Source organism: Falco rusticolus, chromosome 3, assembly GCF_015220075.1.
Source record: "Falco rusticolus isolate bFalRus1 chromosome 3, bFalRus1.pri, whole genome shotgun sequence".
Taxonomy (NCBI): Eukaryota; Metazoa; Chordata; class Aves; order Falconiformes; family Falconidae; genus Falco; species Falco rusticolus.
Genome location: NC_051189.1, coordinates 34,113,099 through 34,173,875, shown reverse-complemented (window position 1 = coordinate 34,173,875; position 60,777 = coordinate 34,113,099). Strand labels below are relative to the sequence as shown.

Sequence of the window (60,777 nt, the reverse complement as noted above, 5' to 3'; positions counted from 1 at the left end):
ATGACTTTGCAATCTGGAGTGGCTTTTGAAAAACAGGAGATCAGCAGTTTCTTATGGAAGCTAATCATAAGCCTTGTGTTAATATGATTGGTATACTTCTTTCATGATGGAGACTGCCATCTCCACTGTGTTCGGGCATTTTTTTCATTTGTGTGAATCTTCCCAGAAGATCCTAAACTGTTACTGTACTATACCATACTCTGAAGTGTTTAATTTTGCAGTAGAAGTAAAATAGTGACGGCAGTTATTTGTTGGTCCACCAGGTGGAGCTATTTCTTCCCCCCTCGCAGTAGCTACAGCAGTCCTGTTGCTCCAGTGACGGTAGAAGCCCCTAAGCCGCCTGTGCCAGCAGCTGGTTCAGGCCCCAGGCGTAATGCGGTTTTGTGCCCCTTAAAAGCACTGCTGCTAGTAAAAGGCCCTGGCCTTTGTTTAGGTAACTGTGCAAAGCCCGTTGGGCTTGTTATCAACGTGTTACAAAACTTTCTGTGTGAACCAGAGCTTGATACCAGTAGCCTGTTGTTACAAGGTGCAGCTTAAGTGTGGGATGTAACAAAGGCCTTGAAAAACGCAAGCACGAGTTGAAAGTGGAGCCAGAGCAGCAAAAACAACTCACTGATGGTCAGTGACTGGTCTTTGGCAAAGCACAACCTTGATAGATGGGAACAGACTGCTTTTGCTTTAAGAAAGGAAGCAGCAGCGAAACAAAATAATAATAATAAAAAAAACCCCAACAGCCCAACAACTATAAGGCACCTGCAGGGGCCTGGGAAAACAAGACCCCCTGCCCCGCTTCGCACAGTAACTTTGTCTGAGGGTGGAGGTGGAGGGCTGGGAATTAGCTACAGGTTGCATAGCCTTATAAACAGGTAAGAGCCCAGTTTCATGAGAGGAGGCAGAAAGCAGGTATCTGCTTCAGCCCTGGCTCCCTGCATCGAGAGTTCCTGCCCCTGGCCCCTGAGAGCAAGGACGGGAGCCATCGGTGCTAGTGAGGAGGCATCCGCTCTGCGGTACTGTATACCCGCAGCTAAGGTGGGGCAGAGCTGCCGAGGACCGACTGCTTTGAATCTGTACTAACAGTTGATAATCTTTAAAAATTAATACATAGTGGTAAGTTAGCAAGGTGTAAGAGCCAGTGCTTAGCACAATTGGGTTAATGAATGTCAGTGTAGTAAATTTTGCTGTGGTGTTTAAAATCAACCAAATTTATTGGTCTACTAGCATCCCAGTGATCTCTTCATTCCTAATAGGAATCTATCAATGTTATCTAAATGCAGAAGAAAATTATTTCTCATTCTTACTTTGCCCTCTACATATTCCTGCTTCTTCAGAGGCCACGTTATGTGAGGAAATACCTGGAAAGCTGTTCTATAGTATTTAAATGGATAACCCTGACACAGAAAGGTTGTACTGCTTCAGAATGCTTTTTTGTCACATTTATCAAGCGTTTCCTTGGGCACTTCTTTTTTCTTTGCTTCTTAATCAACCAAGCTACACTTTGGGCGAAGTGATGAATACCTGGAATGCACCAGGAAGGTGGTAGAACTTCCTCTTACCTTGATTCAATTTAGGAATATTGGCTCAGCGTTTTTCCTCCAAATTTTTAATTCTGAAATTATTTTTTTACTTCATCATAGGGAGTTTTTACTGCTTTTAGTGTAAATTCTTCTATTCCTTGGCTCTTGACTCAGAAATCCCACATGACAGTACTTGGTACATGCATGGCTAGTGTTTGGATTTGTCTGTCTTCTGGCTAATTCTGCCTTTGGCATTGTTTCCCTCTTTGTGCTTGCATGGCTTCCTTAAAGCTTTTATTTCTACCTTCAAAATGATAAAATAATAAATATATGGTGTAGGTCAAGGCTGTGCCAAAATCCCCTGTTCACCAGGATAAAATTCAGCCTGAGGTTACTGAAAGGTGTAAAACAAATAAATACAAACAAAATGTGAACTCTGACCTTGTCAGATGCAAGGCATGTTCTGCATTCATCATGACAATTTAAAATCAATCACATTATTGGATTCTGTTGTGTTTTCACTTCCAGACAAGATAATGGGTTTATTTAAGTCAATATTGAATGTGTAAGGAGTCAGGAAATTCCTGTCACCTGAGATCAGGAGGAATACGATTCAAGGTCCAGAGAGAGAGCACATCCCTGCTTGCTCCTTACTTCTATACATACATATATTGCCCTGAACATGCTATTATCTGTGAAGGTACAGCTCCTACGTGACACAGCACATTTGCTGTAGTGTCCCTCCGTAACGTACTCCGCTGCCTGGTGTGAAAGGGTATCCATGTGCCTCTTTCCCAACAGCGTTTCCTTCTTGAAGTGCATCTCTTGAACCCTTACGCCATACGGACTGCAGGGCCTTCTCACCTCCGTGTGACGGTAACCGGAGGAAGCAGCGCACCTGGAGCAAGGTTAAGGCCGGGTGTATTTGGACACCAGCGCAAGGGGCTGGGGAAGCGCCCGAAGGGTCGCCCCTCGCCAGACCACCCGCGTGTCCCGTGCCTGGTGGCCTCAGGAGACTTGAGGACCTAAGTTATAATCGATCTCGGCGTTTTTCTGTCAAACGCGGCCGGTGAAATGAGTGACAGGGAGCTGCTACGGCGCAGGGGAGAGGCGGGCGGGGCACGCCAGGCACCGGGACGGGTCGCCGGCGGCCCGGTTCTCCCCTCCGCAGGCGCTCCCGGCCTGCGCCACCCGCACCGGGGAAGCCCGAGCCGAAGCCTGGCGCGGCCGGCGCCCGCCGAGTGCCGGGGCTGCCCGTCCGCCGCGGCGCTGCCGGCTGGAGACCGCCGGGCTGTCGCGCCGCCCCGCCGCGCTCCCGGGGGTCGGGCCCCGCCGCGGCCCCATCACCTGCGCCGCGGCCCCGCGGTGCGGCCGCGGCCCCCTCCCCGCGGGCGGCCCTTCGCCCCCCGCGGCCGAAACATGCCGGTGTCCAGGCAACGGCGGCGGCGTCACTTCCTGCGGCGCCGCCCCTCCCGCCGCAGCCCTCGGGCCGAGGCTCCGTTCCGGGCTCGGGCCGTTGCAGCGGCCGCGACACGTGGCGCGGTGGGGCGGCCCCGCTGCCGGCATGGCCGCGGCGGCCGAGGCGGCGGGCGGCGGCGGCGGCAGCAGCCGCCACGAGAAGAGCCTGGGGCTGCTGACCACCAAGTTCGTGTCGCTGCTGCAGGAGGCCAAGGACGGCGTGCTGGACCTCAAAGCGGTGCGAGGGCGGGCCGGGGCGGCGGCGGCGGCCTGCCCGCCGCGGGGGGACGGAGCCCGCGGCACCGCCGGGCCTGGCCGGTGCGCACAGCCCCGCCGCGCTGCCGGGGGCGGCGCAGCCCGGGGCCGGGCCGGGCCGCCAGCTCCCCGCCTCCCCGGGCGGCGGGGCCGCTGCGGGCTGCCGGTGCGCGGTGGTGGCCGGCGGCCGCCCGCGCGGAAAGCGGCTAAGATGGGCGCCGTGCGCGGAGGTGGCTCGCCGGGGAAGGGGGACAGCCGCCGCGCTGTCCCGCCGCGCTCCGCACCGCCGGGGCGCTGGCCCTTGCCTGAAGCCGTTTGTCACCTGGCCCCCTCGATGCCCTTCTGGCCAGGGAAAACCATCCTGAAAACCCGACCGTCGCCTCTTTAGTACTTCTAAAAATGTGTATAAAAGGCGCTTAATTGGCGGGGTGAGCGGCACGTCGTCATCACCCGCTTTTGCCACCTGCAGACTCGGCGGCGTGAAGGCGTGTGGCGTCAGCGGTGGGAGGGCGTCCCCGGCCGGGCCCACCATGTGCCAGCCCCGGGCCGGGCGGGGGCTGGGTGGCGGGAGGCCCTGGGTGCCAGCCCCCTCTGGCCGGAGCCCCGGCGTGCTGTCGCGCCGCAGGGGGCTGGGGCTCGGCCCGGGCCCTCCGGCTGTCAGCCCCCGCGTCGAGGCAAAGGCACGTTTTGCTGGCCGGCTGAGGTCCTCCGTGAACTGCTGAGGAGTCAAGCGCAGCTCAGTGAGCAGCTGGTTTGCTGTTTTGGGGACTTGAAGCCCTTTCTGGAAAACTGGCCTTATTTGTTGATGATGCTTAATGGGCTCCAGAAGGTGAATGGTGTTCTCAGGGCTCTTTTGCGCATCTCTGGTCAGAGAGCAAGCACTTCAGTGATGGTACTGCGGCTTGTGCAACTTCAGGGTGAGCTGGGAAGACACCGATAGGTTTTGTATTCCTCCTCTAGTTACACTGTGGTCTGGACAAGTTGATTAACTTCTTAGTATCTAACTGTCTCTGACGGAACTAGGCTGCCCCCACCTCAGGGATTGTTGTGCAGCTGGGTGTATTACCAGTCGCATGCTGCGAGGTGTTGCAAGTGAGTTTGAGAAGCAAAACATACTCACTTTGCAAGACATCAGGCCAAAAAGCTCAGCTTAAAGGGCCAAAGGGGATGGGTATGAACAATAAAGTCGGGCTGTGTGTGGGGAAGGAATGACACTTCTGATTCCCTTTTGTGAGGAAGGTATCAACCCAGCGGGAATGGAAGGGTTGATAGCCAGGGAAAAGTAGGTGGGCATGGCAGCAAGTCATAGATGTTTCTGCTCAAGACCTATTGGAGACTGGTTTCTGAATTACAGGGTGCTGTTTGTTGGAAGTAAATGCTAACTGCAGTACATAAGTCATTGGTACTTTCATAAACAGTGAGTCAGAACGTATGTTTTTTAACCAGTATTTCTCATAAGTATGCCACATACCTAAGGAAAAATGAAAACCAGCACACACGTTATGTCGGTGTGCTTGGGGTACTGAAGAATAGGACAGTCTTGAAATAGAACTGTGTTCCAAGAAATGATTCATGCAGGGAACATCTTCAGAAGTCTCCCTACTGACAAGTATTGACTGATGTGCTGCTGAATAGTATTTCTGTAGCAAAACCAGCAGGGCACTATGGAGAAAATAAAATTCGGAAACATTAAGTGTACTCCTAACTTTGTTATTTAGCCATTGAGAATGAAAAGCTGTTCTATAGGACATTTCCTCGTGATCTTTGGATACATCTATAATTATAGTTAAGCGGTCTGTAGGAGGGTGCTTTGGGATGTGTGTGCTGACCCGTTACGAAGCAGAAGTGATGCATCATCCTATGTGGGGCACTGTTCCTCACTTGAGGTGCAGGGAGTCTGCGAGTTCTGTATGCTGAACTTTTTTTTGAAATGTTTTAGCGCCAGATACTTCTCTGCTAACATGTGACAAACTGTGGGAGCAGAAGTGAGGATTTTCTTTACTTGAAATTTGAATTCTACAGTGCTTACTTTAAAATCAAACAGCTGTTCTCAAATAACGGCATAGCTGTCTCTGAATAACCCTGTATAAAGAAATCTAGTTACGTGAATAAAATATTAAGGGATGAGATAGAGGGGAAAGAAAGTTCCTATAGGCAGCAACTCACAAATTGCAGGGAAGAGAGGAAAAAAGCACAATGAGCAAATAAGGGATAATCCACCTGAAATGATGCCCAAAACATCGTGTATTCTTTCTTTTCAGTTGCATACAATTTCTCCTTCCTTGATTTCTTAAAAGAGCTTGGTTTCTAGCAGAATGCCACCCCTGCTATACTGATGATTAAGTAATGTTTCTGATCATCAGTGCGAAACATGAGGTACTTTAAAATCTGCTTGTTTGCCTCTGCCTTTAGAAATGTGTTGATCAGGTGCACATGACAACTGCCTTACATTTGCCCTATTCCACAGAAGAAGAAAAAGCCTGTCTATTAAATTTTGCATTCACTTAAACTTTATGGATGCAGTGATACTCAGTACTGCACGTATAGATTGCCAAGCGTGCCGTTCAGTTTAAAACTCACACCAAACTGTTGACAGTCATCTTGGGGAGAAGACATTATCATCTGCTACCAGCATAGTCCAGGAGATGCAGGACCTCTTTGCTTTGACACATGGAGAGCAAGCAGGCCTTGCTGGCCCTTCTGCTTTGTTAAGCTTTTCACTAATGACTGTCATGGTGTTCTAGCAAATTCCTCTGCTCTTCAGTGCTAACGCAGCGAATGTGCAGCTGATGATTCCTGCCGCCTTTTGTCAGCTGCCTGGGAGCAAAGAAGAAGTTGTGTGAGAGTGCACCCGAACACTTTTTCTGGCTGGTTGTTTTATTTCTGGGCAGGGTTGTGTGTGTGTGCATGCCTGCAGCTGAAACTGTGCCGAACAGCGTGTTTTCTGTATTCCAGAAGTTACACGGTCTGAATGCACATGGATCCAAAGCCCTGCGCTCAGACGTTTTTCTTTCACTTCCAAACCTGTTGGTGAGACACTCATATAGTGCTTGTCTTGGATATGTACTTAATCAAAGTATGAGGAGATGCTAGAAGGAGTAGCTAGAGTGCAGCAGCTTCACATTGAAAAGATTTTCTGAGGGAACTTCAAATACAAATGATTCAGAGGAAGGAATGTGGAAGCTGTGTCAAACCATGTTAGCAGAGCCACTGTGGTAGATGTCCCTTTCTTGTGCTGCTGGATCTGCTTCAACAGTTTGATGTCAGCTGAGAAATGATAAGTTTTAGAAGTGGTTTTGACAACAGGAGGTTTGTCTCAGCAGGCTCTTTTAATTACTGAAGTCAGTAGTGGGTGATTTTTGTGGAGGAACTGAGTGCTTGAACTTAATGTCTGAGCAGTAAGCCTATTGGAAGGTGTCACACTGGTACTGCTAGAGTGTCAAGCAGGAACTTTTCAATTGGTTTTGAAAATATCTGTGAAACACCCCATAAAATTTTGGAAAGATAATTAGGTTACGAGACCAGCACCAGAAAGCTGGTGAATGTCTGTATTAAACTTCCCAGACTGGCCCCAGTTTGACATCTTTGCTTGAATTCTTGGTGTAAGTAGTTGGACTTTGTAGCTGTGATCGAATTATACACAGGGCTAGTCAAGCTGAGTATGTATCTAACTGTGGCGTACTTTTCCTCAGTCCTCGGAGCATGGTTTGCAGCCGTGGTGAGTCTGCACTGCTGGTGTTCATGGGAGCCATGCTTTGGGCGTAAGAAATGCAATAATAGCATTGAGATTACGCCAGCTTTGAAACATCTGAAGTTGGGCACTCAAAATTAGTGGCTGTTTTTTCATTCTTAAACTTTGGTATCTTAGCTACAAATTTATGTACATTGGTATATTTTACCACCAGCACAGTTTGAAAATACATTAAGATTAGTAAAGCATTTATATATTGTACAGGCACACCTTTTGGAAGATCTCAAGAGGTAATGAAATCTGTCTCCAGAGCAGTTTCTTCATTGCTCGGACTGTGAGCAGTAGACTAATCCTACATCCATCTGTAGAGCAATGGCAAAAAAGCAGAAAAAGCAGAAAGCTGAATAACAGCTGATTAAGTAAGTGTGTGCTGTCCATTCCTTGCACCGAATAATGCCAAGAGCTTGTAGAAATTAAGCCTCTGAAGACTATGCGATATATGAGGTGTTGGTTAAACGTTGTGCAGGTGGCATCAGTTTTGCCACTTCCTAGATTTTGAAGGCTTCTCTTACAATCATTGTAAGTGGTGTGTATGCATGCACCAAAAAGAGCAGGTTAAGCTAGCAGGCGTGTACTTGCTGATATAAATGATTGAAGAGCCTGTTTCCTTGGAGAGAACTAAAGTGTGTGCTTTGTATGTATTTGTCTGTATTTTGTTTTGTTAGATAGGAAAAGGTTTTAACAGAAGAACATGCAAAAGATAAATGTCGATAACCGTATCAGTAGAAACAGTTTAGTAGGTACATCACTGTTAAGGCGAAAGAACAGTGTTTATGCTTTATGGCTATGAGAGTATTTTTTTTTAATCTACATTCTTCTTCCATTTTTTTCCTTTTAATTTTACTTCACTAACAAAAAAAATATGTATTTCTAAGTTCTAGTAATTAACTTGCTAGTAGGAAAATGTCATTTCTTTGGAAGATTAGTGAGTTCATGGTTCAGAAAATACTGTGAGTTTTATGTACTTTGCTATAAAATGGATTTGGTTTTCCTTCCTAATTGCAGTTGTCTCGGGTTGTACTCTTCATATAGGCTACGTCACTAAAAGCATTAATTTGATTGCTGGAAAAACTGAAACAAGTCATCATGTGCTTATAGTGGAAATTAGTTTGCTTTATGCATTAGTTCAAATTTGGGATGCAGAAGTCTTTTCTAGCCAGCCATCTCTTTATTTTTCTTCTTTTTTTTATTTTAATCTGGTTAATACATGTAAGCCCTTGTAATCATTGTATCTGAGCTGGACTTCTCTTCGCTTTCTCACCTTTAACTAATATTCTTTGAACTTGAGCCACTTCACAGCATCAAACTGCTGAAGGTGCGGAAGGCATGACTGGCTCAGGTTTGCTTACATTATCTTAGGTCTTTGCATCAGGTACATAAAAGCCACCATGGAAAGAATTATGGCATGAAGCAGACTGTTTTCTCTGCCTGGCAGTCTGCTTTGCTTTGGCGAGCTGTGACAGCACACAAGCACACGGCATAGCTAGCTGTAACGTAAAAGGGATAGTGTGACAGCAGCAAGCATCCCTGTGAGCTCTACCAAGGTCCTCGTGGCTGTGAAACAGCTCTTGGTTCTCAGTGTGACAGACTGAGCAAGCCCAGGTACACTGTGAGGTGGATTCATGCATTAGAGGATGATGCTGGCGTGAAGTATCGCAGCTCTCCTTCAGCCACTTTGTGAAATTACAGCCCTGTCATTTCGTATCCTGGCACCGTTTAGTCCAAAGACTGCAATACCTCGAGTGTCAGCAGAAGGGATGATAAACTTCATACGTCATTGGCTTGAGAGGCTTGCTCCACTGCAGGGCATTGCTGTCTGCCTTCCCTTCTTTTCCCTACCTTCAAAACACGCATTGCAAGCTCTTCTGTGCATAGTCCAAGTACCAAACACAGTCTTTGCAACACACATGAACTCCTCCCTGATGAGGGTAGGCCTGCTGGCCTTCAGAGGTGACTCCTCTCGGCATGCTTTGTAGCGCTACATGCAGGTGCTGAGCTTTTGAATTCATGATTGGGTGTCTGTTTCTCAAAGAGCTAAACCTTCTCACTTAAAAATGACATTAGTTGGCATTTTTCCAAGGGAATGCCTTAACTGTCTTTTGCCCTCAGCATGCAAGCTGCTGATACTTGTTCTCTTGGCAGGCTGCTGATACACTTGCTGTGAGGCAGAAGAGGAGGATTTATGATATCACCAATGTTTTGGAGGGGATTGATCTCATTGAGAAGAAGTCAAAAAACAGCATTCAGTGGAAGTAAGCCTTCTCAGTTCTAAAAATCTTCATGTGCTCAAAAGCAACAAAAAATGCTTCTTCCCACTTCTCCTGACTAAATATGACACCGCAAAATTGATGCTCATCAATGAGCAGTATGACATTTTAGAATTATAGTAAAGTTGTAACTGAACTGTATTTGTCTTCCTTTTAACTTATGTCTTTGATACATAATACCAAGTTGAAAGCACACAGGAGAGAAATGTTCAGAAAACTAGTGGTGCTACTTTATAACTAGCACTTGTAGTTGAAAAGTTTACTCTTGATGAATCTGGGAGGCCTATTGGGACACACTGTCTCCACCTATCTACCCTCCTGTAGTCCTTGCCTATTTTCTCTTCTGTGACAGAAGGTCACAAGCCCAAGCTAAGAGTTAGAGGAGAGTGAGAAAGGGCCTATAAATCAGCTCCAATGCAGAAAAAGCCTGCATTCCAAAAGAAAATAAATTTTGGTAGAGGGGAATTCTAAATTCGATCTTAAGAATTTTCATTTTTCTGTTCAAAAACTTCTGGGAGGGTAAACACTCATTTCTGTCATATTGAATATCAGTAGACTTCAAAAATGTTGAAAGTATAGTCTTAAGAAATTCTTTGCATGTTTACTTTAGTTTTTCACTTGTGGTTTCATGAACCCTTATACCTTTTTAAGAGGAGTAGGTGCTGGCTGCAATACAAAAGAAGTCATAGACAGGCTGAGGTATCTGGAAGCTGAAATTGAAGATCTAGAGCTAAAAGAAAAAGAATTGGATCAGCAGAAACTGTGGCTTCAGCAAAGTATCAAGAATGTTATGGATGATTCTACAAACTACCAATATCCTTTTAAATTAATTGTGTGCATCTTGTAAATAGAATTAAAGCAATGGTTAGAGTGTAGGTAATGGATAAAGCATAATGTAGTCCACGTTATCCAGAAGCAAGGAAAGGCAAATATTTTTTTCAGGTTTTGGTTCAAAAAGAAAGAAAATACAAATCTTATTTACATGACTTTTTAACTTCTGTGACTGTTATGATCGGTAACCTGAAAATAATGTAGCACAGATATATATATATATATATGTATATATGTCAGTATTTTTTAAGTCCAAAATATAACCCTGGTGTTTCTGGCAATTGAATTTATACTTTCTTACTAGTGCTTTACATGAATCTTCTTTTGTGTTGCTTCCTTCTCTTAAAAAGATTAAGTTACTACCCAAAGATGAATTGAGTTGACAAAGTCCCGAAGCTTGTGTTTGAAACTGGAAAAAAATCCTGTGTGTAAATACCCCATCAGCAGAGAATTCCAGCTACATCACTTGTAGCCATGTGTTTAGCTGTCTTGCAAGATACTGAGAAAAATAGACACCTGAGATTGGGAGCAGGAAAGTGCCCTTCTTATCTATAGCGCCAGTGGTAAGTACTTAAAAATTACTGGAGTTGCTCTACAGAAACTGTTCCTGTAAAATGGATTTTGTAGCAAGGGAGACTCAAGTTAGATGTTATGAGAAATTTTCCTTTGGGAGAGCTAGCACTGGAAGTGACCCCCCAGAGAGGTGGTGGAATATCCATCATGGGAGGTTTTCCAGAAGTGGGGAGGCAAACATCTGTCTGGAATGTCTTAACAGTTCATCCTACCTTGAGGCGGGGGAATCGGATGGCAGATGAACTCTCAAGTCCCCTCTGACAGTATTTTTGTGTGATTCTTGGAAGCCCTGATACATTAATTCTGTAGTGTCAAGTTAGTGAGGTAAGTGGTATTCTTCAACACAAGATTATACATGTTTTTTTAGAAGAATCTTCCCATTCAAGCTATGCAACTTTTTGTATTTTCTTCACAGATTTTTTTTCTTTAAAAGACAGAACTCTGCTATTTTTAACTAGGCATTCTGAAAATCAAGTGTCATGCCTTGATTACACCTCTCAGTAACAACATAAGTTGTTACTTAGGCTCAGTTTGAACAAACTTCTTTTAAAGGGCAACCAATAACGGTTACATGTTGCTTTAAGAAAAATGTTCCTTAACATAAATTACATTTTCATATGTCACCCATGAAGATATCTGCAACTGCTTCAATGGTAAGTTGTTACTAGGCTGTATTTCTTAAATTGAGGGATTTCATGATCTTCGTCTTGAAAACTAACTTCTTAACTAACCTGCTTTTTTCCCTGCAAGCATTTTGAAGTACTCAATAGTGATCAATACTAAGTAGATGTCCTTCACAATGTTCATGACTAGCAAGTTCTGGCATTTTCTAGTTGTAGTCACAGATTGTATGGAATGGAAGCTCAGGTGGTTTTGGAGTACTGGTTTTGGATGTCTTTTTGTATTCAGTTTGTAGCAGCTTGCCTTAGGCTGTTTAACAGAACCAGGGACAGGACATCTTGATCCAACCCACCAGAAAAACCAAGCAGGTCCAAATTTCATAACAATTTCTGGTGGCAGCTGTGGCCAGAGCGAGCTCCTGATGATGCTGTATAAATGGAACCCAGCTGGAGTTCAATGATGGAGCATTGCTACTAAATCAAAAGGATTCCTTCTGTACAGGAGGTTTGAAGAAATGGCCAAGAATTGCTGGCAGAAGTTACTCCCCTTGACATCCTCTCCTGATCCTGGGTCACCCAAGGGAAGATTGTTGTTCAGCCTCCAGCTAGGCCCAGAACCATCTCTTTGCCACAAGGAAGGTTGGATTAATTTTTCAGTAAAAATGTAAGATTAGACAACTATTGCAGAATTTAACAAAAATGAGCCATTACTAAAAAGTTAGTCGTTACTACAAAATGTGGAGGCATCTAGTACAGCAGTCACACAGTACTTCATCTAAGTGCCTCTTAGGAGGCAGAGAAGGAAAAGCATTATTCCCAAGTGATGGACAGAGGGGCAACGCTGTGTAGGTAGGTGAGTGACCTGCAACGTGTGGCTGGTTGTAGCAGTCCTGTTAATGTAATTGTGATCTCCTGACTTGTAGTCATTTAGCACGTTCTAGTGTGCGTAGTAAGCCACAGGTGAGTTTGATAGCCAGCTGTTACATCCCAGTTGTATGCTCTGCAGAAGGCGTGAGCTCAGACACTTGGAAGTGCTGGCACTGAAGACAATCATTAATACCTTTTCTTCCTTCTGTTAAATGTCTCTACTCCCACCATTCTTCAAAGCCACAAAGTGAGCTGGACCAGAGAGCTGTTTTAGCTAAAAAGAAACTAGTTAAGTATTTTTACCTGACGTTACGTATACAACTAGAAGATTCAGGGACAGTAACAAACAGGTAAAGGAAGTGGTAGATCTTGTACTGCTATGAGAAAAGGTTCTTGCGACTGTGATCTAAGTATTGGAATTCTGTGATTTATATGATGTGATATACTTGGATCTTATAGGGACTATGCAAGTCCCACCACAAGTTTATTTATGCTAGAATTATGCAGTATTTTAAGTACCCTTGGATAACCATATCTCATGTGAGTGGATACCATGCAAGACTTAAGAAAAATATTCACAATTAACACTTTCTTAAAAATTGCTATTTAACCAGGAGACACACTTCTAGCAATTCAAGCACCTTGTGGCACACAGTTAGAAGTACCTATACCCGAAATGGTACGTACTTGTTTCTTTTTTTTATTAAGTGTTCTAGAGGGGCAGTGGAAAAGAAGAGCTACATTAGAGCAGAGAATTTACCTCTATCTGTGTGTGAGGGGGAAAAAAAAATAAATTAAGATTGTTTCACTTGAGAAGGGAGAGGCTGGGTAGGGAAAAGTGGTTTTTCTACACCTAGATAAACTAATGGTAACTCTGTCTTCTATTAAGAACAAGATAGAATAGTGGGTTTCTTTGCCCTCTCTTCTTCCGTCTTGCTTTTAAATGTTGCAACCTTCCGAAACAGGCTTAATTGTCATGAATTCCCTTGAGAACTTATTAGCAGTGACTTTTATGTGTCAAATTTCTCTATTGTATTGTTAACACAGATACCTTATGAAAAGGCCTTTTAGATTTAGTTGTAGGTTTTACATTTAGTCTTGTAGTACTAGACTGGATAGAGAAACAAACTGCAGTCTCACTTTAGGCAAAAGGCTTAAACGGGCAGGATTAAAATAGGAGGCCAAATTATTTGCCTCTGTCCATCTTCAGTTTTGTTGTTGTTGCAGTGCTCTGTTTTAAATAGGGCTTACATAGTTGGGAGAGGGCATTGTATAAAGCACGATAGCCACTATGCTTGTAGAAGGCTGAAATTCACCTGAGAGGTTTCACAAGCTATTTTTAAGTGAGGCTAAGCACAGTGTAATATTGTAAAAGCATCCAGAGCTAGAACTGTGAAGCTTATCAGTGGTACTATCTTTGTCCATCTCTGCTGAAATCAGTTCAGGGAACGGTAAGGTTCTCTGTGGGACCAAAGTTAGCTGCTGCGATGTTGGGGGTTTGGGGTTTTTCTGACTTTTTGTTGAGGTCTTTAGCACCGAGTTCAAGCTGGATGCTTTTGCTTTGGTTCCCCTGCCCTGAGGCTTCTTTCCCACTTTTCTCATGCTCATGTTTTTCCTAGAACATACTTGCTGAAAACCTGTTTGCTGAATTAGCCACTGCAGAGTCAGTGGTCTCATTGAGACTGGGCTACAGGAAGCTAGTCCCAGTTGTATTAAGTAACTTGCCAAAAGTAGGCCTGGCAAATCAGCTAAGAAATTATTTCCACTAACTTGTGATCCAGTGTTCGCTCAGTATGGGTGAGAGATCCAAATATTTTATAGGATGCTTGATCCCAACCAAGATCATTCTGAACTTGTCATTGTTGTTACTGATAAGAGGTAATATATAAGCCCTGCTATAAGTCTCATGTAACTTGAATTTTATTTAGTTAAGCACTTTGAAGAATTGGATATTTGTGTCCTCTGTAGCTGTGTTCTGGTCAGGTAAATACATTGCAGGTTTGTGATCTGGCTTGTGGTTTTTTATTAGATGATGTGTTAGTTTTAAATACTTTTTTTTTTTTTTTTTTCCTGAGTATGGTTTGGTAAGTTTATGCCAGTTCTCAGCTCTTCCTGGTGATCTAACTGGAAGAGCACCGTATTTATCTTCTGCATCAGTTTGAGAATTAGGTTCAAAAATCTTCATTACTTTCTATGGGAAATAACTATGCAGTTACTATTAAATTTTGTAAAGTTCCAAGTTCTCAAGGAACAGTAACTTTCATAATATACCACCTCCACAGGGACAGAATGGACAGAAGAAATACCAGATCCATCTTAAAAGTAGTTCAGGACCTATCCATGTGCTGCTTATAAATAAAGAATCGAGCTCCTCCAAGCCCATGGTGTTTCCAGTTCCTCCGCCCGATGACCTTGCACAGCCCCCATCTCAACCTGCAGCTCCAGTTACTCCCCTTAAACCTGCTGCAGCTCCTCAAAATCCACCAGAACATGATCCCAACCAAGGACAAGAGTTACCGCAAACATCAGTTGCAGACACACCATCAGGTGGGTCCAGGGTTTTGCCTGCCTCAGATGGGGGGGAAGGGAACTGGAGGGAAAGAAGAAACTGTTAGAAAAGGTAGTAGGTAAAGGAAAGATCAAGAATTTGCATAGTGAGCACCTGCCTGTTAAGAAACTACCCTAAGGGCTTACTCACAGTTCTCGCGAGGTTAACAGAAAAGCCTCTTCCTCTTCTCTCTGGTGAAACAGATTCTTCCCGCGTAGCTTAGCATCTCATACTGAGCAGCTTCTGGGTGGGATCCTGTTAGTTGTTCTGAGGTGCTTCTCAGATTGCAGCGTGGGACAAAACCAGCCTCTGACAGGGTATGATTTGAACATGTAGCTTGTAATGGGACAGATAATAGAGGCACCGGTTCCAGCTTTTGTGCCACAAGGTCACTTACCTTCTTCCACATAGCCACAGTGAGAGACTGCCTGAATATCAGGCGTTTTTTCCACAATAGTAAGGGAATAGGAAAAGGTTTAAGAAAATGCTGGTGGTGTTACAGACTGCATTTCTGAGGGGTCCTGATTAAATTGTGCCCGTGACTTCAGAAGGGGGAAGACTCCTTTCACCTCCTCCCAGACATCGGCCGTGTTCTCCTCAAAAGACAAAGCTGGGTGCGGGCGTTTTGTGTTCCCTTTACCGTAGCGGACTGTATCCCATGCCTTTCCGGCTTTGCAGACGGCAGCGTGCAGCAGGACAGTGCAACCCCGGCAGCCCCTTACTCCAGCCTTCCAGAGTCGGTGTTGTACCCCAGCCTCTCCGGAGATGTCGCCCAAGCTACAGCTAGTTCAAGTGACTACCAAACCTTGCTGCCCCTGGATGTTAACTGCATTCTCAAGCCAAACTCATTCGACATAGCAAAGATGGAAGAACCCGCAGGTAGGAAGCAACAGTTATGCTTAAATGTTTTTATTAGTTTCCTGAGCCCTTCTTTGTGACCACGTTACCGATGGGTTACACAGAGGAAATGACAGGCCTCTTCATCTCCTAATGAAGCCACTGAGCCAGCTCTGTGTAGCAAACTTGTTTTGAGCAAATACTGGTCTCTGCCACCAAATAAACTTCATGCTGTACATGGCTCTAGGGTTATAAGGGATTGGTGTGAGAAATGTATCAGGAGAACCTGAGGGATACAAAGATGAGTATATTTTACATACATATGGCATGCTATCCGTACAGCTTCTACACTGCACGAGCCATACTGTGCTTTGTAATTCAGTGTTTTAACGCAGAGAATATATGTTGGCTTCCATAAACACATGCTTATGTCTTTCACAGGAAATATCAGTGGGGATATTATTGATGAACTCATGTCTTCTGATGGTAAGTATTTAGCATCTTTACTTTTCTACAATTACAAGTAGCAGCATGGGGTTTGTGTGAACAGCACTCTTAGTAGGTGTATGTTAAATCTGATACCAAGAGTCAGTATGAAACTACTTCTTTCCCCTGTACTGCCTTCTCTATCTTTGTCATTCTTGTCTTTGCTCCCCTTTCCATTCCCTGCAACAGTTTTATTTAACAATCAAAATATGAAAGCTTTAATCCAGCAAATACTTACATGCATGAGTAACCCACCAATCCTTAAGTCAGGAACAAAGAACAGGCCGATAACTAGAGTGCTGCCTTGAAAAAAATAATACCTGGTTTAATTCTGTTCTGCCTAAGGCTTCCTGCAGGTGCTTTCAGTAAACATTTCAGAACATATACATGCCTGCATGCAGACAGATACATGACCAGCTGTGGTACACTAACAGAACAGACAAATGTTACCCGTTTCTGCTCTTGCGCCTCAGTGGCCAAAAATGCAGAGCTGAACCACAGCTAGGAAGTTCACATGCTCCTTGCCTCTCTGCTTTGTCTCACTGAGGTGCCAGGTGAACTCGGCTGAGGTTGTTCCTCTTGCCCTGTGCTCTGTAGGTAGCCTGTATCTGCCCTTCAAGCAGACGACCTCAGAGCTTACCCAAAAAACCCCCATGTAATTATAAGATCTGAGGGGCAAGATGGGATTATGTGAATGTGCCAGAACGTAGCTAAAATGGAAATAGTCTCTGCTTTTAGGAGGTACTAGGTTAGTGTTGCTCCTGAGGTGCAGCATGAGAGCTGAGAGTTGTCTTGCATTTCCTCCCCAAAGACAGCTTGAAATCCACGCTTGAAATCCATCACACAAGGAAACTGCTAGCCTCCATTTTTCATCTGTAAAATAAGGATAATGGTAACTTCCTTACTTAAACTGATAAGTATTTGAAGGCTGACATACGCAATATTGAAATATAAATATAAATGATGGCTTTCTGATGAAAGTCTCAAAAGCTGCTCAGGAGCTTCTTTGCTGCAGAAGGAGAAATTAAGTCCATATTCCACAGCTATCACTCTATTCCAGCAAATTCATTTAAAATACTAAGCAAAAATATGTAGACCCGTCACTGTCTTTGCCTTAGTTTGAAGGCGATACAGGTATTCACAGTATGTATCTTAGTATGCTTGTCAGGTCATAAAGACTGGTTTAATTATTAAGACTAACCCCAATACTGGTGATGACAAACATACTGAATGAGATAGGGCTGATATTCCAAAAGTGTTTTAATTTAAACTAAACTATTCCTGCTTTACAGTTTTTCCTCTCTTACGACTCTCTCCTACTCCCGGAGATGACTACAACTTTAACCTGGATGATAATGAAGGAGTCTGTGATCTCTTTGATGTGCAGATACTAAATTATTAGATATTGTATCAACCAGACTACTTATCTACCTCTAACTATAACATTCTAGACTTCTTCATAACCTAAGTATTTGAATACTGAATGTATAACTTCTTAGTTCACTGACTCTGGGAGTATATTTCCTTTTGCTTCCTTTAACGACTTCACAAAACAAATTTAACAACCAGAAAAAAGGGCTTTTATAAAAAATTCTGGCACGTTTTTTCATCCGAGTGTCTTCTGTGTAATCCAATTTTTTGGAGTTTCCTTCAGTAAGAGAAGTGAAAATGCTTTATAGCCTTTTGATCATTAAAAAAAAAAAACCACAATTAGACTTCTTGCTCACAGTTAACAGCATTTTCTTTGAAGCTTTACTGCCAAGAAGCTTTCTGTATTTTTTGTCTTTAACCTTTCAATCAGTTTTGAAGCTTTCACTGCCAAGCTGAAAAGTGAAGGATATCAACTTGAGTTATGCTAAATTGTTTCAGTGAACCAATTTTGTGAAGTGCCTTCTGTTTTAGCACTTTAAGTTTCTCACACTGACTTCTGACATTCCACTTTCCTAGATGATAGGAAAGGTCTGTTTGTAGTTTGTATTAAAGTGTGCCAATACTTGTATATTAACAAGATTTTTTAAATAAAATTGTACAAACAAAGCCATTGGTATCTGTTATCTTCATTTCTTGTGATCCCTTCATCATCCATTATGTATTACAACTGAGATAATAGGTTTGTGGCAGCATCCACGTTTGCCGGTTCCTCTTCCAGGTTTGTGGAAACCTGAAAAAAACAAGTTCAAGTTTAAAGTAGAAAGCAATTTATTTTTACTCCAGTAGTAAACATCCATTGTCTAGAAGATTAGTTTGTCTTTATATATTTGATTGAGGCTAATTTTTCAGTCATAATTGAGTGATTTGGGGGATTACAGGATTCACTGAACTTGACAGATAAGTAGCCAATACTTTATGCCACAGGAAAAAGACAAAGCATCACACCAGTAATATAACATACATGGCCAAATGGAAATAGGCTCAGCTTTTAGTTCAGAAGTGCTCTTGACAACACTTCTGCAACTTCGGAGAAAGTACTATTACAGCGTGCATGATCACATACAGCCCTACTAGCACAGAAGCAGTGGTATAGTCCGAATTCCTGGCTGCACGCAATAGCAAGCCAGCAGGGACAGGTCAGCTTCCACCAACTGCCTTGAAACCCTTGCTTGGCCTCATCCTGCGCTGGCAGTACTGGCACCTGTTTCATTTTGCCCCTCAGCCTCTCCTTAAGGTATCTGACACCTGTTTTGTTGCTCCCAGCTATACAGAAAGTTCTTCACTCCAGGCACAGTAAATAACACAAAATTCATGTCCGCTTCTCCAGCAGCCAGGATGGCTTCATCTGTACCTCATCCTAGCCCGCTGCTTTCTCTACCCCAAACCATGCCCAGAGCATCAGAGTCAGCATAAAGAGTTTATATGGAGGAGCTTGCCTGCAATTACACTCTGTGAATTATTTCTTGCACAAAACTGCACGTAGCCCTGTGTAAGACTTGAGAAAGGAAGATAAGTGCACTTCGGGTTCAAGACAGCATTTCACAGGCAAGAGCTCCAGTACAGAAATTGCTGTTGCAGGTGTTGGTACTTCTGATTAGGGAATACGAAGGTTTAGGAATCGGGAACAAAAAGAGGCAGAACTGTTTGGTTCAAAACACTATCAGATGCTTTGGGTAGGGAATTAGCAAGGTTCATCTTTCCTTTCTATGTCTCTTCATGTTGACATATAAGTCTCAAAGAGCTGGAGCTGGAACTGACTTTTTTAAAAAATCAATTAAAAACCGGTGAGAACATAATTTAAAAATATGTTTTAGAAGCATGCTCTGGCTTGGTTAACCACCCTCTTCTCTCTACTTTAGTAGCTACCTAGCACTTGAATATGCGAACCAGATTGCAACATTACAACACAACTTAAATTAATAAAGCTGGGTTTATAGCTTTAAAGCAACTGCATGAATTGCCTGCAGTCTTAGAGCCAGAATATATGCTTTGAACATGCACACTCCTTTCATTTCCCTCCTCAGATTTTTACAAAGGGAAATTACCTGATCATTCTTCTGAGGTTCTGCTGCAGTGCCTTTTGATAGTTGCTGTATTTCTTTCTGAACTTCAGCAAATGCTTTATTTATTGTGCTAACTTTCTCAGCATTTCTAATGTTTAGCTGGGAGGGAAAAAACAAAACAAAACACATTGGTATTTTTAAGAGAAATTCTATTAGCATGCACAATTACACCATTTTTGTACAACTTGTACAGCCAGTGTTACATACGTATCTTCCAAAATATCTTTTTAGTGGATTTATCTGTTACTTAATTACACTTTCTAGTCATGTGATACTAATGTTCTAATAAACTGGAAATTATGAAAGCAGTTAAACTTGTTCTATTGGAAATGGAGCCCATAGTGATCCAGAAACAGAACACAGAGAAAACAAAAGCCAAGCCCTGTTACACCACCCTCAGCTTCTCAGCTGTAGTGGAGTTCCAGGAAAGGTTTCTTCCTTCATTTGTGTGGTGGGTTGGCTTTGGCTGCACACCAAAGCCATTCTATCATTCCCCCTCCTCAACTGGACAGGGGAGAAAATACAACAAAAGGCTTGTGGGTTGAGAGAAAGACAGGGAAATCACACCAACTACTGTCATGTGCAAAACAAATTTGACTTGGGGAAAAAAATAATTACCAATCAAATCAGAGTAAGGTAATGATAAATAAAACCAAATCTTAAAAACACCTTCCTCCCACCCCTCCCTTCTTCCTGGGACCAACTTCACTCCTTATTTTCTCTACCTCCTTCCCCTCCTGCAGCACAGGGGGACAGGGAAGAGGTGTTGCAGTCAGTTCATCATGTTGTCTCTGCTTTCCTTCCCCCTCAGAGGGAACACTCCTCACACTCTTCCCCTGCTCCAGCATGGTGTCATTTCCACAGGAGACAGTTCTCTACAAACTTCCAATGTGGGTCTTTCCCACAGGCTGCAGTTCTTCACGAACTGCCCCAGCGTGGGTCCCCCCCACCAGGTGCCGTCCTTCAGGCACAGCCAGCTCCAGTGTGGGTCCCCCGCGGGGTCACAGCCCGGCCAGCAAACCTGCCCCAGCCTGGGCTCCTCTACCCACGGGGCCACAGGCCCTGCCAGGAGCTGCTCCAACGCGGGCTGCCCATGAGGTCACGGCCTCCTTTGGGCACCCAGCTGCTCTGGTGTGGGGTCCTGCATGGGCTGCAGGTGGGTATCTGCTCTGCCATGGACTCCCATGGGCTGCAGGGGCACAGCCTGCCTCACCGTGGTCTCCATGACAGGCTGCAGGGGAACCTCTGCTCCAGTGCCTGGAGCACCTCCAGATACTGGCCCATTGCACTGCAAATGTTCCAGAGGCATGCTCGTTGTCTTCAGGTGACCCGAAGTTTCAGGATACCTACTGGTCTTCCAAAGGCTCCCCCTGTAATTCACCTCTCAGCTATTTACACAGGCAGAAGCAAACTGTGAATGGTTACACATATTCATTTTGCTTTCAAATGCTTCCATAATTTCAGAACACGTATACATTAATAACAATTCCATTTATCCTGAATGACTAGGAGAACCAGTAGTAAGAAAGCAGTGGCAAGAGGCTGACAAAACAAGTCTACTCAGATTAGCGCTTTAATTTATAATAAACTGAACAGTGACTCCAGAAACATCGACTCGGCTCCTAGCTCAAATCAGAGTTGATGCAGCTGTGGCCAACCCAATTTACAAAGATCTTAGGTTTCCCCTCAGGGCTCGTTACCATTTTGCAGATTCACAGGGGTGCTGAAAGGATCCAGTCAGTTTTAATACCCGACATCCTCAGCTACTCCAGCAGGACTTGTACAAAGAAAGAGGCTCTATAACTAGCAAGTGTATCTATATCAGAAGTTGTTTGAATAGTTTTAATGGGCTCTTATCTATTAAAGAATAATGTATTTTAACATCTTTTTTTCTGATCATCTTCCTATAAAGCTTAGTAAATCCCAAAAGGCTTAATGAATTAAAGAACAGTTTTAAACACAGAGAATAAAATTTTACTCCTAACAACCTACTGACTTTTCATGAATATGTTTTTAAAACCTGTTTCTCCCTTTATTATACAGAACCCTCTAGACAAAGTAGAGATGTGACAGCAGCAACATAAAATATGTTTATTTCCAAAGTTTGTTACGTTCCTGTCTGTCTACCAGATTAGCCTGTCAAGTGGCTTTAGCTTGCAGAAGATCTCAAAGGGCCTTTTGTTGGAGCTGCTATTTAACTCTGTTTGCCCAGTAGACTGCAACCAAATCTGATGCGAACAGTAAACCACCAACTTTCTGCTTTTATTATCAGATACCCTTATAAAGGAACCAGCTGAAGTCTCAGCAGATCACACAACTCAGGCTGGAGGGAAAGTTTGAGAAGAAGATACTGTTTTAATTATTTAATGCTACCAAGAGGAAAACTCTTGATCAGATCACCCACATCCCTCTTTCCCTGCATCACTCCCAGTCACACGACCCACTCCCTCCCTCCTCTGGGCTGCCGTACTCTCCAGACACAAAAGCGGCTGAATATTATTTTTGCTTGTTCACTTTTCCATTGCTTTAGTGTGTTAAATCAGCTCACAGAAGGGTCTGCAGAGCATCACAGCCCATCTAAGGTGCAAGAAGGGGGAAAAGAGGAATTAAGAGTAAAACATAAGGCAGTGTGTGCCCTTAGAGCTATTCACTGTGTCTCACCGGCATGGTTTTATTTCACAGCTGGGACAAATAAACAGCTACTAGACCAGAAAAGGCTCCATTCTTTCTGGTTCTTCCTCCCCAAAATGTTTCTGATTGTGCTCATTCAAAATGAAATTTGTTCAACTTGTCAACCCAGCACAGAAAAACACAAACCACATTTTTAATTGCTTTTGCTGTTGATTTAGCAAGTTGAATCACCTAGTATGCACTGAGCTCCCAAGCCAGCATCAAGGAGAGCTGTGGGAACAGTGCCCAGAACCTGGTAAAGTGGGCTGGGGTTCGGAGCACGGCGGAAGGAACAGGTCTTCCCCCTGCAGCATCTGTGCCTGGTGGTCTGCATCAAGCCATTTTGTTAAACTATACCCTGAATTACAGCAACAGTGATGCCGCACGCGTGGTCTAGCCGACCTGAGCTCACTGAATACTTTCTAAGTATTTCCGTCAAGGGGAACAGCTTGAAGCCTTTTGTGGCAGGTGCTTGCGGGAGATTCGTCAAATCAACTTCTTGTGCTTTGCTTTCTGAAGACGACGACGTCCCCGTACACACCTATTTTTCGGGTGGAAACCGCGTACTTTGCAGTTCTGCGCCCGGCAAAGCACAGCCCACCTCAGCTCTCCGCGCCCGGCCACAAGCGCTCGCCGCGGGCCGCAGAGGCGGCGAGGCCGCCCGGCCCGGCCCGGCGCGCCAGGCCGAAGCCTCAAGCGGGGCCCGCAGGCCTCGGCCCTCCGGCGCGGAGCCGCCACGCCGCGGCCCCGGCCGGCCCCCTCCCCCCGCGCCGCTCACCTGCTTCAGCCCGGAGGTGACGGGCCGCGCCTTGCCCTTGGCCTTGGCCTTGGCGGCGCCGCTGCGAGCGATGCGGAAAACACTGCCCGCCTTCCCCGCGCGCGGCCGGCTCTTCCCCATGGCGGCGGCAGCGCGCGACCGGCCGCCCGGCTGACGTCACACCCGCGCGCCGGGGAAGCCGCCGATCCCCCGCCAGCACCGACATTGGGAGGCTGGGCCGGCAGGGGGCGCTGTGCCCCCCGCCTGTCTCCTGCCCGGCCCCGCGGCGGCCACCGGGGAGCGGCGCGGCGTGGGGAGCGGGGGACGGGGATGGGGAGCGGCGGGAATGGGGAGCGGGGACGAGGAGCGGCGGGGCGTGGGGAGCCGGGACGGAGACGGGGAGCAGGGGGGACGGGGAGCGGCGGGGCGTGGGGAGCAGGGGGGACGGGGAGCAGGGGGGCGACGTCCCCGTCCCAGCGTGCACTCCCCGCTTGCCGCGCAGGCTCCCGTGTCCGCAGGCTGCTTCCAACGGGGGAAGCCGCGCTGTGCCACGGTACCACGGCACGTGCGTGACAGTCCCTGAAACACAGGGTTTAAAATAATAAACAATTAAAAAGAAAAATAAAATCGAGTGTGTTGTGGGAAACCCTTCTGACTCCTGCGCCTCGCCGGTAAAACGGGCCTGTTTTTCCGGCCGGTTCCATCTCCGGGTCGGCTCCCCTCGGGGCCCGGCGGGAGCGGGCGGCGGGGCGCCCCTCGCTTTGCTCTGGGGGGCGGCCGCGCCGGGCGACCCCCGGCCCAGGTACTGATGTCCCCATGCCGCCGGCGGACGGGCGGCTAGCGGCGGGGTAACACCTCAGCGCCGTCGGAGCGGCCCCCGGCGAGGCAGCACCGCCGCTGCCGGCTGGCCACCGCCCCCGGGCCGCCCCGAGGGCGCTGCGCTGGGGGCACGGCGGGGCCTCGGGGCAAGAACGGGGCCGGGGGGGCCGGGGGCCGGGGCCAGGCTGCGCGGGCGCGGAGCGCTGCTGGCTCCTTATCGGCGCCCGAGCATCGGGGCGTCGCCGCCCGTCGCCTTCAAAGCGGGCGGCGGTGACGGCACGGCCGCCTCTCCCGTCGCAGCCCGTCGCAGCCCGTGCCGGCAGCAGACCGGAGCCATGCTGCACTGGGGATACGACGAGCACAACGGTAGGGCGGCGGCGGGAGGCGGGCGGGGGGCCAGGGGGGCGGCCGCGGTGCTTCCTGCGGGGCCGTCGGGGCGGCCGGGGCACCGCCAGGGCACCGCCTCCGGCAGCTCCGAGCCCGTGGGCAAGCGGAACGCGCTGAAATGCCGTCGAGGCTTTGCAGCGTGAGAGCGAACAGACTTTTGTCTCGGAGCGATGCCAGGCTGGCTGCCGAGCGAGGGGGTCGTGCCTGCGGCGGCGCCTGGCAGGACCGGGACAGGGGCGGGCTCTGCGCGGGATCCGTCTCGTTCCCCGCTGGGATTTCGCGTGCTCCTGCAGCTGCTCAGCTGCCTACCGGGTATTTATTAGACGGTCACACTGACCGGAGCTGCCGCACCAGCAGTTTCTTCCCGATTCTTGCTATGTTCTGCTTCTGTAAGGCAGTGGGACATACTAGGTACTAGGATCGGACATTTGAATGTGCAACTGTGCACCTAAGAGGAGATGCTTTTGGTTTTTGGTTGTTTCATAGTTTCCTTCATCTCATCAGTCTTTGAAGTCCCAAGGTGTCCTCATCAGCAGTCTCAAAGACTTTCCTCTGTTTTGCATTGTAAGTCATGCAAACGCTGCTTCTGTGTGCAGACCGGCTCACAGGTTGTGCAAGTAGAAATGAAAGCACTTTTGTAAATTGGAGACTCAGCCCTGATAAAAAAAAAAATGGAATAACTTCCGTTGTCTGTTATGATACACAGAGAAATAAAACACCATGATAGTAAAAGGAGAAAGCTATATATTTGCATTTACTAATGCCTAGAGGAGTATGCTTCATGTGTATTATTACTTAGGGTTTGGAATATTGTTTGCACAAGGATTACCTTTCCTTCCTGGTCCTTTTGTTCCATCTTTTCTGGATGGATATACTTTTCCTGAAAAACTGGGAGGTGGTGGATCACGGCGATGTTGCAATGATTACGTGTGTTATCTACTGTTGTGCAGTCTACTCTACCCCTCCCTTTAAGACGTAAATGGGTCTTGTTTTTCAAATTTGTTTCTCTGTATGTTTTCCAAGAGTGCTGTGGACTTCACCTGCACCATCCAGATAAGAAGCCCCTTTTCCCTCCCTTATCCTATCCTTCCTCCTTTGCTATTCTCAACTTCTAGGAAGGGGAGGGCACCAGAATTTCTATCGGGGTGGCCCTGGACTTCACTTGAGGCCCCATTTCTCCTATAAAGCTCTGTTTACTGCGTAACACCATACTAGGGGTGGCCTTTGGCTTTCTCCCTCTCCTTCTTTGGAGCCCCCAGCAGCTGCCGGGGGTAGGTAATTCCTCATCAGCCCACCCCCTTCCCCCTACCTCTCACAGGAGGCCAAAGGAGAGAAGTGTGGATATCCAACACTTCACAGCTCTTCCCTAGCTATCAGTTTTAATTTTTGTGCATTTATTTTATTGGGTTCGCTTGTTTCTTGTTTGGCTGAATCGCAGATGCAGGAGATTGCTCTGATTCTTGAAAAATATTGTTGCCCTGCATGGCCCTGAAAATAATTTCCTGGGAACTAAGATTAAGTTTTGCAACTAATGTGGCAGAAACAAAGTGAAACTAGTTCAATCTGGTGCAGTCATATATTGAAGTTGACTTTGGAAAGACATCTGCATTCACTCTGAGTACTGCATTTGTTACTTGCAGCGATAAAAGTGCTGTTTTTTTTAAACCAGGGGAAAACTCATGTGCCCCTTAGCAATAATAACTGCAACATAAATCATGATGTATGTAAAGCATACTGTCAAATATTACACATACCTATCTGCATATATGGTGTATCTATATAGGAGGACATGGGCTGGCTGTTATATACAGAATTAAATGTTGTGGTGAGTTGACCCTGGCTGGGCACCAGGTGCCTACCAAACCCACTCTATCACTCCCCTCCTCAGCTGGACAGAGGAGAAAAAATGTGATGAAAGGCTGGTGTGTTGAGATAAGGACAGGGAGAGACCACTCACCACTTACTATCACGGGCAAAACAGACTCGACTTGTGGGGAAAAAAAATATTACCAATAAAATCAGAGTGGGGTAATGAAAAAGAAAACCAAATCTTAAAAACACCTTTCCCCCACCCCTCCCTTCTTCCCAGGATTGACTTCACTCCTGATTTTCTCTCCCTCCTCCCTCCAGCAGCGCAGGGGACAGGGAATGGGGCTGGGGTCAGTCCCTCACACGCTGTCCCTGCTGCTCCTGCCCCCTCAGGGGGAGGCTCCTCACACTGCCCTGCTCCAGCCTGGGGTCATTTCCACAGGAGACAGTTCTGCATGAACTTGTGCAATGTCAGTCCTTCCCATGGGCTACAGTTCTTCATGAACTGCTCCAGCATGGGTCCCCCCATGGGGTGCCGTCCTTCAGGCACAGCCGGCTCCAGTGTGGGTCCCCTGTGGGGTCACAGCCCGGCCAGCAGCCCTGCCCCAGCCTGGGCTCCTCTCCACGGGGCCACAGGCCCTGCCAGGAGCTGCTCCAGCGTGGGCTGCCCGTGGGGGCACAGCCTCCTTTGGGCACCCACCTGTTCTGGCGTGGACCTCCACAGGCTGCAGGGGCACAGCCTGCCTCACCGTGGGCTTCACCATGGGCTGCAGGGGAACCTCTGCTCCAGCCCCTGGAGCACCCCCTGCCCTCCTGCACTGACCTGGGTGTCTGCAGGGCTGTTGCTCTCACACAGTCTCTCTCCTCTGGCTGCTGCTGGTGTTGCGCAGGGTTTTCCCCTCATTCTTAAATATATTATCCCATAAGGCGCTACCACCATCACTGATGGGCTCAGCCTTGGCCGGCAGTGGGTCTGTCTTGGAGCTGGCTGGCATTGGCTCTGTTGGACACAGGGGAAGCTTCTAGCAGCTTCCCACAGAAGCCACCCCTGTAGCCCCCCCCACAAAGCCAATACAAATGTTCTCCTCTGCTTTGATGCACATATTTATGAAATCGAAAGAGGCATTATTTCATTTCTATGCAAACCTTGGCCTTTGCTTTCTTGCCATTGTTCTTACCTTTCAGTTTTGATGGTGCTTATGTAGGGAGGCGTAATACTGAGGTCTTGAAAACTGGCTGCAGTGTGGCATCATGCGTGCTTTTCTTTGCTGCTCAAGGTTCCTGTGAAGAGGGAAATGTTCTTACCCCTTCACAGAAACAATCTTTTTAGTTAACTATTCAATTGCCTTACTTAAAAGAGAAAGCAAGGATAAATTGCCTTCAGTTTGCTATTTGTTTAATAAATTATATGGAAAGTACTTTCGTGTATTGTGGTTTACAGCAAAAATATCCCTTGATCTAGTTACTACTGTAACACTGAGGCATTTTATAAATAAAAAGGGGTGTGAATTCATAGAATCATTTAGGTTAGAAAAGAAGTTTAATAACATTGAGTCCAACTGTAATTTCTTATACTTTTTTTCTCCCTGAAAATCATGTAATTTTGATGCCTGCTTTAAAAAAACAGCACTTAATTTTACCCATTATGAATTTTGATTTGGTTTTACTTGAGCTAATCTTATTGCAACATAATATGCAACTAAACTACTCACAAGCCTAACTTCATAAATTTAAGCATTTTACATGTGATGAAGTGGGCAATGGATTCTCTTTAGCAATACATGAGCATGTGATCCTGCCAAGGTCAAACCACACCAAACTAATGAACTTTCTGCATTTAATAGGAAACTGTCCAAAACCAGAATCCACTTTTTTACCTGTACATGCTCTATTTATGCAAGTGTAGAGGCTCACCGCAACCGAACTGTATCCTGCAATATCTCAGCTAGGCTTGTTTCAGGTTTCCTTTTGATGAAACTCATCATCTTTAACTTGAGCTGGATAAACACCAGCACTAATGTTAGGTGCTCTAGAGAGTTCTGTTTCCTAATAAATTCATAACTGCTTTCATTATGAGATCTATTTAATGAACTGAATGTGTGCAATGCTGGTGGGTACTATAAGTAGCAATAGTCCGATCTAAAAGTGACAGAGGTGTGCATCACATTTGGTAATTCTGTGTCCAAAATAAAGGCATGCAATCTTGAGAGCAGATGGATCATTTTTTTTGTCCTAAATCTTGGTCCCAATGGCTTTGATTGTTAAGAGCTACGAGGTAATTTCCTCTAGCAACAGAACATTTCCCCATCAACATACCGGATATGTCATAAAGTACATCTCTAGAAAACTAAAGTGTACATTATGTTGAGATGGAGGCATATCATTCAGGTCCATATCCAGAAGGAATTTTCACCCTGGACATCCCATTGGCTTAAATCTAATTGTATGGCATGCATTTGAGCATCTCTTCCAACTGTAATGACTTATTTTCCAACAGTCATATACAAAGTTTGCTTTGAGGTGCGGTCTCTAGTAATGAACTGAGTCACAGTTTTCCTAGGGTAGCAAGAGTATATGATAATTGTATTAGGTTGCTGGTAGTTAACCCTGTAAGGAATACCACTTGATAGAACCTATTGGTACAAAGTGAACTGAAGTTTCTTGATGTTTTTCTGCGTATTTGGAGAGGTCAGAGTTCTGGCAGTCTTGTGTTGCTGATAGATGTTTAATCACCATAGCAAAACATGATTTTGGTCATTGAAGCTTAAGACAAGTACAAAAGCAGGTACTATGTCTTTTTAGAAGTGAAGTTTGTTGTTGAATAATTAGCTAACAGCAGAATCACAGCCTTGGGTCCTCTTTTTGGCACATACTATTTCTGAATGCAAATCATTCATATTATTTAATGTATAATAACTATAGTTATTTCTGAGATAGACCAATAGGACCCAATAGTTAAACCCATAAATGTATTTTGCCTTTCCTCAGTTAAGGAACATCTGAAACATTAAAATTAAGTAGCAAGAAGCTTTTTCTAGGCATCCCAAATGACAGTAGTTAGGTATAAATGACGGAGTGGTGCTTCTTATGAATAAAATTATGCATTGCATCTCCAACTACAGGGTACGAGGAGCTAAACAATAAAAATTATATCACCTGCTAAACTGTATGTCATTAAAATATTGAATAGCTTTGATCATTTGTGAAGTGAGAAGAATTAAGTTTAAACAGCTTTATATTTCAAACCAGTAGGATTTTTATCTTCTGCCTTAGAAGCTGTTCCCTTAATGAGTTTAATTATTGAAGTCATTAACAAGAACTTTTTAGCAAACTCAGGACTGAAGGCCCTTGCCTTTGTTCTATGCGAGGTTTAAGTCTCAGGGTGGTCTTTACAAGCTACTCCTTCCCTGTTCCATTTTTTTGGTGCTGCTTAGAGGAGAATCCATCCGTCTCTGTCCAGGTGCTGTGCAAGCTGCGTCCCCACAGTGCTGCAGGGCGCTTCCCTCCCTGATCCACTGCTGGGGCGCTGGGGTTATTTTAGCACCTGTGAGTTTCTGAGCTAGGTTTACTTCTATTGAAGTTGAGGAGAGAAACCCATCTAACAAATTTTGATGTCAGGCTATTAATCACAGTGTTGTACATGTTAATTCTTTCTTGTTGTCATGTTTATTTAAGTGCTAAGCCATCCAGAAAGATCCAAACCAACAGGCTGATTTTTAGACTGTGTTTCCCCCCCCCCCCAGTTACCTTCTAGTATAGGGCATTATGAGGATTTCCAGTGACACAGATTTTACAAAATCAGATTCTGATGCTCATATTTAAGTTTTTCTGATATCCAGTCTCTCTTAGTTGATTTATTATGCTTCTTACCATGATAAGCCTGAAGAAAGAACAAGTGCTATGCTCATTACCCTCCAGACTTGCCCCTATGCCCTTTTCTTTTACCCCACCCTCTTTTTCATCCTAAACATTGTTTGCTGTCTTTACCTTACAGAACATATTCCCCAAACAGCTTATTGTTCCTCTTTTTCTTCTGTGGCTTCTTTCCACATTGTTTATTATTCAAATATGGTTTAACAGTGGCACAAATATTCTTACTTAGAACTCTGATGTTTGATAGATAAGAGCAGACACCTCACCTCACACATCTCATCAATGAAGCTTTTGTTGCTAGTTTAGAATGGCATTTGCCATTTTTCTCATATCTATATTGTTGATTTACAGAGACAACGCTTTTCAGCTGGCTTTTGGTTTAGCTTGCACGGAGAGAGGAAGGTTAACTGATTAACAGCTTCTATAGTGTTTTAATTTCTAGCTAACTCTAGTGAGTGGTGGTACAAGTCTGTGTCTGGAAGACCTACTCACGTTTATCAGCAGGAGGTGATAGAAATCCAAACCTTTTGCAGGCACCACTGTCCAGAGTATTCCTGTGCTTTGCTGCTTTTGTCAGTGCAACAACACTAGTGTGTGTGTTTCTGTGCATGTGTACGTGCAGACTTCACGGTTCGAGGGTGACGGTCTCTCTTTGGTTGTGACAGCTGGTGTGCAGAGCTGATGGGCTGGGAGAAGGTGGTGGGTTGTGCAGTGGTGCTTAGGTAACAGGCGCTGCCATCAGGCCGCAGCAGAGCCGGCACACCGGTCAGATGTTTTATCTTTTTTTGACATCTCCCCGTCTCATTCAGCATAGTCAGTAGAAGGTGTGTTCTCAGGTCTTTTACAGCCAATGACTTAGGTATAAAAAAACCCTTAATGCAGGGGGGTTGGGTGGGTAAGAGGTAATCCTTAAAGACATAATGAGACATGATATTAGTCAAAAATGGCACGTCAAAATTTTTTTGCGGCACGGTGCCTGTTGGATACAGGATGCTTGATTTAAATGAGCATTTATTGGATGTGTCTTATGCATAGTTGATTCTTAATTGTGAATAACTGAATATCTACCTGCTGCACATGTCCTTGTTCAAAGGCCAAATTCAGTTAGATACACCATGCAAGGTAGATAAAGGGGTCCTGAGAGCTGTTGTTGCAGTGCGGTGCAGAAAAAGTAGCTGAATATTTTGATCTTTTCCTGATGTACCCTTTTTGAATTTAAAAGATGCAAACAAGAACTATTAAGGTAGAGTTTTCTTTCGTATGAAGCAGGGCGCTGTCATCATTTTAGACTTCTACTCCAATGCATTGCAGGGCCTGCCCACTGGAAGGAAGTTTTTCCTGTTGCTAATGGAGACCGTCAGTCACCCATCGACATCAAAACTGAGGAAACCAAGTATGATCCCTCTCTCCGTCCTCTAAATCCCAATTACGATCCAGCTTCTGCTAAAATCATCCTTAACAACGGGCACTCCACCTGTGTTGAGTTTGATGATACCGTCAACAAATCAGGTTTGTTCCTTTCCTGTGGCAGACACTATGTCTTCTTCCACCATTTCCTGAATAGAGTGCATCCAGCCTGGGCATGTCTTGCTGCTGGGTATGAGCTCCTCATAAAGAGTAAGGCTTTGCTCCTCCGGATGAGAGATTCCTTTTTCCCCTGTCTTTCAGCATGATACAATGTGGGAACATATTTGGACATGAGTTTGAGGCTGCATTTCTCAGAAAGCACTAGTATTCCCTTTTCACAGGAATGCTTTGATCCACCTCAACCAGCTAGATAGTGCCAGCCCCCCTGTTTGAACAGTGTTGTGTACAATTTTTCAAATGCTGCTCTCTCTCACTGCAGATGAATCCTTTGTGTCTCATTACAGGTTCATTCCAACCGAATCGCTCAAGTCTCTTATCTGACTTTAGCTGCAGGTTTGGTTATATATTTTTACCCTTTTTACAATCCATACCTGGACCTCTTGTGTCAGGAAAGAGCCAATACAGAACAAATGAAATATATATCCCAAGCGATCCCTTTTCTTCACTGAAAAGCGTTACTGTCCCAGTCTCATCTAGGAATATGTAGCTTCCCTTTTGGCAAGCAAGAATTCTTATTTAGAAGTTCTCTGTTTTAGCATAGTCTTTTTAATGTTAGTGCCTTCATCTTTAAAGCCTTCTCTTGGATGGCAGGCAAGCTAGCACACCTCCCCTTGAAACTGCAGGAGTGTAGATTCTTCAAGCAATAAAATCGTCTTGTGGTTGTGTGAGGGTTAGCTGAGGATCCAAGCCCATATGATGCTCTCACAAGGGTCGAAGCCAGAGGAAGACTAATTTGTGAACACCCTGTCCATTAGTCCTGAGGACCTATTAGCTTACAGTGGCAACAGGGAGAAACATAGATGGAGACACCATCATACTTTGCTTTCCTGGACAGTCTTAGTTTAATTCTTAGAATTCCTGTCGATACAAGCAACATTGGATGTTGCCTGAAAGCCATCAGCTGACCGTCAGTGATCTGGTCTGACCTCGTGTGGGTCAGATGCCACGGGACTTCCCAGAATTAATCTCTGCTTCAAGCCTAGTAGGCGTGGGTGAACTAAAGCACATCTCTTAGAAAAACATACAATCTTGATTTCAAAATTTCCAGCGATGATGAACCTACCACAGCCTTTGGTAAGTTGTTCTGATTGTTAATAATCTTCACAATTGAAAAAAAAAAATAAATAACACTTTATTTCTGGTGTGAGTTGGATCAGCTCAGCCTTTAAACTCCTCTTTTTTTTAAAAAAAAAAAAGTGAATATGAATACACCAAGAATGTCTTTCACTTTCTAATTTGAAGTGACAGGGCCTGAACTAGTATTGTGATCCTCTTCTTACTGCTTTCCTCAGGCCATATCTCCAAGGATATAGTTCATGTCATGGCAAAGCACTGACAGATGTTGATCAGATAATTAAAAATGTAATCCCCAGTCTCCTTCAGGAGACTCCGTATCTTCTATGTATGGACTAGATTCTTCAGTCAGCATAAATGGCTTTACATTTTGGCTATTATCATGCCTTACTTGTCAAAGAATTCAAATCCTCCTGTACCCATAAACTGAGTTATTCACTAATTTCCCTAATATTTGTCACTGACAAACTTTATCAGTAATGTTTTTGTTTTCTTTCAGGTCATTGATCAAAAAATACTGAATTTTCTAGGGCCAAAATTTGGCCTATGGGGCACCCCTGTGAAGTAAGCACTCCTGCCATATGTTGGGTCTATGAAAAAAAATTCATCAAATTAATTGGTACCAAATACATTGGCATCTTTTAATCCATTATTAACTGACTTCCATATGAACTATTTCTTCACTTTGGCCAGCATTGAATCTGGGCTGTGAAGTCTGTAACTGTAATTCTGTTATTCTTCGCTTCCACATTAGCTCCATTCTCTGAGATTGGTCTGTTGATGTTTCAAAGACCTCTTCTTCCAGCTCTTTTCAAACTTTGAAATACTGATATTTGCCTTAAACAGCTTTTGACTAACCTCTTACTTAATTACTGTCGGAATGGAAAGGTTTTACCATCACCGTATGATGTGGCACAGATAAATCGTCAGGCCATTTTCCACATTTTTCATCAGAAGTATTTCATTGAATGCTGATGCATTTCTACATAATTGTTTTCCCTCAGCCAGTTAGAACACTAATCTGTACACATTTCTAGGGTCATTTCCCTACAGATTTTCAGTTCTTGAAAGAAGGAATTTGTTTTAGGAGTGCCACTTCCCCATCCCCTTTGTTCGCTAGGTTTATAGGCTCTGTAAAAGCGTGGTTTTGAGTTGAAGTTTTAAGGAGGTCAAATATTTTTCCCTACAGAAAAACAGTTGCAGTTCCTTTTCATCAGCCAGGCTATTTGTGTTAGCAGATATGCAACTTAAGAAGTTCTTTTATCTTTATTTTGTATGTTTTGTTCCTAACAAAGTTTAGGTTTTGGACTAAACCTAGAAGAGAGAAAAAATTACTTTTTTCCTCCCTGGTGCTCTTAAATTAAAAACCATCTGGTTAAAGCTCCCATCCTATCCCGTTAAAATCTTTCTAATGAGCAGTAAACCAGCCCAGACTAATTCCCAAACCCTCAAAGGAGATTTGGAGCTGGGAGAGTGGGGTGATTTGTTTTGCGATTAATAAGGAATCTTTCTGAATGCGATTCACATTCAAGTCTCTGTGCAGAGATAGTTTGGTTCCAACTTTGATTAGCAAAAGACAAGTACTTGTGAAAGCAAAACAATGAAAAGCCCACACATATGTTAGGGTGAAGGATGGGATAGGATAGAGTAGAGTAGAATATTCAGATCAGAAGGGACCTACAACAATCATCTAGTCCAACTATCTGGGCAATCTGGGACTGACCAGAAGCTAAAGAATGTTGTTAAGGGCATTGTCCAAATGCCTCTTAAATGCTGACAGGCTTGGGGCATCAATCACCTCCGTAGGAAGCCTGTTCCTGTGTTTGATCACCCTCTTGGTAAAAAACGTCCAGTCTAAACCTCCCCCGGTGCAGCTTTGAGCCATTTCCACAAGTCCTGTCACTGGATGCCCAGGAGAAGAGATCAGCACCTCCCTTTCCACCTCCCCACCTCAGGAAGCTGCAGAGAGCAGTGAGGCCAGCCCTCAGCCTCCTTTTCTCCGACCTAGACAAGCCCAAAGTCCTTAGCTGCTCCTCACAGGACATCCCTTCCAGCCCTGGATAATTAAGTCAGTAATACTGCAGTTGTACAGTGCACATGTTGTGTTGGCTTCATTTTATTTATGTTAATATATGCTCCTTTTTCTCAGACTTCAATCTGATGTAACTGGCTCTAGTTGCAAACGAAGGAAAGAGCCTGATTTTTTTTTTTTAAGCTCCACCTACTGTCCTCCAAATTTCAAAGAGGAGAAGAAATTATGTTCACATTATATTTTTCTGATCCTCCCATTTATTCATAAAGCCTATATTTGAAGCTTAATTTCTCATTGATTATTTTAAGTACGTTCAAGAGAGGAAACCACTTGCAAAGTAGAAATATTTTCCCATCTTCTGAGAAATATCCAACCCATAGCAAGACAAACCTGGTGATAACAACATATCCTTCAGTGGGCCACAACCCACTAATCGGTACATAAATGAAATTTTGAAAGTTGGATCCTGGACAAGTGAGGGTTTCCGTAGCACTTCAAAGAAATGGGAAGCCATCAGAGACAGCTTTTGAGAAGGAGTAAGGGGACTGTCCAAAGACTGAAGGCCAGCGTGAGTTTAGAGGATGTGGGTGGCGGCTCCCGTTCCTGCAGTGAAGCCTTTCCCTCTGCTTGGGTTTCCAGTGCTGACCGGGGGGCCACTCAGCGGGACCTACAGGCTGCGCCAGATCCACTTCCACTGGGGCTCCAACGACGAGGCTGGCTCTGAGCATGCAGTGGATGGGATGAAGTACGCAGCAGAGGTAAGGCTTTACATGGAGTCGTCTGCACCTCTGAGCTTGTGACTAGTTTTCCATTGTAAGAATAATGCTGCCTCTCCTTGTCCCACTTCTCATTCTCCCCCCATCTTGTCAAAAGACAAGCGGTCTTCCTGAAGTGTTCATGTGTGGTCCTATCTCAAAGGAGAACCTATTTGAAAGCTTTGGAGAGGATTAAAAAAGGAGTACAGAAGACAAGAGCTTGATAAGAGCAAGATTTAATGGTTCAAGAGTTACTCTAAACTTTATCTTTCACTGTTTCTTCTTTGGAGAATATTTTCAAAGTCAGCTTCAGTTACAGACCACAGAATTATTTGATTTGGGGCCTGTGCAGCACAGAGCTTACGCAAGACTTAAGAGTGTTGCATTTTGTGGTGCATTTAACAACATGATGGTTATGACTTTGAGAACCACACCTTAATATCGGTGGGGTGCCTGCTGTCCGTGGAGGTACTGCGCTTGGAGGCAGCATGCCACGGGGAGAAATGCACCGTCTGCTCTGGCACGGACAGTTCGCTCCGGCTCTGTCTCCTTCGGTGCATTTGAGTAGTCCGCACTAAAAAGTATTCAGTGTCCGACTCATCTTTGCAAATGGAAGTAACATGGAGTATTTTGATGAGGATGAGATCTTTAACAACACATAGTTCAGACAGTGGAAGAGGTTTTGGGGTTAAAAAGATGTAAAAAATATAAAAATAAATGGTAATGGACAAATAAAACCCGTAATGCTAAAGAAGAAAAAAAAATGAAATGTGTGCACAGTGGTGTGATCAGATTTTACTGGAAATGCTATAAAAGATAGCAGTCAGAAAAAAAATCAGTTTTCTAACACTAACGGGGAAAAGTTACATTTGCAGTGTTTAAAGGCTTATGTTTTCCACAGGATCCAGGTGAGATGGAATATAAAGAATTAATAGAGGTACTTTAAAACCATTAAGTACCAAAACCAAATTTCTAGCTGAGAAAATATATATATGTTTCCCATCTAAGAAACCAAATGGAAGGAGAAAATATCTCTGAATTTCTAGCCAGTCTAAAAACCTTTCTGTTACCTGTTGGTTGGGTAACCCTCCACAAGAAGCTCTCTAGAAGTCACTTTGGCTTTGCAATAAGAAACCCAGAATTAAGATCAAGGCTTCTGAGCACTGTTCACACAAAAGAAAATACCTCAGAAGGAGACATGAAGATGGTTTCAGTGCTCATCTTCATAAGGAAGATGTGTAAGATTTCAAGAAAAAGCATCGACCGAGTTGAAGAAAGACTTAGCATACAGGTAAAGAAGACTGCAAGGTTCAGCCCTCTAAGCCCACCGGGAAGCAGAAGGGATCCGTGACTCCATTCTTTGTGACAACATATGGTCTGATCAAGGTCTCTTCACGAGCTGCAGTGACAGAGCGGTGGTAAGACGGGATATATTCCTTAAAGAGAAGTCACAAGACATTGAGAATGGGGCTGTACCCAAAAGTGTTTCACAGCTCTGTTTGTTGGGGGATTTTGGGGTTGGATGGGGGTGGTCTGGGGTGGGTTTTTTTGGCAAAGCTATGAGGGAGTGGGCTTTATTTAGTTGTGGGAATTTTTCTTTTTGTTCTTTGTTGGTTTTTTTCTTTTTTAAAAATCCGCAATAAAAGTCAATTCTGACTGAGAGTATCTGTTTCCTTTTTGTGTATGTAAAAATGTAATCATTTAAAAGTTGTTCAATGTATAATAGTGAGTGAATGTATGATAGTGAGTGGTGTAGGCACTATGAGCTCCAGGATACTAATGCACCCGAGAATGGTTTAGCAGACTATATTGTCTTCCTGGTTTAATTTATAATATTCTTAGCAACTTTCCTTCAAGGATCTCTGAAGCTGTGGGCCAGCATGTGTTTCATTGTGAGTATATCTGTATTATTATTAATTCAGTTGGATTCCTTACTTGCTGGAAGTAATGTTTCAGCACTTCAGAGCCCAAGTGCTTAACAAACATGAATTATACTCTATAACACCAAGTAAGAGCTCCATTTTACAGATATGGAAAATTGAAACTCATAGAGATTAAGCAAGGATTGAGATTCAGAGTCAAAATTTTTACAGTCCTAGATCCCTATTTCAACCACACAGCTATGTTGCTTTCCGCAGAAAACTTTTAAAGCAAATTGCATCTGTCCTAGATTGCTTTTACTTTAGAGACCTTGAAGTGCTGTATTGTGAAAGGAAGCCTTTTTTTTTTTTTTTTTTTTTTTTTTCCCCCCCCCAGGGGTTCATCCCAGTTTAAGCCATTCAGTGCAGCTGCTTTCCAGTGTTCCTAAAGAGTAAAGTTCAAAGTCTGAAAAGATGGTCACCAATTTTAGAAAAGCCAGTCTCACGCCCTGCTTCTTAGCCTCTCTTTCCTTATCTAAAAACTATGGGAAATAAGATTTACTAATGCACTGAGGATTTGTGAGAGTAATTAATGTTTGTGAAGTACTTAGTCTTAAGCGCTGTGTGTTTGTACTCTCTCCAGTTTGGTGGTCGGACCGTTGCTCAAGGCTGGGATGTCCTGGCGCTTCCCAAGAACCGGGAGCTCCCGCTGTGGAGCGTGGCCAGGATTTAGGAAACCTGGCTTAGCAGGAGGGACTGAGGTGGTATGGGGGTAGACAACACGGGCTCTTCCTTTTCCCACCTGGCTAGGTGGCCTCTTTAAGCTGCTTAAGCAACTACCACAGGACAGTTCCAGAATAGCATGTTGGAAATGCAAATGCTCAAACCTGAGATAATCAAGTTGCTTGTAATTGCCAGACTACCGGTAATCATAGAAAATTACATTTGGACAAACTTAAAAATGAGATCTGATGTTCAGCTTAAACTAAATGAGGGAAAAGGGGTCAGCGCAAGTTTAATGTGTGTTCCTCTGCCTGTTTTCTAGCTATTTATGTGGCTGATTGATGCTACTGAAAGCTTGATTAAAGAAAAAGAGGAGCAAAATACTAATGGCATCTTCATGATTTTCAATCACTTTTAAAAATCAGCTATGCTAAAATGGATTTAAAAACTTTAGTTATATAACCATTGGACATCTTGTTTTAGCTTCTCTGTTCAAAATCTGCGGACCCAAGAGCAATTTGCCAGGGTGTGCTGATCACTGCTCAGTTTTGAATCATCCCAGTCACTGGAAATGCTTTTGACATTTGCGTGAGCTACACATTTACCGATTTAATGAAGTATTTGCATTTAGAAAAATGAATGGCTTTGAATACAAAAGAGAGAAGTAGAGTATCAATACCAGTAAAGTTGTAGTATTAATTTGTGACTATTTGAGTTCAGCGGGAGTTGATGCTGTTTGTGTTTCTTGCTTTCCAGCTTCACGTGGTCCATTGGAACTCGGAGAAGTATTCCAGTTTCGTCGAGGCAGCTCGTCAGTCAGATGGATTAGCAGTCATGGCTGTATTTCTACAGGTAAGAAAAGAATGCCTCAGCCCTCCTGATAAATCTGCATTATGAGTCCAAAAGGATAATGGCAGTGGTTGGTATAAGTGCTGCTAAAGAGATACCCGTTTTATATGGGCATTAAATTATACTGTTTCCTTCTTGCTGTTTACTTGCTAATACAGAAAGCTGTGCTTCCTGGAAGATTAAAAATATCAGATTAATAGATTTTCAAGACAGTGAGACTCTTCAGTTTACCTAGCCTGCACTCCTGTACAATGTAAGATGAGGAACTTAATTCTGCTGCCCCTATATGGATCCCAGTAACTTGTATTTGACTAACAGGTTTCTTTAGAAAGGTGATCTGATTTTATTTGAACGCTTCTTTAATGGTTTGTTTCTGACCTGGTAGTTTCTCCTGAAAAATAATAATTAATAAACTGCCCCAAAATCAGAAACTGGAGAATTTCCTTGTAATTGTTATATACCCCTTTGCCTTCTGTACCTGTTACAAGATGAAATTAAACTCTTGCAACAGCTTCACTGACTTCTGTATGATAGAGAATTCACACAATCCATGACAAAGGATAGGGCTTTGGTCAAATCTGTGGTTTCTGTCTGGGTGCCACATCTTCCTGAGCACAGCTGGTCCTGGTGCTGGGGCTGGCACAGCCAGGGAGCCATTATGTGCAGCTGTTGCAAAGAACCGCTTCAGTAATTCTGTCTTTCCAGTTTACATTACAATGATTCAAGGGAAATTTCACTGGGTTTATTAGCACACAGATCTGCTTGGGATATGTAAGAATGACGTTTTGACTATTTTAAGCAATTTAATTTTCAGGTGTACGCCTGCAACTTCTAATATCCCGCATATAAAACTTGAAAAATGAATTGCTTGTGTTCCCCTGTGCTGTAAAGCTTGTGAATCTTTTGTAGCTGAAATAATTACTGTAAGTAGCCAGAATAAATACTGTCAGCAAGGGAGTGGATCTTCTTTATGACCAGTGCTGTTTCTAAGGTCCAGCTAGTCACAGGCTCGTACTCACAAAATCTGTGAGTTTTTTAAATCAGCTATTATTTCAGTAAAGTTAAATACAACCATTTCATTACGCATTTGCTTTTTGATTATTTATTTTTGCTATTTTTCTCTGGAGCTCAACTATTTCTTTTTTCTCTGGTGTTACTAGATTGGTGAATGCAACCCTCAGCTGAATAAGATTACTGACCGCTTGGACACCATCAGAATCAAGGTGAACGAATGCTTCTAAAGAATACTAATACTTGTGGTTGCTTTTGTTGTTTTGTTTTGTGGGTTTTTTTTGTAACCTGGCTGCTACTCTCTTTACCTTCATGTTCCCTAATCCCTAGTTTCATAGCTGTGCATATCTAACTCTGATTTGGGACAGTTTAGGCACATTCTTGTTAAGTAAAGTTGAAAACTAAGGAGACAAAGAATAATTTTTATACAGTAAGAGATCAGAGGAAAAGGCTAATACCTCATAGAACCCAGTCTCTGAAAAATCTCTTGCTGTGAGAATAATAACAGGGGAAGAACCTATTTTATGGGAAGTTGTGAAAAAGATGAGGGAAAGGTTTCCTTCCCTGTTTTGCTGAGGTACAAGGTGAGAAGTAAGCTATTGTTTCTATGAGAGACGTCAGCTGACTCACAACATCATGTTTTGTCCAGGCATCTCTGGCCTGGTAGCTGGAACAGGGAGAAGAAGTAACCTGTGGGCCTGGGAGGAGTGAGTAGGGAGGGGAGCAGCTGGCAGTAGCCTGTGGGTGTCTTCACATCATCTCACCTCTCCCTCCAACTTGCATCTCATAGTCACTTGTAACTATGGGGAGCCTACACTAACATGACACCTTTGATGGTGGCCTGCTGTCATCCAGGGTAGCAGCAGCAAAGCTGTCCCAAGAGGTAGGACCTCACCAGAAGGGCACTGGCTCACCCAGGATGCTGCCAGCCCACCTGATAGTGGAACAATCTCTACCTCTTTGGCATGGTTTATCTTAGCATCTTGCTTTTAAATAGTATTGTCCTTTTTTAAAAAAAACTTTGTGTAAGTAATAAATTTATAAATATATCTAATCTAGAATCTCAGTGAGCTAGTTTTTTTCTCTTTCCAGGGTAAAAGAGCACTGTTCACAAACTTTGATCCTAGCTGTCTGCTTCCCAAGTCCCTGGACTACTGGACTTACTTTGGCTCTCTCACTGTTCCACCTCTTCTTGAGAGTGTCATCTGGATTGTTCTGAGAGAGCCCATAAGTGTTTGTTCTGAACAGGTATTTTTGTTTTTTCACTGCTGTAAAAATGTTGCTATTGTAAGACTTGAAACTGGAAGCGTCACCCAAATATATATATTTTTTTTGCAGACCTTGGCATTGCATACTTTATCAATTTTTCAAAGGATAAAATAAGTCTATAAAATTTATCCTGACTTCTTGTTGCCTTTCTTTACCTAACAGCTATTTATTACCTATTTTTTAAAAAGAATCTGCATACTCTAAAAATTAACTATTAAAAATAACCCACAAGGAACTTATGGAAAAAAGGGTTCTGGTGACACTTAGAAATCCTGGAATTCCATTCGCTTCCATCATTTGCATATCCTGCTCAATCCTCTCCTCTGGCATTTTTTTTGGCAGATCACTAGTAAATTCCTTCTTCATACCACGAGATGTAAAACTTGGTGAATTTACTAGAATAATGAAAAGCAAATACAATGGTAATAAGTTGTTTTTTATGTTAGGCTATCTTAGGAAAAGTGTGATACCACATCATCTACTTAAATTTCTTGTTAAATTAAGCTTCATGCTATATATTAATGTTGCAACAGTGACACCCAGTGGGCCGATCATCTCAGGTATAAAGAGTTTTTCCTGCTGGAGACACTGAAGTTATGTCAAATTATACCTTCTGATATCAGATGTTGATAAATACGTCACCTGCAACATGTTATTGATATTCTTGGCACACTGCAACCGTTAAGATTTTTGCACCGCAGCATTTGTCTCATTCATGGTCAGTATTACAAATACCTCAGAAAATTCAGTACCCCGGCCCACATACTGAGCAGAAATGGCGATGTCTTTGTGCAAAATGTTGACGGCGCACTGAATGGGATACCTGTTGGTCAGGAAACCTCAAATTCTGTTTGTAACTGATTTAAGTAATCTATTTTCTCAACGTGTGCATTTTTCTCATTTGTATCTCTTCCCCCCCTCCCCTCAGTCTGCCTTTGTAAGACTCACTGCAATGCGTATGGATCTAGGATTGACATTTTGGTTTAAGATACCAGCTTCCCAAAGACAAGACATTGTTCAGGTTAAAATGTTCTTATTTGGGCTAATCTATAATTAATACATTCTAAAATGTGAAATACTGTATGCAAACACCCATGTCTAACAGGTTCAGAGGATATGTTGTCAGAAACAATGTCAAATACAGTGATTCTTTACTAGTTGTCTTACACAGACTGTAGCTATATCTTATGTATTAAAGTATAAATGTGCTTCATTCTTATAAGCTTGCATGTAGCTAAACATATTTGTTTCCAGTAATGTCCACCATTGTGTCTGATCAGTCATCACCATAACTGATGCTGTTTTGCCATTTAATTTTATTCTGCCAGTTTGTATTTCTTCCAGGCTTTACAGTTTACTACCTACTTTTTGGTGCACTTTTAACTTTTCAGGTTAAAAGAAATTAAAAATAAATTTTAAGTTTTTAGAAACTGACAGGAAGCCTGATTTACAAATGTTAGCTTTAGAATGGAGTGAAGTAAGATAGTATTGACTTTTTTTGCTCTTAATACAATTAAGATGCCATGTGCCATACAACTAAATGCTCTATTGTAATGGAATGATTTTTGTTCTGTCCTACCTTTGGTAACCTAGAGGGGAAGTGGTATATAGAAATAGTAAATATTAGAAATATTAGAAATTAGACCAAATACTAAACCTCAGGCCATAAATCAGACTCAGATTTCCCAAGGTTTAGAGGTGGAGCTCTGATGTGGGTTTCTGCTGAGATCAGCTTAAGCAGAGAAGTTTATGCTGAGGTACGAATAACTGCTAGTTCCGTGTCTTCATAGGGGAAAAATTTGAAATCTCTCTCTCCTGGTCTGAATACAGATATGTTTAATATATGAAAAGTGCTAATTTCAGAAGTTTTTTATACCACCACACCTACCATTCCAGGTTAATTGTGAATATACTATTTAAACAAGAAGATGTACACAGGTGTACTTGAGAAATCCAATTTTTTGCATGAAACATTCCAGAATCTTCAAACTATATAATCAAACTAAAAAATTTAAAAATCCCTGGTTTAGATCAGGTTATAGAAGACAAAGTGTGAATATAGGAAACAAATAGTCCTTATGCAGAGTTTTGTTCATACACATATTTTGGGAGATTTTCTCAGTAGTCATCGTTTTCATTTGCAAGGACAGAAATGGTGAAATTGTCATTCGCCACATGCCATAGAAAAATAAAGTTTCATTCTTTCTGGCAGAAAAAAGGTGACAAGTAGCTTTAATATTTACTACGTGCTTTTTCATTGGTATGGTGTGAGGGTTTTCTGCTGACCTGTATGTCTCTTTTGATTGCAGCTAGCCAAATTCCGCAGTCTCCTGAGCACTGCTGAGGATGAGGTCGCCTGCTGCTTGCTGAGAAACTACCGACCTCCCCAGCCCTTAAAGGGACGAGAAGTCAGAAGAAATTAGAGTAAAGCCAGAGTAGTCTCCCTCTGAAACCAAAGGCTGAATTAATTTTAATAGTTAATACACTTTGTGATTTTTTGTTTGTTTGTTTGTTTTGTGAGTTGTTTTAACAAATAGGTGTTTTATTACTGGTTACCATGCAGTCATTTCTGACAGAGGCGTGTGTCCTGGGTTGTTGCAGGTTCATCAGTGTTAAGAGGTCTGACTGTGTTTGAGTGCATTGGTTTGGGAGCGTTGAGGCACTAGGGTTGGATGCACAGAGCTGGCAGTGCTGATCGCAAGGGTGAGGTGTGGTGAAGGAGTTGTCCAGAATTTGCCACCAAATTACTGAACAGGATCCCTGATATTACTGTCGGTGAAGGATGTTCTGAGATTATTCTTTCGGTCTCTAACACATTTAGCTTCTATATAAGACTTCACACTGTAATTCTGAAGAAAAAAATATTTTAAGCCTAATATCATTTCATTGCTGACTTCTACAATGTCATGCTTGTCTTCCTACAACAAGCAGTAATGACTAACAGGGTTTAAGTAAAACAAGATTATTCATATGATCCTGTTATTCTGACTGCTTCATAGCAGTAATGATGTGCTGATCGATTTTTTCCTTTAAAGCAAATAGTAAGGATTTTGTATATTGATGGATTAGGTATTCCTGAATTCCACCATGTATAGTGGTGAAATTGTCCTGAAACCTGAAAACTGCAAGGTGGAAGAGCACAGAGGGAACCGTTTGTTCCTAAATCCAGTCTGTTGCAGTTGGTGAACAGTAAGGGACCGTAACACTATATCCATGGAGCATCAGGCTCCTACCACTTAAAATCAGGAGGCAGAGGTAGCTGTTGCTCCAGCCCGTTTCATGCTTAGACGCGTTGCCTGCTGCAGTATGAATGAAACCCATGCCGCATACCTCACATCTTGCAGTGGAGCACAGCACTACTCAGGTGTGTAGTGTCTCCTAAGTACTGGCTGATGTTCTGCTGCCATAGCTGAACTTGTGTGGTTGCACTTACATTCCAAGACCAAAGACAGCAGTTAGAACTAGCCAAAGAAATCAGAATCAAGTCAAAATCTAATAAAAGGTCAGCCCTCAACAGCGATGCATTGAAACGTCTGGCTTTATGAATTGACTTGAGCGTGTGTTTCTCTCAGGAGCTTTTGTTATCTGAATATAATTGCTCATTTTACACAAAATTTATTTTTATTATTTTTAATGAACTTGCTATAGGATATAGCTTAGTATAGGATTAGATTTACCCTCAGATTGTGAGAACTAGGTAGTGAAAAACAGTGGTACCTGGAAGAGGCAGCTAGAGGTTACAGGGGCAGCACCTACCAGCAATCTCTGTAGTAATTCTGACCGGCTCATCTTTGATGACTGCTCTCCATGAATCTGAGGATTTTTATAGGTTTTCTAGGCTGTGCCTTTTACCTCAACAGGTCTTTTGATCTTAGATGGACAAACGAGGGAAATCTGAATCAGGATTGATTTTTTATCTTTATATACCTTCTTATAACTGAATAAATTAGACATAGAGACATAGATATTTAGCTTAGTTTAAGGTAGGTGGATTTTTTGTTTGTTTTCTCCTCCCCAGCATATAGCTACTATTGTTGCAAGGCCTCTCGATGCCTTCTGAATGTTTTCTGAAGGAAAGAACACAGTAGACCATGGGAGAAATAAAAGATATTTGGCAGTGGCAGTAAGTACAAGCATTAACCAAAGGGGAAAAAATTCTAGGCACTTTTTGTTTTCTGGCATAGGGAGAAGAATGTAGCTGAAAAGACCTCAGGTTGGTTCTTTCTGAATGAGGACATCTGGAAAATGTGCGTGGGGAGAGCAGAAGTGTGTTGCGTGTTTTCATACCCTTTTTTAGGCTTAGTGTTGGATCTGATGTTTCCCTGTCATGTGAGTAGCTGCAGAATGTGGACAAAATGTTTACAGATTGCATGAAGGTTATGAAGTTTGTTTGCCTCGGAAGAGAAAGTAATAAGGCTACTGCTTTGTATCAGAAACAAAAGTTTTACATGTTTTTTACATATTGAAAACAGTGGAGTTGATCCACTGCTTTCATATTTATAAGGATTTTAGCAAAATAAAAAATGGATTTTATGAATGTGTCCTGTATTTTCTATTGAAGAGATTGAAATTTTACAGAGAAAGCTGCAGTTTTATAACTAGTGCCTCCAGCTCAAGTTTTGCAAAAAATTGTCACCCCTCATTTGAAGTCTGTATTTGGGCAGTGTAGTGTTAGGTATCTTTATTATCTCTCAAGTAAAATGTCTTTGGCAGTGGTAATACATGCAGTCATTTGTACATAAAGTTTCTGATAGCGCTTCTTTGAACTATTGACTATTTTTTATAGAGTTATGCAAGTAAGTTTTAGAAGACATCATTCACAGTAATTCTAATGGTGAGATGCCATGTTTTATTCATTAAGTACTTACTCTATGGACAAATGGCCTTTTCTGGGTGCCCGCAGTCTTTGTGAGACAGGAGGTAATGCTGAAGTGCTTAAACAAAAACGTTTCTAAATTAATGTTTTATTTCCTGTTTCTGTCAACCTCTCCATCATTCATGCCAAGTACAAGTTTTCACTGTGGTGGAACATTTGCACATCTGATCTGTGTTGGCTTCTCTCGTGCAGCAGTATTTAAGGACAGGGAATGTCTCTGACAGAGTACTGGGTTGTCGCGTGAAAACCGGTTCTCTGACTCAGCTTAACAGTACTGATGTGCTGCACAGCCAATTCCTGTGTCACTTGTATTGTAGCAAATTTCACCCTCATACCTGAGTACATAAATTTGAACAATTTCAGATGCTCATGACAGTTCCATTTTTCAGATGTTTAAAAAACCAGCACTTTGACATTTTTGAGGGAAAAAAGGAACCCAGTCATCCTTGGTGTTTTTCAGAGAGTTTGTTCTTGATTTCTGTTTTTCCTTTGTCCTGTTTAAACTCCAGCTGCTTATGTAGTTTGTGATTTCATGAATAAGCAGTTTATGTGGAAATCGCCAAGAATCTCAGCACCCAAACTTATATTCCAAAATCATTTTAAAGCTGTCATTGTAGAAGGCATAGGTACCTATGTATGAATAGCTGAAAGAATCCTGTGTCCCCAGGCCTGCAGATAGCAACGACAATCCAAAAATTGCTGAAGACTATTTATATAGCATTTGTTACCTATTTAATTGCCAATACAGTTATAAATAAGAGCAATATCTTACTGCTGTATGAAACTAAATAATACAAGAGTCATGGTACTCTGCTATTCAATAACATATTAATTTTTAAGTCTGTTAAAAATGTCTGTAGAGACTACCCAAAGAACTTCCAGCCTGTTGGCCCAATACCTAAAAGAAACCTTGAATTTCTCAAAGCAGTTTAGCTCATCTTCCTGACTGGTTCAGGGGACCTTTGTATGAGGAGCAAAGCCCTTCGTGAATGTCTGCTGCAGCAAACCTGTTTGACCAAATTAGTTTTGAACTGGATGATACAGAGCAATGATTGTATATGACAAAATAAAAGCAAAACACTATTTACTAATTAACATTATTTCAGTAGCCGTAACATGGTGTGTGGTGTTTTCAGCAGGTGTCCTGAGCAAATCCTTGAAATATTCTCTTCTGTACTCACAGTCTGATGGTATTAATATAATTACTCTTCCTACGTATTGTTCCTAAAATGTTTAGCAACTACACTAAACCACCTATGTATATATTCTGTCTGTATATATGTTTATAAGTAAATACACAATATATGATATACATGTTATGTGTATGTATATATACACACATACACCGTAGAGTACACAGGGAGAGCTGGATCATGACTCTAGAGCACAGCAGATTCTGTCGAGTCCTATGGAACTGAGCTGTCACTGGACTCCACCAACCTCTTGAAGTCTGCAGACAGGGTCCTGTGCCCAGAGTGGCCTCGGTTTTGGTGTGTGGATGGTGTCAGGGATAGCCACACTCAGTAGGCAGCTATGTGGGAATGCTAAATATACGGTGTTGAGATGATGCTACCCCAGCAGATACTGTGTCTTCTGGATGCTGGAGATGCCCAGCACTCTTAAATGCACCAGCAAATGTACTGATGATACAAAACCTTCTATTTTGACATATACTCTGGAGACAGAGGAATGATTGAGGACAGGGATATTGGGTTTGAAAAGATAATAGCGGACTAAACTACATTCAGTAATTTAAAATGTTGAACTGACTGTGAACAACTGAGCAGTGAGAACTGGAGAAGGAGAAGAGAAATGCCAAAGACAGAACAAACCTTCTGATAGAAAAAGAGGCCCTCTGCAGATTGCTTTTGACGGTAGATGTCACTGTAAATAAGGCAATAGTCTGGGTGTCGCCTTCCCACTGACGACAGCTGGAATGACACTCACAGTGTCCTGAAGTCTCAGCCTGTGGAAGAAGAGTATGGAACATAACTCACGTGTTAAGGATGTGCTGTTGATTGTGACTTTACTCCCTTTCTTAAAAGTGAAACATGGATTATGAAAAAAAAAGATTACTTTCAGATATTAGCAAAAGATGTTCACGTTTAAAAGATCATATTTAGGTGAATCTGTGCATTCAAATGCTCCCCTGTTTCCTATAAGCAATTAGCCTCACCTAGTTCTACACGTCTAAAAACCACACGCCAGAAACAACCACTTGTTGGTGCAAGGTAAGTTTTTCAGTGTTTGCTTCAAGCTGGAAGTTTCCCCAGCTGTTAAAAAAAAAAAACAAACAAAAAAACCCATCTAAGTCAGTTGTGTATAAGGAGCCTGGACTGCGCATGGCCACGTCAGTGCTGCCAAGGAGGTTCTGGAGGTCCAGCATGGTCTGGCTTGGCTGGACTTCTCAGAGCACATGGGAAGCCGCTGGGCAGAGCATGGGCAGCAGGTTGGACTCTGCTGGTGCCTGAAGCTCTGGGAGCAAGTTCTGTGCAAGGGCAAGTTCACACATGCAGTAAATACAACTGAGTGTAGGTGATCATCATTGAGCAGTTTTTTTGCAAAGGGAACAGTAAAGATTCATATAGACAATCTGACCAACTATTTGAAACCAGCTTCTGCTGATGAATTTGCTTCAGCTGTGGCACCACTCTCGCCTCACTCTCTGTGTGAGGTCCCAGAAAACATTTGCCTACCTGTCTCTTGGTTATGAGCTATCTAAATATCACTTCTAGGACTGAAGACAGGCTTCTTGGTTCACACAAGCACTCTGTAAATGTATGTTAGGTGGAAAAAGATCTTCACCACTACAGAAAGATGAGAATTGTAACTATAGGTGGGAAAATGCACTACCAAAATGGTCTTCTCTGGCCTGCTTCTTCTTTTTTTCTTTCTTTTTATTTAATTATTTATTGGATAACTATAATTTTTACTCCTCTGGATTTCACCCTCTATGTCAGTGTACAGAGGGTACGTACAGCCTTAACAGCCCCCACCTCTGAGCTATGGCAATCAGGAAGTAATCTAGTAATCTAGCCCTGCAGCACAGCCATCTAGCAGGGGAGTGGGAACACCCAGGATATCAGAGCTGAACAGCACTCAGGTATGCACACAGCTTCAGTGAGATACTGCTTAAATAATACAGAAGTCTCATGATTTCACTTCACTTCGCCTTAGTGACTGGCACTGTGTTGCATTATGACAATGTCTTCAGGGGTGTTTGCAGAGTCACTTCTACTAAGATCCTACTATAAGGGGTTGAGATTAAAAAAAAAGATTAAACTGAAGAATTTTCTCATCTTACATCCAATAATTCATGCAAGAGGAAAATGTGAATAACTGGACTGCTTTGTATTGAAATAGAGAAAGCTCCATTTCATTTTCTGAAAAGTGTGTATTGCTGTTTAGTTACACTTTACATATTGTTACTTATATGTCTGTACTGGACTTCTTTTCTGTTGTGGGTTAAAGCTATATTCAGCCTCTTCAAAGTCAGTATTCATCCCAGTCTGGGCACTGGGTCAACTATTCAGCATGCAGGTCTTTGAGTGCTAAGATGTGCTTCAGTTCTAGTACTTAGCACTCTTGCATTGGTAGGCACTGTACAAACATTAGCTCATGCTTCTTACTGGCACCAAGAGTTACCATTCTCTTTGGCAAGGAAAAAGCTACCCAGCCAAGGTATAAAACCACTAACCAAATGAACGGCTAGATATTTAAAAAGAAATAGCTTAGTTGCATATTCTTGTTGCTATCACTTTATTTTGTGCATTTACAGAGAGGCATAATATCACACCCATAATGTGAGTACAATCCAGTTAGAGCAGTGAAGTGTTCATGTTAAAAGCCAGTGTTGCTGCCCATCAAGACACCTTCAGAGGCAACAAGGATCCCTCGGGCTGAGCATGGAAAGGATGCCTACTTCTTGAATGAGTGTGTGAACTACCAACATCCCCTGCTTCTCGAGTGGGAAACGGGGTGTATCTGCTGTGCTTTGCAGAGAACTTAATAGCTGCGCCTATTGTGGTAAATAAAACAAGCCAGGGCCCACTTTCCAGCCCTGGAACAAGGGTTGTAACAAGTCTTGAGTCCATACAACTGATCTTTCCTGCATACTTTCCTCCATACAGTCTATTAGGGATTATCATTTCACCCAGTTTGGGCCCTCTCGCAGAAGGGTCTAGCTGACATTCGCCAAAATCATGCTGGGGAGCTTCCACTTGACCATGGCCAAGTCCTGTCCCTCTCGTTGCTTGCGTGGGCATGGCTAACACTTCTGGTCTGTGCTAGGAGTGCCATGTGCAGCAGCATGACCCAGGGCTTCACCAGCACCTCTCTCCTTTCTGAATCCCACTGGAGCAGCTGCGTGACACCTTGTCCCCACTCAGTCTGGACACTTAAGTCTCCATAAGCTGGCTGCTCTGTGGGCACCACTGCACATGGTATTCCTGTGTGACAGTGGTATTTAGATGTCTCGTAAATGAGAGAGGCAGGCTGGCATCTGCTTTCTGGAGTTCTCTACCGAATTTAGCCACTGGCATTCATCCTAAGTTTCATTACGGGTGCCAAAATGCATCTTCTGAATCCTATTGTAAGCCTTTCTTGTGCCTCTCCATATTTGCAAAACAGGTGGATTGATGCTTCATCAGTCTCTTGTCTTTCAGCAGAAATTAAAGGTTTTTGTGACTTCTGCATCACAGAAGCCAGCACATAAGTGAATGCTGATTTAACTATGGAAACAGCCAGCTTTGTTAAGTATGTGGTCAAACTAGAACCAACGGGCCCTGTGGTCAAAGCCAGGACCATGCAGGTGAGATTAAGCAGGATAGGAACAGGCAGAAATTGAGCCCCCGCTTTGTCCTCTGTGAGGAAAGAGGAGCCTTCTGGTTTGCAGCCTGGAAAACTGGATACGTAGAAGTTGACTTTAGGTCAGGAGCAGGTCACATATCTGTCATGGGAAGAGCAGTGGAAAGTGATTTTGGAAAGCTGTGGTTTAATGGTAGGTTTGTTCTAGGGGATTGAGCCACCTCTAGCATGGGAGCCCTGCACAGAAACTCTGTTCTGTTCCTAACTTTGCACCACTTTTCTTTGTGGCTTTGCAGTAGTCACATCAAGTCACTGTTTTCAAATGGTACTTAACTCTTGTTTCACCATTTAAAAATAAGCTTTTAATTTGCTTGAAGTACTGAATACCTAAGAGATTTCCTAGTTAATGGAAGCGCCAGCCCTGTGGCAAGCTGGGTCACTTCTGTTGTGACATTTAGAGATTTCAAAGCATAAACTTTGGGAACAAAAGCTCAGCAGTAGCTGCTGAGTTTTGCCATTAATCTAACCATCCTATTGGAATAACTATATCCCTGTGTGCTTGCAGACCCACAGAAGAACATGAGTATGAACGCTCTGTATGTCACAGCCTTGAACACAATTAGGTTTTAAGATATACTCCTTTATACTCACAATATTGTTTTGTTGAGTCATTTACTTGAACTTAGTCTATGCTTCCTTCACAACTGGCCCAACTTGCCGTAGTGTCACAGAAATGAGATTTCAGTAACAGGTCTAGAGCTTGATCTCCTGTAGGCAAATGTCTGGTCTTGCACCTGCTTGAGCCAAATATCTGTTCTCAGTCTCCCTCTCATCCATCAGATAAGCTGCAATGAGTTAAAATGTCACTTGAAGAAAGAAATAAGCATACAACAAATACTTGGAAGGAGGGCTAAAGGATGACAGGAAAGGTCAGCAATGTTCATACCAGGAAAACCATGGAGGCCAGAAGCAGGATACAAGTGAGATGAGAAACAGTTCTGTAGGTCTTGGCAGAGCTTTCCTTTGCAATAATTGTCTAAAGCTGTCTGGAGGCTTCCCCTGGAGCTTTTCTCTCCTTTGTCCCTATAACGAAAGAATCCATGTTACAAACTTTGCTGTGGGATATGTAATGGAAATGCAACACGCAACATAGTTAGCCGGCAGCCTTGGAAAATGCTGCCTAATGTTAATCCTACAGGACTTGTTCAAGGAATGAAGCCACTCTGAAGTTGGAGTGTGACCTTTACAGGCATTCCTCTTGAATATATACATTTTCACAGACACAATGGCTCCATTGGACCATGCCTCCAAAGTATGTTGCCATTGCGAAAAAGGCTTGTACGGTTCCATGAAGATAATTAAGAAACAAGGATCTGTGAAAAGATACTAGGCCACGCTTCACAACAGTGCGAATCAGTGGAAGAGTGCACAGTTTGGTGAGGGACAGAGGAGGAAGACGTGCAGATCTGGCCACCCTCAGAGGACTGCAGGGAAGCCTAATTGCTTGCACAGAAGCAGCTGTGGATGTCCCCCTCCTTGCTTTACCTCATGGGGAACCTCCTGATAAGACAGAGGTGTTGTCAGTTGCTGACAGCTTTTTGTGCCACTACTACCAAATCTGTCCTGACACATTTTTCAAGGGTAAATCTAAACGTTTCCTGACAGCAGGTTGTTGCTGTGCCAGGGGTTAGTGTCTCCTTATCATGAGGAAGCAGTCTGGTTTCAAGGGGTGGCCCAGATGACCAGATTGCCCCGGCCTTCCACTTTCTCTTGATTAACACCCCTCCAGAAGGAGCGAGTTTACAGCAGGGCAGGAACGGGTATGTTCAGAGGTAACATTTATAAAAGTATTGGCAGTGCATGACTTGGTCTTTTATGTTGGCTCATATTATGACATTGCTCTGGTAACGGAACGTCCCAGTAGAGATGAGGTTTTATTGCATTAGATTTTGTCATGACAGACTCTATTTTTTTCCAGTCTTTCAGGCTCATTCACTGCTTTGTCCTGTTCGACTTCAGTCAACAGGCGGTTTGCTAAAGATCTCAGCGAGGATAAGGGCAGCTACATCATCACCACAAATCAAATATATGGTGTCTCAAAAAAGCATGTCCTCACGCTGCCAGGATTCCTGCGCGGGTCTGATGTTTTTGTGACCAAAAGATCAAACACACTGCTTGAGAAACTGCCTTATGCTACGCTGATGAAGGCCATGCTTGCCTGTGTGGGGGTGAGCCCTGCGGCGGGTGAGCCCCCCGGCCAGCAGCCCTGGCCGGGGCTGAATTTGGGGTGCAGCTGCAACCAGGCGCTGCAGCGGGCCGTGCTCTGCGGCGGCGTGTCGGCAGATGCGCTGCCCCCCGCCCCACCATATCTGGTTACTGAGCACGGCTCTGGCAGCCGTCATCCCACCCGCCACATACACCAAGACCCGGGCATGCGACATGCTCAGCCACCCCTCAGCCATCCTCAGGTTTCTCTTGCTTGGGCAGGCTGGATTTAAGCTCAGGGGTGTCCTGAGGAGGGGTAAATGCTGTTCCAAGGGTATGCGAAGAATGAAGCTGAAACCCCTCTGGGATGGGAAAAGAGAGGGAAGCTTGGGTCTTTGCCAGCTCGCTTTTAAATTTCCACCCTGAACTCTGTGTGTGTATATTTATAAGAAAATAAAGTAGAGGCTACACATTGCCCAATACAGCAAATACCAGGGACAAGATATTACAACCTCTGGATTTCACAGATTTATCCAAATGTGAGCAGTAGCTCTCCACATACAAAATAGGAAGCGAACGTAATGGATATCTAAAAGGGGATGATCAGGTGGCAATAGTTTGGTGGTGAGGGAAGTGCTCATTTCAGGCGGCAGTAACAGAAAGTGCTGCTGCTGTTACCACTCCCAAAATGGCACAGCTTGGTCCTGCATCCACCCAGGCTCCCTGGATCCCAGCAGGCCAGCGCCCCACGGCAGCGCTGTGTTTTGGTCATCTGCTGGAAGCAACCGGGATGCCTTGGGGACAAAGGGCACCTTGTCCCTCAGGGGAGCAGCTGCCTTGTTGTCACCCTTCTGAGAGGAACCTTACGCCTTTGGTGGACTTGGCTGCAATGGATAGCTCTTAAAGAAATCAGTCACAGTATACTGTACTGGCATGAACAATCCCATTGGTGTATATTTCCTATGCATACACTATTTAGGCTGAGCTGGTTCTAGCTACGCTATGGTGAAATTTGTGGCAAAAATGTTTGTTGATTTTAAAGTTTTTATGGTGTGATCTCTTGGTTACCTCAGTGCATTGCAAAAGACTTAATGGCTTAAGTGGTCAAAAAATAAATGCATTTTATGTGAGCTCTGTGCTCATGCAGAAAAACTTGAATAAGGCATGCAAGGAAGCTATAATGCATTACCATAGCATAGGCAGCAGTATACCATTAACCCTGGTGGGATTTTTTTAGCATTTCTTTTTCTTTTCTTTTCTGTGGTAAATAACGTAATCAAGAAATTCAGAATAGCTAGATAATGTATTGATATTGACAAGCAGTTTTGTTTGAAAAACAATTCTTAAAGTTTCAGGATGTGGTATTACATCTGGAAGTTTTCTAAATGGTTTGCTGTGACTGACTTAAAAATTAAGTGGTTTCTTCCACTGCCCAATGTTGTTGCTAGCTGATTTGAAGTCCCACGTTTCCCACCCTGTGCCATTGGGCTTGCTCAGCACTGGAGCCCTGCATTTCTGTGCCTGTTATAGATGGGATTAAAGATGCAGAGGATTCCCAGAAAGTCTTGTGAAAGAAGTGAGACTTGTTGTATGAGGTCTTACCTTTTCCAAAAGATCTACAGAGCCTACAGTAAAAGCCCTAAGCTATATCAGGAGTTATTAACTAGGCCTGCTCATGCTATCTCTCTCATCTACAGGGTTTATCTGGGCATTCTCAAAGTACACTTACCAGCTGACACCTTTGTGGTTATAACAGTACACTTCTTCCCTTGAGGGAAAAGTTGAACTAGGAAGGATTTTATAAAGAAAAAATGAATGTGGAACATTAATCAACCTAGTTTTCTCTTATAACCCCAACAAAGGAGTCCTAGTTAAGATGCCCAACAGAGGTGAAGATGGAAGGGATTGCTGGAGCCTGTCCTGGAGCCCATTCTGCTAATCAGATGCTAAATGCTAACTACTTTTTCAGAGCTCTGGAGCTACGCAAGGGAACTTTATTTTAGCAGAGTTACTGTATTTTGAAAGCCTTTGCAAGATGAGAAGAAGCTTAGCAGAAGTTCTCTAGATGAGTTGTGTCTGTGGTATCTCGCATTTGCCTGTTTGTCATTTGAGACTAAAGGTGATTTACTGTGGGGTTTGGCTATTGACACACAGCACACAGATACCAACATTTTTATATAAAAATAAAATACTGAGCAGCAAATGAGGAAATTATTCATTCTGGTAAAAGGCAGAAGCAGTATTCTTAAAATTAGCCTTAAAATATTTATGGTTTTCTGTTTGTTTCCTCAAGTCTTTGGCATTGAGAAATCACTCATTCAAACTACTGGCACTGGGAAATTTTCCCTTCCATCTCCTTTATATTGCCAGCAACTGCCATTAGATGTCAATGAAGTGATAGCTTTATGTCGGAAAATAAAATCCTTTTTGTTTTTTTGTTTGTATTTTGTTCTCTTTCCTTGCTATACAGGTAAGAGATCTCTCCTTCACCGGTAGGCAAAGTCTAGAGATACTATGAAATGACCTTGCCTTTCCTTGATCAAGTCAGACATTTCCTCTGCCTTGCCATTTCCTAGCCTATGAATTGCTTATTTATTTTCTTGGCTGTTGTAATCAGGTCCATTTGATTTTCACAGTTGTTCCTACTTGCTATTTTCACTTGTATTTTATTAAAGTAACTTTCTGAAGGAGTTACACAGAAAGAAGCAGGGTAACATCATTTATGTTGGAGATGAACTTGAGACAAACCAGTAGATACAGCTGCCCACATCCCGTCACCCTTGTGCACACATGCAAAGGTCTTTAAATGATGGAACCCGCAGCTCTGCAGCTCAGGCCTAATCTAAATCAGGGAAATTATATCTTGGGACAATAGTTAGAGCGCTTTTTTAATAGACTTTGAATGAAACAGATTTGTATAGGAAGCTGTTGTTCTGCCTAACAGATTTGTTGCCATTTCTCAAATGTGTGCCTGTTGTGGTCTGTTTGTGAATTTTAATTTTTTCCCATCACAAGGAAGATGCCTCCTCCAAAACCAAAGTGATATAGCTGTGCCTCTGTTCTCACTTTTCCCACAGGCACCATCAGATTCTTTTCTGGAGAACTGAGAGGATTGAAAATGGTTATTTTCCTGTTCACGGCTGTTAAAGGGATGATGCAGTTCTTGTACTAAGGCAGAGACAAATGGTGTGGCTTCAGGATCATTCATTAAGAAGGTATCAGTTATCTGAGGGAATTATTGGCCTCTTTGTAATTCTTTTTGTAAGCTTATGAACAGAAAGAGGCATTTTACTGGCTTTGCTTATTAAGGTAATAGGAATAGGTATTACTAATAAAGATGGCAGGAAATCTGACTGAATGTTGATTTGTCTGCTTTTTAATTAGCACAGAAGCAGAGACTGCTTTTGAATACTGAGGTCCTCATTCCCATGCTCATGGATGATCTCCCATTTTGTTAATGATTCTGCATCAGGGATTGATATTATTAGGAAAGAAGCTCTTCTGACAAAAGGGAGATTCTTGTTCATAAAGGTGGAGGTCTCAGACTAAGCTGAAGTATTGCATTTTAGCTGCCATGTTTGTGCTTACTCTTCTGTACTTGCAATTAACATTTTCCCCTTAATTCCAAGACAGGAGAATAAAACTAAATTATCTTTCCATTATTTCTGGTGTAAATTGCTTGTGATATCTGAAAACCTACTTCATACAGAAAGTTAGCTGTAAATGTGGCACCTGTTTTGCAATGGAATAAAGAAATATCTTGGTATGATTTTATTGTATTTCTTACAAATGCATTGCATCAAAGTAAGTTAGTCTTGACTCCTGTCATCATGCTTAACAGGCTAATGGCAAAAGACAGCAAGGATGCATAAACCAGGCAGGTATAAGGTAATCTGATTGGGGCAAGTTATTGGTTATTCATTTCACATGTTTTGTTATGATAATTGTTGCCACTACATTATGGTGGTGAGTCACAGACCAAGGCCTTATTGATCCTGTTGCTAGATACACACGCTGGTTAGCTGAAAAGGTGAACCTAGGAGTACGTCTCACTGAATGCAGCTCACTGCAGCAGAGGTGGCATTTTCCATACAAAGCAATCCAGCTTTTGAGTATGTTGGGAATATGGATTTGAAAAATGTCTTTAATTTATAGAGGAAGTGTGAGGCACTGTAAATGCTTACAGCACTGCTTTTACTGTATAGTCAAGGGCATGCAAATGTTAAAGAAGAAACTGTATCTGTAGCAACATGTGCTGCAAAACCCCAACAGATAATAGTCACGTAATTTAGTGAAGGTACTTCATCATTTCAGTCAAATAACATTTAAGTTACATAATGGGGTCAACCGGAAACCCCATTTCTGTTCTAATGCTTTACATTTGTATCCTTGTAAAGTCTGACTTTATCTTCTTCAGACCTTTGCCCCTGCTGGCTATTAAATTATTCAGTTGTCACTGCCAGTGCCATTTGCAAAGCTGAGTACTGCTCTGCTTAAGAAAGAGTGAAACTGGTGCTGTAAGTGTGACTTAGGTGTACAGCTAGACCAAGGTGCGTTCCTTTCCTGTGGACATATGTCTAATAATCCTTTATTAGGTCTGCCAGTGAAATAAACCAGCAGTTATCATATAATTTCTTTTAAAATACTGATAGCATAGCACTGTTACAATACTGCTTCATGTCAAAGCACTTTCTTTATTAATTTAGTTTTAATCTGGCATGTATCAGCTAAACTAGAAAAAGAAAACATTTTTATTAGCCAAATCAACAACAACGCATTAGTAATTGCCTTTAACAGTAGCAATTTCACTGCAAAAAGCAACAGACAGCTCATACAGTTGCATAAACTCTTCTCGTGGGAAGCTGCATACTAATAAATTTCATTCTGAACTTTGCTTCTTATCACCATGGTTTACTTAGTACATCAGAAGGAATGTGATTCATTAAATAATTTAAAGTACATTTCACTGTTAGAAGTCTTGCATTGAAACAGATCAGTTGCCTGCCACAAAAAGATATAGATTAAAAGTAGTAAAAGCATTAGCCAAATGCCACAGTGAATTGCAACAGCTTCTGGCAGGACAGGAATATTGCAGCTAAGGACATATGCATGTTGTTATTTCTTTCATAGATTTTTCCATAGTCTTTGTCTGGATGCGTTGCTAAACTGTGGTCCAGATTTGCTTTTGTTGTCTGGAATTAGCCTCTCACCACTCTGCCTTTCAGCAGTTGGGGTTGCCAGTGATTGCTCAGTATGGGACAAGGTGCTTCCCCTTCTGCGAAAGACCAGATCGTGTGGAATTAAGCCAGCTAAATGGAGGAAGGAAGGAAGGGGTATATTTAGCTTTTGACTTTTGAACTGCATATTAGTGAGAAATCATTATACTTTCCAAGTAACTTTCTATTCTTTAAAAAAATTAAGCTTCATAACGGTGAATTAATCCAGTGGTGTGTCAGGATTTATGCTGCCACAGAAGTACTGGAACAAACAACTCTTTTTGAATATCCTATTTATTCCTATATCCAGCTATCACAGAAACTTTTAGATACCGGTAACACTTGGTTATCACCTATGTAAATAAACTGGGGTTTGATAAATTAAAATTATTGCCAATTGTGAAAATAAAACCCAATGCCTTAGAACTAATTCAACTTTGCTTTATATGTTGCTTTTTATCTTAAACTATCTGTACTTAATTTCTGTTCCCTATACACTGAGTAGCCCAATTAATAAGAAATATTAAGGATCTTCATATGAAGTACTTAACTAACCTTATCTGGAAAGATATTAATTCAAACTTCTTTGGAAGGACAGATGGCAATAACTGAATTGTGTAAGAAAATTTTTTAAGAGTTTAGAACAGAAAGAATACTTACATTGAAAAGGCCAGTGAGGGATATTTAACTTGTCCTACAGACATTGTTAGGAAATAATGCAATAATAAAGCAATTGGTACAGCTCCTAACCACTCTACAACAGCACTGAATGGAGAACTATAGCTGTTTGGTCTTGTGGCACATCACAAAACTCCCTGCTCAGGCAGGTTTCCGGCTGAGATTTGATGAGAATATGAATTTCTTTTGGGGAGTCTTGTAGGAATGAAGATGGAAAGAATTCATCTTTGTTGCCTGGCTTCTGCTTTAGGAGACACACAAGGAAGTTTAAATAAGCAAATCACCTTTACTAGAGCAATGGAAGCAACTCCACTAATCTGAAGTCATCTTATTTCAATTCACTTAAGACTTTGTAAGATGTGAGTAGCCTGACCTGGCTAAGGCAGAATCATAAAAATTTATTAACAGCAATAATGTGGTGTAAAGGTAGTACTCATTTTACAGTACAAATGAGACAAATAAACCTGAAACAATACAGCAACACAATGTAAAGTGATAATGTTCCTGAAACTAAAAGATGAGAAGGGTCTTGTTCTTTGTAATACCATACCTGCTCTGAGGTGATAGTAATTGGCTCTTTAAGGATAATCCAGATGACACTGTCATGGAGGGGAGGATGAATCAGAGCCACTGTAGATCCAGTAATACCTGTATTTAGAATATTTAGGCAGTAGGCCTGAAGGACGAAAATTGCAAAAGCAAACTTGTTTACCCTGTGGGAAATACGCTGGGTTAATGAAACCCATGAGTAAAATAGGATTTACATCTCAGTCTACAAGTGAGTGTGTTGCTAAATCAGAGGAGGAAATTTCAAAACTCCAGTGTTTTCTCATAGTATTAGAGGTGAGTTTCTTGCCCTGGTGATACATTTGATGCTGAGATACATCTAAGCTATCACTGCTGACAATGAGCAGTGTCACTCCAAAAACAAAACACAGAACAGCTTCCCCCCACCAAATGGTATCATGTACCAAAGAGTTCAGTCATCACTGACTAAATGGTTGTGGGGTTTGTTTGTTTGTTTGTTTGTTTTCAAAATACTGAACTCTGTGCTCCTGAACAAGCAAAACACTTCTGTGTATAATTTTCAGCTGTCTGTTGAAGCTAAAGGGAAAATCATGCACATTGATAATGTTTGCATCTTCAGGGTCAAACTCTACACTCCTTTTTAAAATCCTGTGGGAGATGCTGTATTGTTTTTTTAACATACTTCACTAAAATTCAGATATTCAGATTCTATCTCTGCCTATCCTGTGCCTTTATGAGAGGCTTGGTGGGTATAGTCATTGTAAGTAAGCAAGACAGCTTAAGAAAAGTGCAGTTCTGGTGTTATTTCTCCCCTTTTTTCCTTTCCTTTAACTAAGAAAAACTTGAGTTTGGTTACTGTAAGTCTGTGTTGGTGATGGATACCAGGGGTAATTTTAAATAGACAGACAGATGGATGGAAGTGTAGGATTAGGTAGGAATCTTACACAAAGAGCCCATAGCCGTCTACAGGGTGGAGCCCCACAATACAAAATATCTTATGGGATCCCATAAACTCATGTCCAGGATCATACTTTCAGCTCCTACATCTCAACAGCCTCCTTCCGCTGAAACCCTGCATTATTGTGAAGTCTTCAAAAAGGCAGATGAAACACTGTGTAGCTTTTAATTTAACTACTCTATATATTATCATGATCAGGCTATGATGACGTTTACCTCAGTCTTTACTGAATCCAAGGCCTTCAAGACACCCTTCAGGTTCTCATTGCATAAGCCAAGCTGTAAATAAAAGAATACTTTAAAATCCTAAATACATAACAATAGTATTAGTCTGACAGAATCAAGAATAAGAGTATGCTTTATAAATGTTCATTAGTTTAGCTTTGCAAACCCACTATGAATGAGGCAAAATTTAGAACTTTTGAGGAAACAATGGGAAGTTTTGCTTCTGCTTTAGAAAGTAATGCAAACAGTAGTGTGAAAATAGTCTGTGGTTCAGAAGTATATGATTGCTTTGATCATATGTGCTCAGCCTT

General features: G+C 42.9%; 3 protein-coding genes and 1 long non-coding RNA gene across 6 annotated transcripts; 2 read left to right on the top strand and 2 right to left on the bottom strand.

The window, feature by feature from the left end:
- Window positions 1-2,975: 2,975 nt before the first annotated feature.
- Window positions 2,976-17,699, top strand: E2F5 (E2F transcription factor 5). The gene is made up of 9 exons (XM_037380707.1): window positions 2,976-3,210; window positions 9,121-9,230; window positions 9,897-10,058; window positions 11,259-11,302; window positions 12,751-12,815; window positions 14,419-14,683; window positions 15,363-15,563; window positions 15,963-16,007; window positions 17,300-17,699. Exons 1-9 carry the CDS (start codon window positions 3,079-3,081, stop codon window positions 17,407-17,409), a joined length of 1,134 nt encoding a protein of 377 aa, XP_037236604.1. The 5' UTR covers window positions 2,976-3,078; the 3' UTR covers window positions 17,410-17,699.
- A 345-nt stretch (window positions 17,700-18,044) lies between these two features.
- RBIS (ribosomal biogenesis factor) lies at window positions 18,045-23,112 on the bottom strand. The gene is made up of 3 exons (XM_037380712.1): window positions 22,950-23,112; window positions 19,484-19,600; window positions 18,045-18,168 (listed from the first exon to the last, which is right to left on the bottom strand). The coding sequence occupies exons 1-3, from the start codon at window positions 23,067-23,069 to the stop codon at window positions 18,100-18,102; spliced, it is 306 nt and encodes a 101-aa protein (XP_037236609.1). The 5' UTR covers window positions 23,070-23,112; the 3' UTR covers window positions 18,045-18,099.
- Window positions 23,113-23,909: 797 nt separating this feature from the next.
- Window positions 23,910-45,505, top strand: CA13 (carbonic anhydrase 13). Of its 3 annotated transcripts, none has more exons than XM_037380708.1 (9): window positions 23,910-24,113; window positions 31,128-31,325; window positions 31,688-31,736; window positions 32,452-32,477; window positions 35,149-35,267; window positions 38,603-38,698; window positions 39,856-39,918; window positions 40,799-40,954; window positions 43,285-45,505. In XM_037380708.1, exons 1-9 carry the CDS (start codon window positions 24,083-24,085, stop codon window positions 43,396-43,398), a joined length of 852 nt encoding a protein of 283 aa, XP_037236605.1. In that variant the 5' UTR covers window positions 23,910-24,082; the 3' UTR covers window positions 43,399-45,505. The 3 variants fall into 3 exon arrangements, with proteins under 3 accessions (XP_037236605.1, XP_037236607.1, XP_037236608.1); XM_037380711.1 differs by lacking the exon at window positions 23,910-24,113 and adding an exon at window positions 33,667-33,715 and having other exon boundaries at window positions 31,197-31,325; XM_037380710.1 differs by lacking the exons at window positions 31,688-31,736; window positions 32,452-32,477 and having other exon boundaries at window positions 23,976-24,113.
- On the bottom strand, window positions 44,960-51,513 carry LOC119144845. Its single transcript, XR_005103229.1, has 2 exons — window positions 51,309-51,513; window positions 44,960-47,817 (listed from the first exon to the last, which is right to left on the bottom strand). It is a non-coding gene; the product is annotated as an uncharacterized LOC119144845 (long non-coding RNA).
- Between the last annotated feature and the right edge of the window lie 9,264 nt (window positions 51,514-60,777).

What these genes read in the sequence shown, in the direction of transcription:
- E2F5 (XM_037380707.1), top strand. Translation starts at nt 3,079, where the DNA reads ATGGCCGCGGCGGCCGAGGCGGCGGGCGGCGGCGGCGGCAGCAGCCGC. An exon ending in GATGATTCTACAAACTACCA is followed by an intron (nt 10,059 to 11,258) that starts ATATCCTTTTAA and finishes AACATAAATTAC; the next exon opens with ATTTTCATATGTCACCCATG. An exon ending in TGAACTCATGTCTTCTGATG is followed by an intron (nt 16,008 to 17,299) that starts GTAAGTATTTAG and finishes CCTGCTTTACAG; the next exon opens with TTTTTCCTCTCTTACGACTC.
- RBIS (XM_037380712.1), bottom strand. Translation starts at nt 23,069, where the DNA reads ATGGGGAAGAGCCGGCCGCGCGCGGGGAAGGCGGGCAGTGTTTTCCGC. An exon ending in TCACCTCCGGGCTGAAGCAG is followed by an intron (nt 19,601 to 22,949) that starts GTGAGCGGCGCG and finishes TTTCCCTCCCAG; the next exon opens with CTAAACATTAGAAATGCTGA. An exon ending in AACCTCAGAAGAATGATCAG is followed by an intron (nt 18,169 to 19,483) that starts GTAATTTCCCTT and finishes TGTTTTTTTCAG; the next exon opens with GTTTCCACAAACCTGGAAGA.
- CA13 (XM_037380708.1), top strand. Translation starts at nt 24,083, where the DNA reads ATGCTGCACTGGGGATACGACGAGCACAACG. An exon ending in GGGATACGACGAGCACAACG is followed by an intron (nt 24,114 to 31,127) that starts GTAGGGCGGCGG and finishes AATGCATTGCAG; the next exon opens with GGCCTGCCCACTGGAAGGAA. An exon ending in TGGACACCATCAGAATCAAG is followed by an intron (nt 39,919 to 40,798) that starts GTGAACGAATGC and finishes TTCTCTTTCCAG; the next exon opens with GGTAAAAGAGCACTGTTCAC.